This window comes from Corapipo altera, unplaced genomic scaffold (assembly GCF_003945725.1).
Source record: "Corapipo altera isolate COAL_440 unplaced genomic scaffold, ASM394572v1 48b, whole genome shotgun sequence".
NCBI lineage: Eukaryota > Metazoa > Chordata > Aves > Passeriformes > Pipridae > Corapipo > Corapipo altera.
Window position 1 is genome coordinate 1 of NW_020884884.1, and position 72,089 is coordinate 72,089.

Genomic DNA, 72,089 nt, shown 5'->3' on the forward strand with positions numbered 1-72,089 from the left:
AAAAAAGCAGGGAAAGCTCTTAGCTGGCTTTACCAAATACATTTTTTTATTATAAAATTTCAGAAGTGTTTATATTGCATGTGTATGAGGGATTTATATTAGAAAATTATAAATTGCATGATTCTACATAATTTACAATATATAGCCTATGTAATGATATAAATTTGCACTTACAAATTTCTTATGTATTTCTAAACAGTTTCTTGCCTGTAATCTCTGATTTGCTTAGCATCGTTTATTAACTATTGAGTTACAGATGACTTCTCTCCAGTGTATGACTCAGCTCCTCCCAGGCCCCTTGGGAGCCTTGACCTTGTCTGTTTGCATGCCCATGAAAGGATGTATGGCAAAGCCAAAACAGCACAGCGTGGCACATGTGCCAGCTCTACTGTCCTAGTAAAAATAAGGCTAAAGAAAGAAGGCATAAGTAGGCATAAGTCACTAAAGACTAGCAGGGCTCTCATTTTGCAAAGGGAAGACGCTGGAAATCTCTGGTGCTGACTTATGGGCAACTGGAGTGTGAGGAGGGAAGCAAAGCAGAAACTGGGGTCCCTTTTGCTGTTAAGTGCTGATGTTAACTCCTTATCCATGCTCCTGCAAGGAAAGGAGGGTTCAGAGACGTGCAGTTAATGAGCAAAGCAACTGAATAAATACAAAGGGGCCAAACAAGTTCGTATTTTGCATTTTTATCAGTCTTCTGAGAGGCTGTATACGGTAACCAGGGATCCACAGGGGTGCAGGGAGGGACTCGGTGCTTTGAAAAGAGGAAATTCCCCTCTCCCAGCGAAGGAAACGTGCTGCGCCTCAGAAGGCTCAAGAAGCGGTTGGCAGCTGTGTGCAGGAAGAGAAAAACCTCTCATTTTGAACTTGAAAGCAAAACTTGGTTTCAAGGGAACAGTAGAGAAGTGTCATCAGCAAAGTCTACGGTTAGGGTGACCTATACAGTTCCTTTACTGAAATGTAAATATGTAGGTAAGAAAGCATGTAGAGAAAGGCCTTTCCCTGAGGTTTTCCTTTGAAGTGATAGGAGAAGCCTCCACAGATTTTGTGCATTTATGAACAGACCTTTTTAAAGTGAGAGCTGCGGGGGAAAGGTGGAACTGCAAAGGAGGGTGTTTCAATAGCTGTTTCAAAACCAGCTTTAGTGGCCTGAATGCTATGATGTTTCTGGGTGTTTTGTTGCCCCACCCTGCTCCACGCCCATGTGAGCCACTGAGACTACTGAAAAATATATTTTCATGTCAAGTGATGCTGACTTATGCTCTTTTGTTTGCACAATTAAAAAATCTCCTTCAAACTTGAAAATGCTTTAAAACTCCAGCTTTAAGCAAGGCTTGAGGACGCAGTGATGATCTCCTGATTTTTGTTTAGCCTGGCCTAGAACCTGTCTGCTTCAGCCTGCAAAAGCAGTCATGGGGGGGAAGTTTGCCATTGGCTCTGCAATTCCATCTGGATTTTACCTTTTTCTGCCTTTTTCAGGTGAAAGCTCACGTGGTGTCTCAGTGCTGAAGTGGCAGGCAAACATGGAGTGGTTGCTGCACCACCTCAGAGCCTGAACTCGCTAGTGCAGGAAATGACTTTGCAGTGCCTGCCCTGCGCCACCACGGCTTCAACAAAAGGCCTGTGCAATGTTGGCAGAGGATGTAACTGGGGGAAACGTGCTCTGAGAAATGTTCTTATATATAGCAGAGAGGAAAGGAACAGAGAAGTAAGAAAAAGACTGCGCTGTGGTTTTCAGGCTGCCATTGCCCAATTGCCTTTGCACCGTGAGGTCCTCCTGCCACGTGCCCTGTGCCTTCATCAGGGGTGTGGAAGACAAGTAATGCTGATGCTTTACAGGAATAACCTCTGAGCCACACTACAGCAGCTTCATCTTCAAGAAACAAAGTAAGAAAAAGGATAAATAAGTCCAGTACAGCACAGTTTCCTGCACTGCTAAGATCTGTGAGTGTTCCAGCATATGGGCTTGGGCACTACCATGGGTCTGGCCCATCGTAGCAGGAGAGATCCATCTAGACCAGGTCAGCCAGAGAGCCATTGTGAAGGGAAGGCAAACTTTAAAAGTAAATGGGATGAGTCATGTTGCCTGTTGGCATAAATGCAAAACATTTAGGAGCAGGAAGCATCTTTGTTTTTATGCACAGGAATGTGCTTCAGGTCAGGTTATCACTGAGGTTCATTTCTGGCCAGCGAAATAAGGGCTTGCTCCAGCAGCAAGACCATCCTGCCTGTCAAGGAGAAGCAAGTTCATGCAGTTCAATGTCAGGCACCCAAGTCTTTGCTTTTTGTATTTAACAGTGTATTTAACAACATTGAATCTGAAACCAGAATCCTGCCATCTACTGCTCATGGAAATTCCAGATGTGTTGTGTGCACAGCGGTCTCAACCCTAAAAACCTTGAAAACCTCAAAAACCTCATCAAAGCTCTCTGGGACTGGTCAGCTCTGCACAGGCTGGAAAAAATATCTGTGAGCCATCTCAATTGCCCTATTGGGACCTTGAGCTGATGTAATGATGTCTGTGGCAGTGCTGGCTTTCTTGGAGAACAAAGTGCTGTTTCCTTTTGTGAGCTGAACAAACAAACAGTGTGTGGGAATTGGTTCCTACAGAAATACTTTTTTTTTTAAATATCCAAGTAACTTTTCTTCAGACCACTGACCTGTTTATTGCTTGGGAATGCCTGTGACTGCCTTCTGAAACTCAAAAACTGCAGAGGTGTCCATGGCAAGAATAGAAGACTATTGCAATAATACCAGGGATGATTCTGCAGTTAAAATTAAGCACAGAAGTGTCTGAAAACTGTCAGTCTGCCTAGTGCCAGAATTCATTATGAATTTGGTTTTTAGTATAGTTTAGGCTAGAAATCATCCTAATTATCTTTTCTCCTTTAATTAAATAAGAAGTCTGCCATTAGCCTCTGCTTCCCATAACTCATGTTTTGGATTGAGCTTCTCATGCCTGGGAAATGGGAGAACTGGAGAGAAACTGGAGAGAGAGACAAAGAGAAGACTGAAGTATGTAACTATCTTTGCCCCTTATCTGTCTCCAGGTACTGGCTCAGTGAAACTTTCCACATTAACAGTGTCTTTCAGCTCTTCTGTTCCAGCTGTCAGCTGCTCACTGCTTAACCAAGAATTTGGAGGCAAATTTCTTGCTGTCTTATAAATGGTTCACATATAAAGCCATGGCCAGAGTATACATAGATAGACTTTAAATCTAGGGAAGGAAGGTAAGAGAGATTTGTGGAGATGAGGGAGGTGTAGTCTTGTATATGCAAATTCTGCCCTGAAGCGTTTTGATTCATGTAGTAAAATTGCTTCTAACAAAATTAACTTTATGTGGATATTGTTTGAAACAAGAATTTCAAATGTTAAGCAATGAACAATGCTACGGAAGGATCACACATACACTGAAGCTCTGCTCTAATACTTATTATTTATACTTCTGAAAACACTTAACTTGATGCAGGTATGCCAGTTTGGTTTTTAGAAATCTGAATCAGTTTAAAGCCTCTGTCTTCATAAACCACAGTGGAAAAATTAGGTATGTGTATACATTTTAAAATGTTATTAGAAATACAGATGTTGAGGTTCAAAGAGTTAATTAATATTTAAATTACTATATTTTAAAAAATAATAAACAAGACTAGTTGAACAGGTTTAATAAGAGAAGAAGTCAATTTAGTTGAAAGTAGATATACAGTGATAGCAGCTCCTAAAGCCAAAATATGTGAGCTCATCTTTTGCTAGATGCATCAAGCTGATTTCTTCATTTATCACTTCTGGTTTAGGCCTAAATGTTTTGAGTAATTACATTTTTTTTTGTAGAATAAGATGAGAGGTATGAGGATAGCAGTAGCACCAAACACAAGAGAAAATGAGTGCGACATCAAATAAAATGATTTCTTTGGTGTCGGTACTCAACGTAAGAAATTTATCATCTATTCTATATATCCCAGTGTTGGAATTATTTGTTACAAATAGTTGTCCAAATTTACCCAAATTATTTTCCTTAAGTGTGAATTTACCCAAATTATTTTCCCAGAAGTACAGTGCTTTCCCTCTTTTAAAATTCAATTAAAAACTTTGCAGTGAATTTTTAATATAATTTAGAAAACTGGATGTGGGTGCAATATTCTGCCTTGATGCAGGGCCTCACATGCCACTGGCCTGGCCCAGTCAGCAGCCTCACTGCTGATTCCTGCCTGGCCCCACACTGGCGGCTCCAACGCTTGTTCCCTCCAGACCAGCAGCCTGTGGCCCTCTTCAGCTCCTTTTAAAAAGCCACTTCGATATTATTTTCATCTACTGCAGGGAGTTGTGCAATCTGCCAGTCATAGGCACAAAAATCATGCATTGGTTGCAAAACTAACGCTGGAGAGTTAGCATTTTTTTCACTCTTTATATATATATACATATTTGTATGTATATTAGATATACACACGTGTGCACACACACATATACACGTATACTTGTTTGTGTTGACACTTCAAAGCCTTTGGGTTCTATTTGTTTTGCATTTGCCAAGGCTTTTGTTGCTGTTTTTTTCCCAGGTACCAGAGTGCCTTAATGATTTAGGGATGTAACATCTTCAATGTGCTATACGTGGGAATTGAGGCCAAGCTTCTCTCTTCATCCAGGGCAGACTGTCACACAGGAACCAGGAGAAGGTATATTCTGTCCCTCCCATCCTGTGGGGATCCCAGATGGCTGCTGTGTCAGCTGAAGTCACTCTCTGCTCTGTAACCTCTTCCTGAAGACTAGAGGATACAGGTTCAACAGCCAGAAGCCTTCTGGGAAACTGCTTGAGAGTCAGAAGGTACCTAGGAGGTGCAAGTGGCTTTTCTTTGTATTTAAAGTAATAAGTTTAAAGTGTAAAGTTTTCTATCTTCCTCTAAATTAAAGCCACTTTCTGTTTAAACATTTACAACTCTTTCAAGCACATACCTCTGCCACATACAAATGCGTCTGTCTTAGAAATCCTTGGAAATACTGTAGTCTGTGTTTTCCATAAGCCTTCAGAAAATCAACCGTTCCAAGGGCTTACCACTGGAGTAATTTAACAGCCGTGCTGCAAAAATGGCAAGGTAAGCAGCCCAGCAGAAGATACAGTAGCCAAAACTCTTATCTCAGGACCCATTGCTGGGAGAATTGCATCAACTTCCCCTAGTAAATAATGAGTCTTATTTATAAATTCAAGTACAATACAGAAAGGAAGCTTGTTGCACTATTGTGGAGATCAAAGATTCAACGTGGGTTTTTTTCTCCTTCTCCTGTTTGGAGAACTAAAGTCAGTTTGTATGTATCTGTGTCCCTCTTCTTATTGCTGAGCCCAGCACAGTTGATAGCCTTGGGTATTTTTTTAAAGCTGTTTCTAAAGATAAACATTTTGCAAAAATTCCCAGAATGCAAGTGCTCAACTTAATTTGCCCAGAGCTGTACTGTTTGTTGGCAGGCTGTTCCTTTACAGGGGGTTTTAAGTTCCAATTCGATGTATCACATATTAATACACAATAAGAAACTTTTTCTGTGGTCGAGGGTGAAATCCCTGCCTTACTGAGGTCTGAAGAAACAAAACTTTTATTGATTTAGTTCAATAATATTCAGAGACTAATCCCAAATCTCCCGCTCCTTTATTAAGAACGATTCTATCACTGAAAAAATATGAACAAAGTTATATAGCCTAATCAAAACAATCCCCGAAGTGCCTGAGCACACTCACAACAGCTTTTAAACCTGGATTGTCATTAGTTTTTCAATGTCAGTTTGAGAGGCAGAGAGGAGATGTTTTTTGTTAGCATGCAGAATTCAGTCTGCCTTTTCTTTCAGGTTATACTTTGTGATGTGACAGACAACACACAGGTTCATCACCACCTTCTTGGCTGCAGCAGGTAATTTGTTCAGCTCCATGTGTCCTCATGACAGCTGCCAGACAAGAATTTTCTTCCTCTCATGCAAGCAGTAGATGTATTTTCACTGCATAGGCTAGGATGTTTTGATCAAATATAACACTACAGAGAAAGAGAAAGCATATAGGGTGTGCATATATATACACAAAAGTCTATATAGTATATACACATACCTACCCATTTATATATACACACACATCTATGCATAAATGGGTTGCTTAACAGCCTACAAAAAATGCCACCTTACTCTGAGTCTTATGGGTGTTTTCTTCCAGAGAGGCAAAGGGCTAATCAGGAGAGGAAACGGGAGCTGAATTACCCCACCCACCTCCATAGCCCCTGCTGAAGCCATTTATCACAATGTTTCTCAACCTTCTTAAGCTGGCAGCTTTTTAGGACTTGTTTTTGCAACCTTTCACAAAACCTATTAAAAATGGTATAATAACAAAGTAACAATAATACTTGTCTTAAGTACAGGTGTGGTAGGGACACATGGGAGTTCCCCAGACAGCCATGGGCTGTCAGATCTGGCTGCCGGACAGAAAAAGATTAACTTTGACCAGAAATGTTGTAAGTATTCCAGAGCAAAACAAATTTAGGGGAGTTCATGGCCAGCACTGTGCAGTGTGTTAAGGTTGTATTTCCTGAATATTGATTTCGTCAATTTAAAGTGAGTTACATTCGACGAAAGATAGGTACTGGTATCAGAATTGTCGTCTTTTAATATTTATATCTAAAAAAATGAAAATCTCCATCTTATTACGTCAGAAGAAATAAGAGATGGACAGAAACAGTGTGAAAATGACTGTAAGAATTTTTTTTGCCTAGTCAATGGAATTTTAGTTCATTATTTGGTCTCTAAATGCTATTGGAACGAGAACACTTCTGAGATGATTTTATTTGTCAGCCACAAACATTTTCAGGTAAAATCAAAAATAGGAGGACAAAAAATGCAAGATAGATATTGAATATGCAAATATTATTAAGCAACTATGCAAAATAAAGGTAAAAGGATTTAGAGTAAAATTTAATGTTTCAAGAAGTATCTACACATCATTAACTAAAAAAAGAGGCTAGCTATAACCCAAATTTAATTCCACAGACTTGACTTGTCTGAGGACTACTGTGATACCTGTTTTCATATGATGTTGAGAAAGCACACAGTTATGTGTGTTCAGATGGGTTGGCTTAAATATCAGTACACATAGTAATGCCAGCAATTCGTAATATCACAGGCACCAACTGTTAATAACCAACTGGTTAATAACAATGTAGGAGACTCCAATGGTCACCAATTCTGAACTGTAAATCTTGGGATGTTAGCTAGAGTTAATATACCAATGGGATTTTTAAAAATTTTATTAAATTAAAGGTATTTTAATATCTTAATATCTTGAAATACTAAATTCAGTGCCTCCAGAGGCAGAAATTCAGAACCTCCAGAGGGATTCATTGTTTGGAGAGAGTTCCTCTGTAAAGTCAACCTGTTCTGCCAAGGCCAGACAGTACAACTGAACTCCCTGGGACTACTTAAGTAACACCACACAAGCAGCATAAACTGTAGGACTATCCCTGGCTGTCACTTAGAGCTACTTGAGACATCAATCCTATAGAAAACCCCAGATTTCCCTTGGATATACTCAGATTTTACAGAGTGCAGACAATATTATTCATATTGAAATTTTACGTCACCAGCTGCTTATATTTTCCCTTAAGCAATTTTTACTGCTAAGTGTGTGTCCTGAGGACACTTCAGAACCATAACTTACACCTGATGAAATTTTTCCTGGCCCTTGCTAGAGAAGACTGAAATGATCCCATTTTTGGTTATCGTGTTGTTTTCCACCATTCTCCTGAGTCTTGTCATAGCTAACACTCACTTCCCATTGCTTTTTGAATGGCTTCCTCCCAAACCCCTGCCCCGTTCTCTGCCTTCAGCTGAAGAGCATTTTGGAGACAGGAATCAGAGTAGGAAAGGTGTTTTTCTTCTCTGGAAGAGTCACTGTCTCTGAAAGTGTCTCTGGATGTGGCACTTGGGGATATGGTTTAGGGGGATTATTGTGGTGTTGGGGTGATCTTGAAGGTCTTGTCCAACCCTGATGATTCTGTTATTCTCATTAAAATGAAAGCCTAGAGAATTATTTTCTCAGTTTTATGTTGTGAGATTGAGATGTTTTATGTAGATATAGGCAAATTTCAAACACTGGAAACCTAACTTGCAGCAGTGCACAGGTAATATCATTTTGATGGTCATGGTCCTGACTGGATTTCCTATTTGTCCCATTTATTAGTTGTCCTGTGATGGTCCCATAAATATTTCTGAAATAATCTCTCAACTGTATACCAATTATCACTGGCAGAATTGCAATAAACAGTTCTTAATGGCCCAGTAGGTTTCTAATCTGGGTTCAGTAAGCAATTCCAAACCAAAACCATTTCTCTGAAGGCAAGTTTATTCTCTAAACGAGATTTCAACTGAAAACCTTCATGTTTAAGCATATTAATTGTAGGATTCTTCTGCCAACAAAATGAAGCAGGCTCACTCCAAGGAATAGTTACTGTAATTTAGACAACTACTGAAAACAGTTTTTAACATAATGGTTGTAAACTGTGCAATAGTAATATAGCAAAAATCTTAGCTGGAACCAAAATATACATTATCTGAAGTCAGAAATTAAGCTTCACTTGCATTCTTTTGCATAGTAAATTATCAAATGTCTCTTAGATAAAGCTGATTGCTTTAAACTAAAGAACAAATTTATTCTGGCTGCATTTATTAAAATCTATATTTACACGTGATTCTTGTTTGACTGAGTAACTTTTAATCTCATTTAAACGTCTCTTACTGCATCACATAGTAAAAAATACAATGAATGTGTGACTGGACCTCTTTGGTATAAAAATAGGAGAGACACAAAATAAAATTTTTTAAAATTTGCTTGTGAAAATTAAAAATTTCAAGGCCAAAATAGACAGAATAAATAGTAAAATATATATATTTTTAAATAATCCACACATGAATGCCCATTTCCTGCAATCACTTAGGGGAAAAAAAGCTTGCCATACTTACTCTTAATTCAAACATTATAACTACAAAATTAACCCCCCAAACAAACAAACAACAACAAATTGTTGTTGGTTGGTTGGTTGGTTGGTGTTTCTTTCTATGTGGGATTTTTGCTGTGTCTGCCAGTTTTCTGTATGGGACAATGGTGGTCTTGTCTTTAGGGAATTTTCCTTCATTTAGAAAGCTTTATTAGAACAGAGTATCACTTGTCAGCCTGTACCCAAATTCAGACAATTTGGGAGGTCCATAAAGATCGTGCAGACACAAACACGACTGTATTTCACACTTAAAGCACTTCATCACTTTTAAGATCCCTATACTGGAAACAACTTATTTGAACACTAAACCTCACTGTTAAGAACAATGTGTTAATTTTTTCACAACCCATTTTTCATCTGCCCACTCAAATATTGCTTAGACTTCCTGATTTCAAAATCTGGCCAAGAACTCGAATGGCACTTCTGAGAAAGTTGCCTCAAAAGGACAAGGGTAACCACATGCTGCTGGTTTTTAGCCCTTTTTTATTTCTCTTTCGGAGGGAGAGGGGCTGGTTTTTCTGCATTTTTACCATATTTTGGGTTTGTTGGGTGCTGCAGGTGCAGGGCAGCAGGGAGCACAGCCTGTTCTTCGGTCACTGTGGGAGCACTCGCGGTCTCGCCACCTCAAAAGCCGCCTCCGCTTCCCCCCCCCCTCCGCCCCTTTTCTTCTTTTGGAGAGATTGGGGATATTTTTAGTGTCTTTTTACCTCATTTTTACCACATTCTGCTTTTGTTTACTGCTGGAAGTGCAGTGTTGGAGGTAGCACAGCCTGTTGTTCGGTCAGTGTAGGAACACTGGCGGTCTCGCCGCCTACGCTTCCCCCCCACACTTTTTTATTTTTCTTTTTGAGAGAGAGAAGTACGTTTACTGCCTTTTTACTACATTTTGGCGTTGCTGAATGCTGCAGGTGCAGGGCTGCAGGGAGCACAGCCTGTTCTTCGGCCAGTGCAGGAGCACTCGCGGTGCCGGAGGCGGCTCTTGAGGTGGCGAGACCGCGAGTGCTCCGTAAACAAAACAGGGGTTTTGTTTACCATCCTGCGGCCGGGCCTGTGTGGCGCAGGCGGCTTGAGCCTGCCCCCACCGACAGCAGCAACGACAGCGACAACGACAGCGACCTTCCCTCCCAGCCATCCTCCCCCGGCCGCCCTGAGTGGAGGCGGGAGGGGCGGTCAAGGCGCTCCACTCCCCCCTCGCCACCCTCACGGCGGGGCGGGGCCGTGCGCGCGCCCCACGGGGGGGGGGGGGGGGGGGGCCGGACCGCGCCATCGTGCGGCCGGCCAATGGCGTGCGGCCACCCCGCGATTCAAACGGCGCCTCGCGGCCAATGGGCGCGGTTGGCGGGCGGGCGAGGGGGCGGGGCCGTGCGCGCGGCCGTAACCGTCGCTCGGCGGGGCGGTTGTTCCCTCAGCGCAGCGCGGCGCGCGCTCGGGCCCCGCTCCCGCCGCTCCGCGGATCCGCCTCCGGCCCGGCCCGGCCCCGCGCGGGCGGGCTCCAGGTAACGGGGATGGCGCCGCGCGCGGGCCGGGACAACACACACCCCCCCCCCCGCCCGCCCAAGCCCCTCCCCACGGCTTTCCCTCCGCGGCCTTCCCCGTGGCGGGGAAGCGCTCCCGCCGATCGCCGCCGCGGCCGCGCTCGGGCCTCTCTCGCGGCGGAGCGGCGTTGCGGCGCGGGCCGCTAGTTCGGGCCCCGGGGTTGGCGGGGCCGGGCGCCCCCGCTTTGTTCGCCGCCGCGCCGGGCCCTGCGCCGGGATAGGCCGCCGAGGGGCGGCGCGGCCCCTCCCTTCCCCCGCGGCGGAGGCCCCGCGCCAGGCCCGGGCCGGGAGCGCGGGCGGGGCGGGGCCGGGGGGCTGGGCCTTGCCCGGCACGTGGGTCCCTTCCTGTCAACAGCGCCCCGCCGCCGCCACCGCCACCGCCGGCCGGGCCCTGCGCGGGGAGCGAGAGTTTCTGCCGCGTTCCACCGCTCGCCGTGCTTCCGCTGGAGAGCCTCTTTAAAGGGGAAATCCCTCGTTTCCCAGCCCCGGGCTTGATGGGTTGTTATTTTTGCTTTGAGGCTGATGTGTGCTTGTTTGTAGTGGTGGCGCTGATTTGGCTTGGACAGGGGGAGGTCCCTCCACCGTCTGGAGGTGAAGAGGTGGAAATGTGGAGAGTGTAGTGGTGATGCTGAAAAGGTCCCGCACAGCTCAGTCCCTGGTGAATCCAGTAGCAACTTTCCGTGCAGTCTGTCTTGTTACCCTCGACTGTCAGTGTTCTCTTCTCCTGCATTTCTTCTTGCATTCAAATGGCTTCTTCCTCTGATATAGAGAACATTATCTAGCAGTGGTGAGGTCCCAGAACTGCTAAGTGGAACCACGTAATATGTGTGAACTTTGATCTTCGAAGAGGGAAAGCTTGTTTAGTGTTTATTTATGTATTCTTAAAACTGGGTACCCAACCTCTGATGATGGGGTATGATCTTCCAGTGGCTGCAAGCTGGCAGTCTTATTTTCTCCACAGTGAAATATCTTTCCACATCTCTAGTGAGAGTGCTGTTAAGATAGACCAGAAGTGGATTCATGGGGTAATATGTTTCTCAGCCATGTTTCTCTTTACTTATTCCATTCTTGGTTGAGTCAGCAGTACCTTTCCTTCTTGGCTAACTTTTAACCTCCAGGGAGTTTTGTGTTAATTATCTTGCTTGGTATAGGATACAAAATCTTTTTTTTCCATTCCCTTTGAGTCAGGGTTTCTAAAGGAAAATAATAATGGTGCAGAAAACACAGATTTCATCTCATAGATAACTACAGTTGCAATCTGATGTCTGTACAGCACAGGATTCATCATATGAAATAATCTTCCTTGGATACATAATTTGAAGCCCTGTGAATTGAAAGTCTTGTGTAGGACTACTGTCAACATTAGGCTGATGCCAGCTGATACCCTGAAGATTACCAGGGGTGTGTGTAGAGCTTGAAAGAGCAGTAAATTCAAAATGTAATGTCTTAGGTGTGTTTTTTTTAAAGACTCTCTGTCTTTACTTTTTTTGATGTCAGTAATCATGTCTGTTATCTGAACAGATGAAGGCTGCCTTTAAACGGTGTAGCTTTTAGAAGTGGGATAGAAGGAATGAGGAGGAGCTGGGGTGCAGAACAAGGTGGTTACTTTTGATAGGGTAAGAAGTTATATTTACTTCTTTTAGTGTTTAATGTTTGAGCTTATCATTAAGCTTTAATATTTAAGGAAAAGAATTGGAAAATGTTTTCCCATTAATAAGATTGTCCATTACTTTTGAGTCAGAGGATAATATTTGCACTTGCTTGAAGTTATTTATTAATCAGGAATTTCATATCAGTGGTATCTACATCGGGCTGAATTACATAACATTGATTTAGTTACAGGTCTTCCAACCACATTTTTCAACTTCTTAAAACTAACCAGCTTCTTTTTAGAACCAAGTTGGAGGAGGGGAAGGTCTTCCTGCCTTTCACAAGAATTAAATCATCAGGTTACCTCTTCTTTGGGCTGTTTTTATGTTGGCATACAAAACTGTTGGATTTTGAAGTCTAGCAGAGAATTGCATTTCATATCGAAATTTTGAAGTGGTTGTTAAAAATTGTAAAAATCAGTGTATGTGTCCTTAATAACAACTTCTGAAAAAACTTTCCCTTTTGCAAAAAGGACTTACCCTCCAAAGGTTCTGTATTTCACACCTGTGTCTGAGGATCTGCCACCTTTGTCCTGGTCAGGCTCTAAATTTACAGATGATGGCTGAGGTGCTCCAGGTCAAGAGAAGAAACGGTTGGCTGGAGTGTAGGAAGTACAACAGCAGAGAGGAAATGAAGTCATGTGTGAGGTTATGACATCTAGTGAAAGCTGGAGGACCGGTATTTAGACTATTTATGGAAGAGAAGGAGGAAGCTGTAATTGTGGGAGGCTGGGGAAAGAGCAGTAGTAGACGTGGATCTGCTGAGGAACTGTCTTTTGGGTGAGAAAACTGGCCAAGGAGACATTATGGGGATTGAGATCAGGCTTGAGCCCAGAGGTGGCAAAGAGGGACTGGAACTGCTTGGGTGAACAAGGGCAGAAAAGACAGGAAATGCTGAAAGAATGGGGGGAAAAAGGAGTGAATGAAGAATTTGAAATAAAAATATGGAAGTTGTATTTCATGGAGTCATCAGAAAGAGGGCTGTGTATTTGAGTGGGTTAAACTGACTGGGATAAAACAGTCAAAGGAGTGAGAATTCAGAAAGAATAAGACATTACCAGGAAACTGTGACAAGAAACACTAGTTAGAAGGCAGAGGAGCTGAAAGAGCTCCTACAAGCATAGACTAGAACTCTGATAAATTTTCCAACTGGCAAGTGTCAGTGAAATCAAATTATAAAACTTACTTTTTTCTCCTGCAAATGTTTTACAGCAGAGGAGGTGGCCAGATGTTTCTGTTCTGAAGCAGTTTGGAATATTAGTGGTAAAATCCATATGAGGGAGTTTTGCTGAGTTTTTCGTTTCTTTGACTTGGAGAGCTACACAGGTGTAAAAACTTAACAGCAGCAGCTTTGGAAAATGCCAGAATGAATGTTGATTAAAAAACCTCACTGAGCCCCATCCTGCAAGAATCTAATCTTGCAGGTTAGTTAATGTGTAATGAATGAGTACCTAGTTATCTAGTATCTAGTTAAATACTTGCTTTCACCTCAGTTTGTGTGGCTTCACATCTTATTTATAGCAAACACCCATTCTAAGTTCCTGTATTTGCTGTACAGACGGTGCTATTACATACATTGGTATGTATTTTACCTTAGACTTTTAAGGTAGCCTCACTTGATATGTGAGACCTGAGACTAGGAAATTCAGGTTAAAAGTATGTTCTGCTTTGGATATTTATTTTCAGAAGGCAATGACACAATACAAAGCATTTTACAAACAGTTATATGGGACTTTATATTTAAAAGCAATTTTCTGTAAATTGTAGTTGTGGGGTTTTTCCCAGCACTCGGTGTGGTGAAGCAAGGGTAGTGGTCACTTGCACCATGTTTTGCTAATACCAACTAAAAACCTTGTGGTGCTGAAAGGGGGATAGAATTTAGTTTTTCAGGTTACTGTGTGATTGCTCTGATACTGTACTTTGTTTTCCTATGGGCCCCTGCAAAAGGCAGTACAAGCCTTGTGCTAAATGGGTGGAAAAGAGAAAATAACTCTGCCCAGACAGGAGCCTGAATTCTGAAGCTTCCTAACTTTCGAATGTTTGGCATAATAAATTGAAAAAAAAAAATGTAATGTGACAAAAAATGTAAGTGTCGAAGAGATTGGGAATGTTTAATGTTTAGAAATCATCACATCTGTAATATCAGTGTAACCACAGGGAAAGTGGCTTAGAGGACTCCTAAATACCATCTAATTTGCATTTCCCCCTCTAGATAAGATGAACTGCATTATGTAATTTTGGTCAAATATGTGCTCTGCCTGGTGATGGAGGTTGTGTATCATAGTTGAGTACTAGTCTAATACATTTGAACAGTTTCCCAGAATATGTATCTTCAGTCTTCACTCTATTTGGAAAATAGATAATTGCTGTTTTCTCGTCACGTAACTTTTCGTCTGTTTAAAGTGGAGAGTTGTTTAAAGTTTCCCCTTTCCAGCCTAAATGATACAGAAAGAGAGTAGGGGGAAATGAAACCTAATGTTTAGCTGTCACGTGCACTGACTGATTTATTTTCCAGGGATTGTTTTTGGAAAATGCCCAGCCGGAGGTATGCTGATGGCGAGGTGGTGATGGGCCGTTGGCCAGGAAGTGTCCTGTACTATGAAGTACAAGTGACCAGTTATGATGATGTTGCTCATCTTTATACTGTCAAGTACAAAGATGGAACTGAACTTGCACTGAAAGAAAGTGATATAAGGGTGAGTACACGGGTGTGTAAGTGTCACTGCTTCTAGTGGGAGATGACACCAACTTTGTGATGTCGCTAAAAGTACAACTCAGGACTGGATAGTCATTTTACAAGTTTTTATTAACTGTTTCTTCAAGGAATTGATGTTAAATATTAGCTTTTTCCTATGGGACCTCTCAGGTAGTTAAGTTCTGAAACCCCATCTTTAAAGAAGCCTGATTGTTTGCTTTGTGTTGAAAAAAAACCAGTGATGCGTTTGGGGAAAAACAAGACTGATCTTTGGGAACTCTATAACACCATTCTTCATGAAAAATCAGTTTGGGGTGCCTTATAAAGGCAGTAATCAGAGGGCTGATGCTAATTTGATGTTTTTCCACCTTTAAAGAAGAAAATTTGAAAACAAATGGAAACCTGTAGTTCAGGATCACTGTAAATATAAATAGTGTGTGCCCTTTAAGCACATACTTAAAGCATCTGCAAATAGCTTGGCCTGCTTTAGGTCCTCAAAGGCTCCTTAAGGTATTTTGCTACATTTATGACATTTAGAAACTCTTGAGAAAGGTTCATGGCATATGCATGTGAGCACATTCCTTCCTCTTTACATATCTTTATTATTTCATTTTTATTACTAATAAAGGCCTTTAAAACTCCATATTTCAATTTTCACTTCAGTTTAAAATATGATAATGCGTGAGAAAAAAAAAAACCCTGTTTGAATGTTCACTGTAGTGGATTTTTGTGGCCTGTTCTGAAACCTGCATAACGTGTCTTTATGTGAACTGTAGTTTCACTTCTTGGTGGCAGTGTGCATGCCCAGTAACTGGCCTTTTAGTTTGGAACCAAAATGTTTCTGCCTTGGGGTAATCACTGCTTCAGGACTTTCTAACCTGTTGTTACTCTCTGCTTGCAGGTTAGCAAACTCAAACTGAGGAAAAGCGTTTTGTTGTCATGAAACATTTGTGCATTACAAAAGTTGCATTCTGGAAATGTTACATGGGAAACAGAGAAATCAAACAATACTTTTGTGGAAAACCGTTTATGAAATTAGTTATCACATCTAATTAAATGAATTAGCTGACTTGGATTTTTTTAGTGTTGATTTGATCTGTGTTGCCTTAAACAGGTGATGACATCTTGCAATGTCAAATGCATTAATAAAGCTGAGTAGTGGAAATATGGAAATGAGAGCAGTCTCTTAGGGCTTAAGAGACAACTGTCAATTCACTTCCTTATGCAAAGGATTGAGAGGCCCAAGGGCTTGGTGCTCACGTTGGTAGTTTACATCCATACCTTGATTTCTGTAGTTCTGATAGGGATTGTCAGAAGCAGTTGGACCTGGGACAGGATTGTTTGGGAATTACCAGCAAAATGAGTATGCTGCAGTTGCTCCTTTTTAACAGGCTTTGTTCAGCATCAGTAAAGGAAATTAGAGACAAATCCACAGAGCTGTATGCCAGGGCCCTTGTTACAAAAAAACCCACCTTGTTTCTAACACTGTTCTTTGGAACATAGATAAGATTGTGCTTTTTTTCCCCGCTTTCCTTTAGTCTCAGTCATCATTCAAGCACAGGAAGAGCCAGTCTTCCTCAAGCTCTCCCTCCAGAAGAAGCACCAGCAGATCTCGATCCAGGTCTCCTGGTCGACCAGGGAGAGGGCGACGTCGTTCTACTTCCCAAAGCAGAGAACATAAAGATGACAAAAAGAAAACCATTCAGGAAACCAGCTTAGCTCTACCAGCGGTATTCATTTTGTTTGTTCTTTGGGGGAGGGGGGGGCTTGCTGGATTTTTTTCTAAATTCAAATTTTTGCTATTTGTGAAAGTTTGGTTTCGTATGTACTGGGTTTATCGTGGTAAAGGCCAGCTGTAGGTGATGTGATGTTCCTTGAACAACATAATTAGCTGCAAAAGTGTATCTGAGAACTACGTTTTTTTTGTCTTTGAAAACAGGGTTTCTGGCTTTCAGAGTTTGAGGAAATTCTTGAAATGTACACCTACGTTATCAAGTTCTGTTTGAATTTGCTGTGAAGTTCTCAGAATCCAAACACACACAAATTCTTTTTATCTTTTAATATTAAATCATTGTTAGTCATGTGCTTCTACTTGTGAAATGGGGCAAAGGAAGTTAGCATATTTTTAAGATGTTTTGATCAATACATAGCAGGGAGGTATTAGAATTTTAAATAAAATGAGTTCTATTATCATATACAGTTCATTTACAATAGTAATGAAAAATGTGCAGCTTCTGTGTGAGAACTGTTGTAGAATTCAAGTGTGGAACATTTAAATATTTCCCTGCTGATTGATACTATTGCAGAACTGTTTGCATTATGAAAATGTCCTGTAAGGATTTCAAAGTTTATCAAATACCTGATGTTTAACTGAAGTTTATTGTGTTTGTTCTTGACATTTTTGTGAAAATTCAGAATGAGTGTTAGAAATGGTTCTGGTGATCTGTAAGTGAAGAATAGTAGAGGTGATGTTTCTCTATTAAGAAACAAACAGCATTTCTTCTGCCTCTTGTGCCCTTGAGATAGCTCCTCACTTGACCAAGACAGTCCCTTGAACTAGAAATCTCTTCTGCTGACCTGTTAAAAATAGACAGGTGTTAGTTGGGTTTCAGCTAAACTAAACCAGATCAATCTAAACTAAACAGATAGGTTCACTATATTGCTACTACTGAAAGCACTCTTTGGCACAGAAATTGCTGTGGTTTTTGATTTGCAGTGAAGTGCTTTGAGCTCTATGACCCAGTGCATGGCCTGTGGACCATGTGCTCATTTTAAGTAGTTTATAGCCAACAGCTACACTTAGTTTTTGTACTTCTTGTACCTTTTAGGACAAAAAGGTTAAAATATCTTTTGGTTTTTTCTTATGGCTTCTACTTGAGGAGTAGGATGCAACTATTGGTTGTTGTACAACTGGGATGACCCGATCCTTTTCAGCCGAGCTTGGGATGAAATGAAACAGAACACATGAGTTGTGTCTTCCCAGAGTTGTGTAAGCTAGGCTCATTAAAAGAATTTTTGTAAGACAATTTGTTTCTTCAAAGATATTTAATGGAAAACCAACTCTCAGTCCTGCAGAGCAGTGCCATATATAGGACACTGAAGTTTTCTCTGCTTGCCACTAGCATTATTGAATAGACATGTGTTTTATATTTGGCAGTTCCTAGTGATGAGTTAAAATAACCTGGAAGCTGTATTCTCTCTTAATTTTGCAGTTTATTAAAAAAGAAAATAACCTTTTCCTCTTCCTGTTTGTGAACTGAAACTGTCTGTACTTTGGATATTGAACCCACTTGTTTTCCTGTGGAGAAAACCAGAGCAGTTGCAGTTGACAAAAAAAAAACTAGACAGCGTTCTTAATTATTCATTATACACTCACACTTAATGCAGCTTTTATTTTCAGAAAGCTAAAACTATATTTCTTCTCTTAACCAGAAGCCGAGTGAGAATAACACCAAAAGGTACAACGGTGAACCTGAAAATACGGAAAAAAATGACACATCCTGCATAATCTTGGAGGTATGAACATTGTATTTGCTTGTAGTTTGATGTTGCATTCAAACTTAGCTGTCTCAGAAATTCATAGACAGAGGCACTACAATAATCAGGCAGAAATAGAATGCAATATAAAACTTTGTGGTCAAGCAGATTTGCTGTCCAGCAAGCAAATTTCAGGGGAGAGGGAGGTGAAGTTGGGAAGGGAAAAGTACTAGAACTGCATAACATTCATTTTTCTTGGTTTGTTTTCTTTTTTCCATTGAACCATCTCTGGTAACTTATGTTCATTCTGATGCTTTTACAGTGTGAATATTTGACTGTGGAAAGTGTTTTAAATTTAGCCAAATCAACTCTTTAGTCCCAATTGTTAGTTAATGCACAGCGTTATTGCAGAAGGGAAAGGAGGAGGGTGGGAATGCATGATCTGTGCTGGAACTGCTGCTGATATGTGAATCACAGCATAGGTGGTCACAATGACTCTGGTTTTAGCAGTCCCTTCATGTGAATGCATAAACTTAAGTACTGTAAAGAAGTAGAAGACATTGTACATTGGTGTTTTATAGTGAATAATGTCTTCTGAAATATAAAATACTGGAGTAAAATAAGGTAAAATCACTGGGAATCATTTTAGTAACTTATTTTTATTCGTTAACAGCAAAAGTTAAAACCAGACCTGGAAGTAAAGCATTTTGAACAGTACAGCCTGCGTTCAAGGAAAGATGAAAAGAAGAAAGAAGAGATATATTCGGAGAAAAAGATTTTTACGGCATTAAAACCAATTGAGAAAGCTCCATCAAAAACAAAGGAGCTGGAGTTTGGGGGAAGAATTGGTGTGTGTGCAAACTGTCTTTTAATATTTGAAAATTAGTACTACTTTGTGGGTTTTTTTACTTACTGACCATACTGTCATGACGAGAACGGTTTTTCCAGTTGTTGGACCCTGGTTTGCAGAATTCAGAGTGGTATGATAGTGCCTCACTTGATATGATGGCCAAGAACCATTATTACATTGGTTCTCATGTGAAATACAGTGAAGATCTTGTGCCATCTCTTGCACAGTGAGGTCTAAATATTTCTAAATTAGATTTAAGAAACTAACAAGCGAAAGTTTTACATTTTTGAAACTTAGGTGCTTTGAACTTGATAGTAAAGTGTTCTTTATGTAGTTTTTCGACCAGTTTTAAGGGGATGCAGTGTGTGATCCTTCAGTAGATGGATGACCTTGTGTGGAAGTGAGAAGAATGTCTCTGTACCATTACATGACTAGGGATTGCTGCTGTCTTGCTTCAGGAATAGATAGACAGCCTTTTCTTTGTTACTAAAGTTAATATCAAGCTTTTTTTTTTAAGTGGGATTGAAACTATATTTTTTAACTTTCTATGTTTATCTTCTAATATTCCATGATGTCTGTTTACAGGGACCTTCATGCTGATGTTTCTCCTGCCTGCTACTGTATTGTACTTGCTGTTGCTGTGTAAACAAGATGACCCCAGTCTTATGAACTTCCCTCCTCTCCCAGCACTTGAAAGTCTTTGGGAGACGAGGGCGTTTGGTATTTTTCTTCTGTGGTTTTTCCTTCAAGCTCTGTTCTACTTGCTGCCAATTGGAAAGGTAGGCTGTTTGGTAGCAGCTGGGGATTAATGGGCATTAACATGGGCATCTGTACATTGGGCTGGAGGGTGGGGTGTGTTCTTAATGCAGCAAATTTAAAAGCAATTAGTTTTCCATAATCTGGAATATGGCTACTGCAGATTTCTGTACACTTAAAAGACCACAGTTTGTTAAGAATTCGTGCATTTCAGAGTCTTTCAGTAGAAGAGGCAGAAAGCATTATATAGGCATTCAGATCAAAGCATGAATAAAACTTGATAGAATTCTAGAAGAATTTCAGGTATCTGACCTTTAAACTCACAAACTGTTTGATACTCAATTTCTTATGGCTATCCAAAGTTTTAGAATATAATCTTCATTTACAGAAAGCTATAAACCATTCTAGCCATATGTATATCAGGCAAATGCTCTTTTGCCTTCTTTTGTGATGTTAGGGCTACTAGCAGATTCTGAAGGGACACTAAAGTAGTTTACAATAATTGGAGCAGCTCTGCTTTCTTGAAGCTGGTTAGGAAGAGATTTATTTTTCTAAAATGTTTTTAATTGAAACTGTTACCCTTTTGATATCCAAAGTACGTTTTTTTAGAACAGTCCTCAGATTTGATTGTGTCCAGCTGGTTACCTTGATTTGAATGTCTTTCTGGCAGAGATGTACTTGATTTCCTCCCCCACCAGTGCTCTCAGAAAGTACTTTGTTGAACACTAGTGTTTTACTCTTCCTAGGTTGTAGAAGGCCTGCCTCTTTCAAATGGAAAGAAACTACAGTACCGGATAAATGGTAAGCATGTTGCAGTTGCTTATTCTAGGATTAATTCCATTATGTGATTTGCACAAATTATGAAAGATACATTCTATGGTCAAAATGTACGTGTTGTAAATCTGTCATAACCTAGGGTGAGCCTTTTCTTAGAAGAAGATGGTTATTAATCATCCAGAACTAACTGCCCCAAGAGCGAGACATTACGCTATACAGGGCACCTGATCCGCATTCACTTGTGACTCCTGTCATATCTGTCAGGAAGTGTTAGTGATGCTCATGTGACAAAGGCTGTTGTTCAGGAGGAGTGATCTGAAGAGATCTCATCCCATGTGTCTCAGTCATCTTGGATGTCTCTGATTTACAGGCTAATAAGAAGTATGTTGTAATTGATTTAAGATGTTCTTATTCCTACCTGTCAAAGAACAGTTTAGAGCCCTTAATTAGAACTGATTTCACTTCCTATGAATAAAGCAAGTTTCTCATCTAGTTCAGGAGTATGGTTTAGTGTACTTCAGCAGTTCTGCTTTTTCTGACCTTAATAGGCAAGTGTACTTTGATGCTTTGAACGTACTCCAGTCTACCTATTTGATTTAGACAGTTCAAGGGCGTTGTCTGATAGTAGTGGAATCCAAATGTTAAATTAAAAAGTTGAGGTTTAACATAATCTGTTAAGATGGACCATTTTAAAGGCAGAATGTGGCTGTAAATCTTGGAAACGAGGAATTACAGCCTGCAGAAGTGAGTCACGTTGAGGTTATCTCATACCTTTTATGGTACAGGACCAGTGACAGGCAGTGGGCACAAACTGAAATACAGGAGGTTCCATCTGAACATCAGGAGGCACTAAACTAGATGAGCTCTGGAGGTCCCTTCTAACCTCAGCCACTGTGACCCTGTGAAAGGGTTCACAGAAGGTCCTTACATGAGAGCAGTATAGAATTGCCTGCTCGTGTTAGGGCATCAATCCATTCCACATGGTTTGATACTCTCAAAGGCTACAAAAGTTTTGTGTTCAAGTTTTGAGTTGATAGTTACTTAATGGTTTAGTAAGTGCTATCTGTATCAAGGTATGTATGAAAACTCAAAGATGAAAATATGGTTATCTGAGTTGTCACACTGATAAGATTTTGTAACCTGCTGTTATCAGTTAGTAGTGCCAGTGTTTATTTTTCCACTGAAATTAGATCCTGTGTTATAAAAAATGTAGGAGTGCTCAGAGTGTTCCTCCCTCTTGTCCTTTTGAAGAGGAGCACAATAAATTTCAGGGCTTAGAGTCTCTTAGGTAAATTGCTGTGCCCCAGAAGTCTGGACTGAGAGCATGGGATATGTAAGACTATTGGAATATGAACAAATCTTGGAAGAAAGGAAAATGCAGAAAGCTTGGACTGGGGAGGTTCTACTAGAGAGGTATTTTTTTTATTTTGACTAATACGTCTTTTTTTCTACATCCTTTAGGGTTTTATGCTTTTATTTTCACTGCTGCAGCTATTGGAATTTTATTATACTTTCAGTTTGAACTTCATTATTTGTATGATCACTTCATGCAGTTTGCAGTGTCAGCTGCAGCTTTTTCTTTGGCATTGAGCATTTATCTGTACATTCGGTCCCTGAAAGCACCCGAGGAAGAACTAGCACCAAGTGGAAATTCTGGTGAGTTATAAAATATTTTGGATAACTTCTTTCTGATTGTCTGCTACAGTTTCATTTTTATGAATTAAAGCGTAGGATTTAGGATTTTGAATATAATACTTTGACTTTTGATTTCTACAAATGTTAAAGATAATATTAAAAGTTAACTGGCAAATTTTTGTTCTCACTTGGATACTCTAAAATGCTTAAAATTTTAGTTGGATTTTCTATGGAATAATATCTTGGCTGGTCTAGTCCCCTGTGATGAGAGGACAGTTCTTTCCTTTCAGTTTTCAGTATGTTTTTGTCTGAGAGGCTTGTGTAGTTTGCTTCATAGTGCCCCTGCCTTTTCTTGAAACAACTGAGAATTGAAAAAAACCCCTAAAAAATGTAAATATTTTGTCAGTGGGAAGTCAGGTACAGAACTTAAAATTACATTGTGTTTCTAAACTTTTATTTTGCACATACTTTTAAATCTATTTAACTGAATGGAGTTTTCAAAAAAGATTTTGGTTCAGTCATGAGACTGCCTTCCTAAAAAGTATCAATTATATGCATATGTTTTTGTAGGACAAAGGATAGATTGAGAAATCTGTTAGCATTGAAACTGCTTTTATAAATGTCCATAGGGTGACTAAGAAGGGATGTTTATGGACAGAAAACTTAGTGTATTACAATGAAGTATTCAAATACCCTTAGTTCTGTTGTCAGTGCAGCATGTTATGTGTGTGAAGGGAAATAAATTATCATTTTTTTTTCTTCAAAAAGTGCAGTTCTAGTCTCTGCAGGTAGCATAGTAGCATTCAGTAAGTGTTCTGCAAAGTGCTTATTTTTTTGCTAACTCAGTCCAGGGTATCTTGAAGTCCAGGAATTTTGCTTCTTCATCTCTTTTAGTGAACAGGTAATCATAGCTAAGGGAATTTTTTCTCCCAGAAAAAAGCAATGAAATAGGAGGGAAAGTAGAATTAATTAATGCCAGAAGATCATGTTCATGGAGACTGTGATGTGAGCTTCAGGATGAGGCTGAAAATAAGGAACAAGTGTCAGGGAGAAATAAGCCAATAGTAACTTCTAAAGTGTTTAGTCCTCCTAATAAATAAAATATTTGGGCGTCTTAAAATACCAAGTGTATGGATTTTGCTTTGTATTTTGCATATACTCTTCATTTTTTTTCCAATATAAAGGCTTTTAAAAACTGATAATGAGAGAGCATTAATGAAAAGTAGGATCTTACTTGTGGTGCTGAGTGTAGTGGCAGATGAAAGTAACAGTATTGCTAACAGAGGCTGTGTCTTTTCCACAGGGTATTTCATTTATGATTTTTTCACTGGACATGAATTAAACCCTCGTATTGGCAGCTTTGACCTCAAATACTTCTGTGAGCTGCGTCCAGGATTAATTGGCTGGGTGAGTCAGTAATCCTGGTGATTTTATTTGCTTAAATATTACGTGGAGATCTTGTTTTTTTATGTATAGTTGGTATTAAGGATTTTATATATATTTATAAAGGGGGGGGGGGGGAACTACTGAAAAACGTTTACACGTTGCCAAATTTTTAATGACCATTTTTATTCACTTTAGGGAGATTTCTAGCTTCTTTGCTTTGTGGGAAATGAAAACCCTTCTTTAAGTATTCATTATGTTGAGGTTATGTGGCTTCAGAAATGTGGTTACTTGCAAACTGTAGTGCTTTTTTTTTTTAAACTCAAACGTTGTTCAAAAATACCTGTGTTAAAGTGTCCTATAGTCTAACTGAAAAGACCACTTGAAACAAGGAAATTTTAAAATAAAATATTTTCTAAACTAGGTTGTTATAAACTTGGCAATGCTCTTGGCTGAGATGAAGATACACAATCTAAGTATGCCATCCCTGTCAATGATACTTGTGAACAGCTTTCAGCTTCTGTACGTGGTGGATGCTCTTTGGAACGAGGTAAATGACAATCTGGTTAAACTGTGTTAGCATTTCTAAGTACAGTGTCCAGTGAAGGAGGCTTTTAAAATTCTAAATTCCTTCCTCCTTGCTTTTAGGAAGCCGTTTTGACTACAATGGACATCACCCATGATGGATTTGGATTCATGCTGGCATTTGGAGATTTGGTGTGGGTTCCATTTGTCTACAGTCTGCAGGCCTTCTATTTAGTGGGTCATCCTACTGTGATTTCTTGGCCTGTTGCTGCCGCAATTACTGTTGTGAACTGTAAGTTACAGTAAATGTTACTGTTACAAACTAGTACTGATTTTGTTTCTTTGAGATGTGAGATGGAGCTTTAGCTCAGATGCAGTGATCATATTGTCTGTATTAGAGCTGGTGGATACATGGGCCTTGCTACTATTTAATGAATATATTTATTAAATGAAGGGTAGATGAGACTCTGAACACCTTATTGTTCTGTTGAGAGGCATCTTTAGGTGGATGCTCTCTGGAGTTAAGTGACTTGAAATGTTTTGAATTTGACTTTCAAACATATCTGTTAATCTGAATGACTGTGCGTGACTCAGAAAAGAAGTCAGTGCTTTGTGGGTTGTGCTTTACTTTTTCCCTGGGTTCTGTGTTTGCATCTCCTTCCCTGATGCCCCAGTTACACACACATGTCAAAGGAAAACATCTTTTTTTCTAGCAGAGTGCTTTGAGAAAGGATCTTGCTTAGAGAAAGGATCTTACCTCTCCTCTTTAGGCAACCTTAAGTTTGCACCAACATAGCCTTGTAATTTGTCCCTTTTACCTGAATAGTAAACCTTAAAAACCTGCCTGTTTTTTGTAGACATGGCAAAGAATTTAAACACTTGAAAAAAAGAAAAAGGGGTACAACTTAAAATGTGCAATACTGAGAAATACGACAGCATTTTTTCATCTTCAGTTAATGTTTTTTCTTGGGTTTTTACTTTTTTTTCTTTTAAGAACGTCATTATTTGAAATATATTGTGATCATCTTTTCTCAGTACAGCCTTGGTAAAAGCAAATTTAACCTGCTGTGTGAAAATGATGGGGGAAATTAATTTCAAAATCAGATAGTTCATTGTCTGGTTCTTTTATTGCTGTGAACTTGTAAATAGTTGGTCAATTTACAGTGTAGGCACTAGCAAAATACTGGGCTGCTAAAAGAGCTGTTATTTTACAAAATGCAGCACATTACCTTTTATGTGAATTTCACACTCAGTGTTACATTAATAAACTATATCAGATACAAATGTAAAAAATAGATGTGAAAAAAAAGCTTCTCCAAAATCTTATAAAAGTTAGTAAGCTGTAAGAGCAGGTTTCCGATGGCATTTCTATCTTGTTAGAATTCTGTGAAGAAAATTCTGGGAGAAAATATCAGTTGCATCTCTGAGGAAAAGGCTTAAATGATAAGAGTGAGTTCTTTTGTTGAAGCAAAGAAAACTGGAAAGTACTGAAAATGCAAAATAAATCATATTTATTTTCAGGTATTGGGTATTACATATTCCGTAGTGCAAATTCTCAGAAAAATAATTTCCGAAGGAATCCCGCAGATCCCAAATTGGCCAGTAAGTACATTTCTTATTCAGTTGCTATACAGTGTGTCTTTGTGGTATTTAAATATATATTTCAACTGTTGTACTGACTACAATACTCTATTCACAGATCTGAAATTTATACCCACTGCAACTGGAAAAGGGCTTCTTGTTACGGGTTGGTGGGGTTTTGTTCGTCACCCTAATTATCTCGGAGATATCATCATGGCTCTAGCATGGTCCCTACCCTGTGGTAAGTTTCTGAAACTAAAGTGGATTTTGTAAAAAATGCTTTTATGTTTTGGCATCTGGCTGGATTTGAAATGTAAAGTGATAATTATTTGGGATACTAAACCCTATAACCCACTGAATGGCCAATTTCTGTGTCATAAGTTTAATGCAACACCTATTTTCTCTTTCATCTTACCCTTTCTATCTTGCTGTACATTTGACATACTATAGATTTTACTTGTCTTTCTAACACTTTATCATAACGATGGGACTTGCTTACTAAGTAGTTGTTCCTTAAATTTTTTAGGCTAGTGGGTGTGCTATAGTGTTCTTAAATGAAGTTCCCCAAAAGTGGGAGTTTGCTTGTGCACCAGGGGCTACCACATGTAAGGATGACTGAGCAAAATACATTTAAAAAAAAAAAAAGTCATCAGACACAAAGGAGTGAAATTCTGTCTCAATTTTGGTCAGTGAATACACACTCTTCCTTCCACTGGGAACCCCAGAGCTGGGCACAGCACTCCAGGTGGGGTCTCAGGACACCAGAGCAGTGGGGCAGAATCAGCTCCTTCGACCTACTGGCCACACTTCTCTTGCTGCAGCCCAGAATTTTTGGCTTTCTGGGCTGCAGTCACACGTTTCTGGGTCATTTTCCAGCTTCTTCCACCTACAAGTCAAATACTGTGGTCTGAGCAAAGCTGGACTCACGTCTACAGCAAAAATAGAGAAAACCTTGTGTGGGGCAGTTCAGTGCTGCAGAGGTTTAACTAGAAAAAATGTGGGTTTGATAAACTTTGCATGCATTGAGAGTGAAGTTGGTAGATTTTGTGACTTTAAATTTTTAGGATGACTTTTTGTGGATTTGTGGGTCTTTTCCTGTCTGCATGTAAACATGTCACACAACTGTCCTGTTGAGTGTTTGATGCTTTAGGAATATAAGTCTTTAACAAGTGTGTGTCACCACCTTAATACATGTTAATATCCAACATCTCTGGATTTTTTTTTTTTTTTGTGTATCCAAATTGAACTTCTCACTTTACTTTACAGGTTTTAACCACATTTTGCCGTATTTCTACGTGATATATTTCATCTGCTTGCTTGTTCATCGAGAAGCTCGTGATGAACATCATTGTAAGCAAAAATATGGCTTGGCATGGGAAAGGTATTGCCAGCGTGTACCATACCGCATATTTCCTTACATCTACTAGAGCACTCCAGATTCCTGATTGGAAAGTAACTTCTAAAGTTAGTTTCTTTGCAGATAAAATATACCTCTTACCTTTGCACTTGGTTATTTGTCATTTAGGCTTTTAAAAACAAACAAACAAAAAAAAAGGCCAAACTTTGGAGTGCGTCAAAGGTATTTACAAGTAAGCTTAAATACATGAGTTATGTGAACTGACTGGCTGTGACTTCAATTCTTAAAATATTGTGAATTTTAAAAACTCTTGGAGCCCTAATTTTTCAAGCTAAATTTTATCTAGAATTCCGAGTTTACATTTTTTTTTTTTTATTGCGTTTAATTAAGCACTGTGATGTAAAGTATATTATTTTCTTAATACAATAAATGCTGAAATTCCATCCAGTTCATTTTTTGGTGTTACTTGTACCATCTGACTTCAGATGTCCAATTTAGTTGCCTGAATTGGAGGAGCAGCAGGGTCTTTTTGGTCAGTGAGCTGGCAGCAGAGGATTTGACCCACATGAGGGGCCTGCAGCCCCAGGCCTAGAGCTGGCACAGCTCAGCTAGGTGGTTGTTCCCCTCCTGGCTTTTCATTAATGGGATTTTTTTTGATCAGGGAGGCTCAGGTGACTACTCCTGCCCTGCATCTACAGGAGGGACTGAGGGATTTAGAACTGGGAGAAGGGAAGGGGCACAGCTGTCCCCTCCTCCAGTCCCATTCTTGAGGCAGTTTCAGCACAGACTGAGGGGAGCTCTGAAGCTGCTGCCTGGTAGTGCCCCTGGCCCTGGATGGAAACCATGCTTCTGGCTCAGACTCCTGAAAGTAGATGATACAAGCACTTGCTTTGGCTGTGGGCAGAGCTGTGGAAGTGAGCAGTGAACCCTTGTCCTGCCTCTAGCATTGAACAGGGGGTAGCAAAAGTGTGCAGTGAATGCACATTAGACAGAAAAGGATCAAATGACCACAGTCAGCTTATTCTGATCTTTGTAAATTATGTCTTAATGTACCATAGCGTTTACCAAGTGTGTATAATAAAGCCTCCACGTTTTTTCTGTACAGTGTTTGGGTTTGAAAATGCAACAGCTTTTTTAGAAGCAGAAGAAATCAGTAACTAAACCAATTTCCAGTAATTTTTAAAAAAAATGTTCATTGAAAAAAGGTTTTTGTAAATTAATGTTGTAGTTCTTGAAACAATTGAAGTGTTCATTTAAATATTTGTATTGACAGATACGCTATGAAAATATAGGAATTGCTCCTCAATCCAAAGTTGTTGGTTTTTTTTAATTTGGCATTGCTACCTCATATGTAGGTGTTGCCTTTTGTACTGTTGCAGATAGAGAAATAGCTATTTTTTTGCTATTGCTATTTAAAACAACATTTTTTACATGAGCCTGTGGTTAAACTCAACCACTTTCTAATATATTTTTGTATATATTTGACTTTTTGACTAATGTATGTGTTCTGGTCACTAGTTGTGTTCTTTGTCTAACTGGCTGTAAATGAGATGCCCTTCTGGTATTTACTTCATAAGTAGAATAATTTTGCTGAAATACTCTTGCATTAATTAAGTAGCTTCTATTCTATTGTCACAAGTAAGAGCTTTTCACATACTTCGCACGTGAGGTTTATAGCACAAATTGCCCTAAAAAGCATATTAGAATATTAAATATAGTGCAGGTACCTCTGCACTTGCTTGCAGGATTGTTCCGAATGAATTGGAATGTTATTTATCAATTTTTTTTAAAAAATTCTTCTAAAATATTGATGTAATTGAAATCTAGCATGCGATTTCTTTTAAAAATAAAATAACCCTCTATTTTGTACATGGGCATTTTTTAAAGATAATTGTACAATTGAACTGTATATAATGTAGCTTGATTGTTGGTGTTGTAAGGAAAATGTTTTAAGACAAGTACTTTGCTTGCTGGCAGCAAATAGCAGTGCCTGTAACAAGACTCAAAAGAATTTAGTCCTGTGAAGTAGCAGATTAAACTGGGATGCTTTTTTTAATCATTTCTGAGTGAATTTATGGGAAATAGAGAAATCATTAAATGGCACTGGTTTGCAGGTGGTGTTTTAAAATGTACTGAAGCGAGTGGGGACAGTTCAGCTTCTCAGTCTGTAAACTCAGAGATGCTCCTGCTGTCCCAGTTTTATCTGTTGCCATGCAAGTTGTTTAAAATGCCATTTGGAGCCCTTGTCTTTCAGAAATGGATCATGACCAATGACAACTTCAGTTTATTTACATGTTGAATTTTATGTGAATTTGATTTTGAAGTAACTGGTTTTAATACAAACAAGCCTTTGAACTAAAATAAAGGTTTTGCTTAAAATTAAGTAGTGGGTTTTTTTTTCCCAATTGATACTGATGTCTGATAAAAATGACATTGATTTATCTTATTAAGTACAGGTGCAAGTTTGCTGAAATTCCTCCTGTACCTGTGGTTGTGGGCTGAGTGTTACAATCAGTGTCTGGTCCTTCCCTTAGCCTGCCTAAGAATTTCAAGGAAAGAAGGTCTCTCCATCTCTCCCTTTTCCTCTCCTCTCTTTATGCAAAAGCTGACAGATCCACCCTCAGCCTGGGAGCACATTTGTTCCTTGGATCAGCCCTGTCTTCAAACAGCTCCTTTCTCATCTGTCCAGCGAGATGGGCAGGGCTGATGCATCACCCCTTTTTGTTCCCCCTTCTGCAACTCAAAAAAAAAAAATAATTTCAGCTGTAAAAATACAGAATTACCACTCAATTTGCCTATATTATATTATGTTGTATTTTCCCCCACAGCTTCTATCAGAAGTCAAAACCAAGCAACAATTTAATGTAATTTTGTGATACAGCCTAAGGGTTGGTGCACAGGAATTAAATGTTGTGTTAGTTTGACCTAATGTGAACAAGCACTGTAGTGGAAATAAAATCCATAACTAAAGGAACAGGAATGATAGTTTTGCTTGCAGGAAGTTACTTACCAGAGGTAATAAAAATGTTTAATGAGCTATGGTAAACGTAATTTAAGTAAAACCTTATCAGAAGCACAGTTCTTGCCTCTTGTGGAGTGAAAGCTGTTTTGGGGAGTGGGTGTAAAACTACTGTGGTGTGTAGATGGAGAACATACTGCACTGTCTGTACAGAAATGTTTTCTGCTGGGGAAGTTCCCTAAAATTAGAAGAAAATACTTTGATAGAAATTTTGCCTTTTTAATATTTTAAAAAAATAATCCTAACTTTAAAAAAAAAAAATTGACTCTTTTTTCTTTTTTTTAAACATCTGTTCTACCTTTTTGCGTATAAAAAATGGAAACAGTAATGATGTTATAGAATATCATGAGAAAAATATTTTGTGCCCCATCATGGGAGTGGAAAAACCTTTTGAAGAAAAAACTGAAGTTGCCAAACTGAAGTGGCATTCCAGCTGCTTTTTTGGGGGGGAAAGTTGTATTCCTATCATGTCAGCATACCATCCGTCTTTCTCCTCACAACACTGCCCTGTGCTGCAGCCAAGTGTTTCAAGTAATTTGCCTCTTGTACCTCGAGGCAGTTTGTTCCCCTGCCATCTGAGCAGGGATAGGGAATGATGATCCGTTTGCAGTCACAGGCGGATGGATTTCAGCAAAACCTTTTTCTGTCTTTCCCAGAGTGGCATATCAAATTGCAGACGCTTGGTGGAGCAGGGTATTTACTTGTTGCTTATTGCTGCACACTGTGTGTTCACAAGTAACAGCAGCTGCCTTGCTGCTGGAAGAGCAGATTTTTTTTTTCCACTGCAACTATTGGTTTCTCTGCTTGTCCTCTGCATAAAGGATTGTAGGAGAGCAGTGGTTTCATGAGTCCACATCCTCTTTAGTTCCCTCCTCCCTCTCTGCCGAAGAGGGAAAGCTGCACATGTAGCAGTAGTGCCATAAAGAACAGCTGCTGGACCGTAAGCCCAGCCTGGGGACGTGTGAAATGCAAATGGAGATGACTTGCAATTGAAAATTTTGAAAGCAGAATATTTGAAGGGGAATTTTGAGGCAGTAATATTTCGCATATGAAATACTTCATGTGGAAGGTGCAGATGCTGAGAAAATTTCACTTGGTCCACACAACATCCCTACTAAATGTCTTTGCAGATGCTCAGGAGAAGAAATATTTAACGGTGATTCTAAGGGTGAGGAACATGACTGATCACATAGATCAGTGGAAACGTGCTCTGACATGCAAATGGAGAGATACACACAGTGCCTTCCTCCCTCTACACAACCCTGAGGCTTGGACTGCGTACACATTTCTGCCTTTCCTAGAAGAAGCTCCCCAGGAGCCTTCCTTACACTGCTTGTATTCCCTGGCTCCTGTATTTCAAACTGCAGAAATTTTAAGTATTAATGAACTGACCAGAAAGATACATCTAAAGCTTAACATTAGATGAAGTGAATTCCTGTGAAAAGTCCTGTAATACATGGTAGATCCCTAGTGATATGAGTGGGAATTAACATGCAGAGAAAAGGAAAATACTTGAACTCAAAGCCACATAAAAATTCAAAACCATTTGCTTTTGGCAACACAGCTTTAAAAAACCACATACTGTAACTATCAGTAGAAAAGCCTGGCAAGAGAGATGATGCTCATGCAAAACTGTTCAAGTAGAATGATGATGTAAAGAACCGAAGCAGAACTATTTCATGCTCTTTTCTACTTGTGTTTTTATAATCCTGTCAAGACTCTGAAAGCAAACTGATACTGTAGACAAAAGGTGGACGTTGGAATCATGCAGAAATCTCTGCATGTGTTTATATCTGCTTATCACAGCCTGCAGGGAATGGAAATTTGCCAGGCTAAAAATTCTCAGTTTCCACCAAAATAAACCTTTAAGTTTCTTGTGAGGACTTGAGAGCTTATTGAAGCTGTACTGTACAATTGTACCGTACAAAATTATGGTCTTGTTAACCACCACTTGTGGAAGTCTACTGTACAAATTTCAGGTCTTGTCAGCCACCACCTTTGGAGTCTCACTAGTGGGCACCAGCCCAATGTGACTCCACAGTAAAGCCCAAGAGTTCCCTGACCCATGGTCTAGTATCTTTGCTCAGCCTGAAGAGAAGTTGTAACGAACCTCATGACCCTACCCATGGGTCATGACATCTGTCCCTCCCTCCACCCTCTTCCTTTCTTAAACCAATGCAACCAAGAAAAACTAGATGTCCTGGTTCTGGCCAGGACAGGGTTAATTGTCTGCAGGAGCTGTGAGGGGACTAGGACATGGAGGTTATTCTCTGTCACCTCCCATCCTTGCTGGAGGCAGGGGAAAGGGGCTCTCTTCCAGCCAGAAGGGATTCCTTTCAGTCAAGAAAACATGGTGGAGGGAGGGCTCCCGTATTTTCCATTATTTGGGCTTGTTTTCCTGTGGATTTGTTCTTTTCTTCTACTATCTGGCATTAGTATTGTTGCTGCTCCTGTTCCTTTTCTTATCTCATTGCTGTTTCCAGTAAATTCTTCTCTCAGCTTGTGACCTTCGCCTTTTGTGCCTCCAATTCTCCAATCTGCTGCAGCAGGGAGTGGGGGGGGGGAAAGGGATGGAGTGAGCGAGCAGGGGTTTGGAGTTTCAGTGGGAACACTAAACTGGGGAGTACCATTCCTAAAGCATGCTGTTCAACAAGAAACTGTTTGTTGTGCAGCTGGATCCCTGTGCTAGGTGAAGGTTTCCTCTCTCAAAACTGCCTGGTGCCTTTTCTCCTGGAAAAGTCTTGCCTATGAGAAACTCTCCTTTTCCAAGACAAGGATTCTTAAAAGAAATGGATGCACAGGGCACAGTCTTTGCCAGGATAGCCACAGTTATTCAAAGCTTTCTGTGTATTGGGTATTGGATGGTTGATTTCCAGGACCAACTCCTGGGCCTGCTGGCGCTGGGTTCCTGACAGCTGTATTTCTGGGAGGTGATCCCCACCCCCCACACACACCCGGCAGCACAGACAGTCCCGCTGGACTGTGTTTGAGCAGCTGCTCCCCTGGGCTGGGGGCAAAGGCTGTGCCTGCATCCCTGCCCTTCTCTTCTCCCTTTAGGGGTCTGCTCAAGGATCACAAGCTGTTTGTCCTGGATGTGACCATGGGGACTGCAGACAGAGTCCTCTTGGTGCACACCAGCCAAGCTGTGGGAGTATCTCTGGCACGCCGGCTGTGCCAGCTTTCAGTCCCCAAGGTGCTGGAATTAAGGCAGGTCCAAGAGGAAGGACAGCTTTTGATGTCGTGTGTCTACTTTAATTGCAATGCCTTGACTAAAGCAGAAGTGATTAAGAATCTGAGGCTGCGTCTGTGGAAATGCAAATCTGAAAATGATCAAGCAGGACATTATACCTTCAGCAATCCTTGTTTGTATGGGTGTGATTTCTTCATCTAATTTAACAAGTGTCCAAATCTTTTCGTAGATACTGAGTCTCTCTGCAGCTTTTATAATGTCTTCTCTCTCCCGCTGCAAGAAAAAACCTCATTGGTAAGAAAACACCTTCTGGACAGGAAAATATGACAGAGTACCAAGGACTGACATGTCTGAAATGAGCCATCAAGGACTGTTGCTGTATTTCACTGTGACTGAATCCCTTGCATGGTGTGCACACACATACAGATTTGGAGAGAGAGAGTTCTTGTCAGATCAAACTGATAGGACTGAGCAAATATAAAGGTTTGTATATGCTCGTGGTTCTTTAAACATGAAGTGATGGGGGAAAAAAAAGGTTTTTAATTCTAATTTTTAAGAGCGAGTTATGTATAGGAATTAGATTTTGAGGTGAAATTATGCAAGATAACACTAAAGATATGGAAAGATACTGAATAAAAACAACAATATATTTTGAACTACCACTGATTTTTTTTCTATTTGTAGACCAAGGACATGCATCCTGCATTTCTGCCACAGAAAGTCTTGCTTCTGTGTTTGGCTAAACCCTCATGAAAATTAAAATAAAGCTGAAATGTGAGTTTCACAGCTGTAATCTTTTTTTTCCTTTTTGCTATTAGAAAGAACATATTTTTAAATATTTATATTTATTCATATATTAATATATATAACATATATATATATAATAATATATATTATATTAGGAATAACGTAATTTTTGCTATTAGAAATAACAGCCCAGATTCATCTCACTGTTTTGCCCAGCTTTAATCCTGAATGACATCTGTTGGCGGGATGAAAGTTGTGATTATGTGACAGCAGAAAATTGGCAAAACTTCCTCTCCATCATCTCAGAGAATATCCTGACCAGCTGCACACAGGCAGCACAGCCTGTGGAGTTAACCAAGGGTGTCCACCTGCTGCAGGAAGTCAGAGTCAGAAATAATTGCGTGTCCCTGCACTCGTTCAGTTACAGGGAGTTATAATTTACAATTGACACAAACTTGGCTCTTTCTACCCGACAAATTCACTTTGCCTGTTTCCAGTATCATTTGGGGATAACCCTGAATGCAGAGTCGAAGCAATGGTTAAATAAAAGGTGGGGATTTAGGTGCTTTAAGAAACAAATAGACATTGAACTTGTGACCATGGAAGTACTGATATTCCATAGCTATCTGCTGTAAACTTCAGGCGGCTCCTCCCTGCCACATGGGGTTGGGATATGTGTGCAGGCAGGTTTCAAGGAAAAATGCTGGATTAGATTGATACCTGACGGGGTGAGAGCTGTAACCCCCCTTAAGCAAGACCCAGAAGGACCACTCTGCATGCAAGTCTCTGTGGGACACACAATGGCCCTTTATCGAACGTGGATGCCGGCTTACAAAGGGAGAGCAGGGATCTTTCTAGAACAAAGGGCGGAGATTGGGAGGAATATTCAAAGGAGTGGCCAGTCATGGTAACAAGGAATGGAACTTATTCAAATATGAATAAGGAAAAACTATCTATGGGGAGTACTGCAATGCAGCAGGGTTGGACGAAAAAGGAAAGGGTTTACATAGAACCAATAGGAGAAAAGTTAACAGGGGTACAGAGAAGGGAATCATACATTCTCATAACAAAACATACTATGCCAACAAGAGAACAACTGCACAACTAAGTAAATCACTGGAAACAGACACTCGTGGTTATGATGATCATATCTCGTGCATGATGGTGTAGATGCACTCTGAGATGTTTTTTTTCCTCTTTCTCTGATCTCTCCTCATTAAGTCTCTTCCACCACTCATAGGACTCTCTTGGGGCACCTCCAACAGATACCCACATCAGGGATGTAGATTGAAATGGTGCTGTAAGAGGAAGACTTCCCTAGCATTTCACATGTCCAGGTTTTCTTTTAGGTAAGGTAAATAATGCATAGTCAGAGCGCAGGAACAACTGATTCTGTAAATTGCTAATAAAGAAACACTAATAAAAACTGGTAAATTTAACAAGAGTCTCGAATGCCAATGAAAAGCTCTTGCTGGTGTAAAAGTGTTCCCAGGGCAGAACTGGGGAGTCTATGAGTCTATTAATCCCATTTAAGGGAGAAAGATAGGACAGCAAACATTCATCATTCCATGCCATTCCTTAGTGACAATGGCAAGCATCTAGATGTGGTATGAGGACAACCACACTGGCTGTGCAGAAAACACTTCAGGGTCCTTGGATATCCTAGAAAGTCGTTCTCACTGTGGAGCATGGGGCAACAACCAACCCAGCAGCTTTTAGGTCTCCCAACCTAAAAGGGAGGGTCACCCAACACTTTCAACATGAAACAGAAAACCAGAAAATAGCTGAGCCTTTATCTGCATCTTTGCAATAGGCTATATCCCAAATTCAACACAATCCAAAAATTAGGTGAGTTTTTTTTGATGGGCTGCTGACTGCATGACACCCTGTAGCACAGGCTTAGGGAAGTCTCACAGTATGCCCGAATTACCAGAGACACAAAAAGGGTATTTTTGCAATAAACATAAAAATAAAAGCCAAGCAATGATTGAACAACACATCCAATTAAAGATAAAGAACTCAGACACGCCAAGGAATTTTCTGATGGTTCTTTCCCTCCAAAAAATTACTTCATTGCATGAAGCAACATGGTCCAGCCTCAACAGCTGAACTTGACAAACATTTTTGCCTGCTGGGGATTTCCAGGGATTGCTTTGACTACTGATAAAGCCTTTAGCATTATGAAGTTAAGTTACACTGAATGAAATATTCAAGATGTGCAAAAAGTCCTACTCACAAGGATGAACTGTCATTTGGATACAGTACCATGTTACTATCACTCATTCACTGGCCCTTGAAAGACAGGGAAGATGAGATACTATCTTGTTAAAACATAAAAAAATTCATAGTGTCTTTATTTTGTATATTGCCCTGTTTAAACATGGGCACCAAGGTAGTGTTGCCCATTTGTTTATACCTGGCCTGCAGAGGGCTCTGATATATTAAACTTTATTCAAAGGCAGCTTCCAGCAAACCTAGAAATCACAGCTGGATCTGCTGCTCCTCAGCCCAAGCTGCTTTCTTCAGTCAGTGCTTTCTTGTGTAACTTGGCAAGTGACACCAGCCTGTGGTTTTTAAATCCCCAGAGTATGTCCATGGAGGTACCTGGGTTCAGCTGCACATATGTTGGAAGTCAATCAGTGCACCTGTCTGTGGGTTCAAAAGTGGAGAGGAGCGGCATGGGACAACACACTTTTCTTAAGCACAGGATTTGCTCAAGCAGTATCCAATTATTCATGTTAAAAAGCCTGGAAAAATTATCTTTAAATAACAATATAGCTCTTTTGACAGATGTGTCGACTGATGCCTTTTTTGTTCTTTCATATGAAGAAAATGTGAGTTATTTTCCTCTTTATAATTACAATATTATTAGTGATGTTATAGTCTCACTATATTCCACTTTTGCCAGTGTGGCCCTAAACTCCGTGAAAATAAAAGTTAGATAAAACTGAACCTGATAATATACAGTCACACATGCTGATAAAAGACTTGTGCATTAGGCCCATCATATGAGAACAGGTATATTAAGTGTTTGTGATTGCTCAGATACAGGTCGGACTTGACTAGGAAGCAAAAGCTCCAGTCATGGTACCTTCTGGTTGAGGCTGAAATTAAATCATCATAGAATTGTTTGGGATGGAAGGGACCTTAAAGATCACCTCATTCCCACCCCTCCCCAACACAGGCAAGGACATCATCGGCTCAGGTCCTTTCATGCTTCCCTACAGACCAGGAACCAGGAGCATTTCTTTGCCAATTCTCTGAGCTAGAACACTTATGGCAATAGGAAAAGTTATTCCCATTCATCCATGTGCTCACTGGAACCTCAACAGGGCAAGTGCTTACATCTGCAGCCTTCCTATCCTCTGTTTTTCTTTTGCATTCAGTAACACATTTTGAACAGCCTTGACAATTGTGAAAGTAAAATTATTGACTTCTGCTTTTTTCCTCTTTAGTCTGCACACAATCCAAAATGTTCCCACATCGCTCTTGAATGTGTGCAGTGATACAGCACATCTGTAAATGTGTGATAGCACTGAGCTAGTGCTGGGAGCCTACTGTGGCACATACTGCTGGGTACAACTATGGACAAAAATACTGACCCATCCTTACATCTCTGAACCTCATAAAGGTATGTTCTCATATTTGCCTAAAGAAATATAGCTATTTTTTCTTAAATATCTTCATTAAAACAAAACAAATACTGTAATTTTCATTATTATTTTAATAGCAAACCCACAGATTTCCAATCTCACCCTTTCCCTCCCTGCTTAACCTCATATTTTTATGTGCTTTATTCCTTTGATGCAGTTGGTATTTTATAGAGCACTAGCAAACAAAAGAAATTGCTCAATGTCCTCTTAATTTTCACCAGCAGTATAAACTGTAGTTTAATACAAACCTCATTAACTTTTGAAGTAAGGGCTTGGTTATATAATTTGAGCTACATTAGCTGTACCTTATGAAGTCCTACACTTTTTGGCTGCAATGCTTCCCCAATTGGTATTTCATGGTCCAGACAATTTACAGCAGCTTTTGCCTATAATGACCCATTATTTGAGCTGTACAAATATGCTAATCAGGCATACTCCCTCTGAAATTGTCAGCATATACAACTATAATGCAATGACTCCCCATTTATCTGCATGACTCCAATAGCTTTTATATGTGTAAAGTACATACTCTATCACATTTGTTAATATTTCTGATAACATATGTCTGTATTCAGAGGTGTAATTATAAAAGAGTAATGTAAAAGTGCAATCTCTGTTTATTAAAAGTACCTAGCATTTTATGCCATTTAAAAAAATGTAACTAAATGAAACAAAAATAAGTATGTTCTCATGACATTATGAATACTCATGATTAATATTGAAATGGTAATAGTACTATAGATAACATGACATTAAACTACAATAGTGTAACATTTCCAATATTATGCTTAAGACTGCATGAGCCTCTCCATTATGCATTTCTATCTTGAGAAGTTACAGAATATGAGATGAAGGATACATAAGCTCCTCCATGAATATGCTTGCTTAAAATTTCTTCCATCAAATTAGTCATGTGTTGTGCCTGTGTATGCTATTACAGAAATACATAATTTTCACGGCTTCCTCTAAGTGAAACGTTAAGTGAGAAAATAAGAAAACACCATTAAAAAAAACCCCATCAACAAAACCAGCTTCTAAGTAGTAATGTATTAAAATAGTGATGGGCAGAGAACATGTGAAATAGATGCTGAAATCTTACATTTGCCTTGTTCTCCCAGTCTGCCTCTTCTCGTAAAAGCCTTTGTGCTTCACACCTAATTCGTGCAACTGGCTTGTTCTCAGATGCTCTGCGAGGGAGTGTCCTGCAGCCTTCCTCCCACTTCAGGTAAGTATCATCACATGTCAGGAATGTGGTTTATGTTCATGAAAAATATATTGAGACTGGTCTCTCTTCAGTCTGACTAGCTTTATTTGTCACTGGGTTTGCATAACTGCAATAATTTGCGGTCTCATCATGCTGGGAGAATATACATTTAATAGAAACATCAAAGTCTACAAGAATTTGTAATCTGAAATAAACAATGGAGGACAAAAATTTTCATCAATTTTTTACAGAAAATGAACATAAAGACTAGAAGTTTGCTGTAGGTATCTGGGTGATGAAGATGTGTTGTTCATAAAGACATGCCCATCCAAATATCTCTTGTGGAAACAGCGCACCAGTGGTTCCTGCTGAAAGTTATTAGGTGTGTGTGGCATTGAGGAAATTAAATTAAACTGGAGCTGCCATAGTATAAGACCCAGGAAAGACCACCAGCAAATTAATTCCCAACTAAGATAAAATTCAGAGTCCACTGTTTGGAGAAAGTGAGGATGCACCCTGGGAATAACCTTATCCCAAAAGAGCAGATGAGCAACAGGAGCCTGGGTTTTTTTCTTACTGTTTTGAAAGATGTGGCATCAAGAAAGGACACTGGCAAGTGAAGCAAGAATGAAGGGCTTCCCCATGCTGGCTAAAAGAAGTGAATTTAAATTTCCTAGGAACAGATCCTTAACCAGTCTGCCTTGGCTGGGCAAGCCCCCAGGGGATGTCACTGTAGTCAGATCAGAAGTGTCACATTCCATCTTTGGGCAGGTTCTGAGCAGGTGTGGCTCTGAGGTGTACAATTTTTAGTTGCTGAAAGAGGTCTCAAGAAGGGAAGGAACCTTCCCGAGCACCGCAAAACCCCCCTGCATGGTCATTTAACTTCTGGGCTTCTTTCCTAGTGTTATACAGCATTTTAAATCACAAAAGAGAGACAGAGCCAGCACCCAGAGCACAAAAGCCAGCACCCAGACAGGCACCAAAGCAATGTAGTCCTGATTTCTGTGAGTTCAGGTTTGGCTTGTTAACGCTCAGTGGGAGCATATTGCAAATTAAGAATTAGGTGGAGTTTCAAATGACTGCTTTGCAGTTCCATATGCAGTCTTACTCCATTAAAAAAAAAGAATAAATCCCATTTTTGCCTGAGATCTTACTGAATGAACCCTGATTGGTGCACAGGGCTCCCTCTCATAACATGTTTGCACAAGCCAATTATGCCAAGGAGAAATGATTTTTATGAAATATGTAAATCTTAGGACTTCCCAGCATCTGACACTAAAAGATAAAGAATGCCTTTAAAGGATTTTGTCCTATTGGTATAAAAAGATAAAGCACAACTAATACTCAGTATATGGCAGCAAGCTCCTGCAGCGGTTTCATGTGAGTTTGGTAGATTTCAGAGACAAACTAATTTTGTGACTCACTTGGAACACAGACAAGTGCAAGGTACTTGGAAGAGTCCTGAGAATTATTTCATCCTGAAAAAAAAAAACAGTATAAAGAAAATCAGCTATCAGAGATTTGGTTTTTTCCTTCTCTAGCAAATTTAATTGCTCTCAGAAAGAATAATGAAGATGGGAAAATTTTGCCAGGTGTATATGGACTTTCCTGTTAAGTAAACAGGATTTCCCATAAGACTGAAGTTTTGTTGGTGGACTGGATTAGAAAAAACTCAAATGAAACTCCTCAAAAATATATCATGAGAACAAAGGATTGGTCTTCAATCTGATCATAGAATCAGAGAATGGTTTGGATTGGAAGGGACCTTAAAAGATCACCTAGTTCCAACCCCAAACAAGGAGATACAAGGCTGAAAAAGCTGTAATCTAAGAGAGACAAGGTATTTTTAGGTGTAGGAGATACTTTCAGTTCTTAGAGAGTCCAGTGGAAGACATGAACAGTAACAAAGAATGTGATGTGGCTGTAAACACAAAACATAAAACAGCCAATTTGAGAAAAAAATATTTTCTAAACCCTGCTGGTGTCCAACACCTGTTCCAGAAGGAGGACAAAATAGATTCTGATGTTTAAGTTGATCTAAATGTACAAAGAAAGACCTGGCAAAATGTCTGTTGGGCACTTGAACTCATCAATCTGTGAGACCTGGAGTAAAACCAACCTGTCCCAGGCAGTGACCAGGATCACCAGTTTGCTTTGATTTTCTTTTTTTCTCCCAATGAGAAGCAGAGAAATTTGAAAAAAAAAATTTCCTCCTGTGCAAGCAGGAAGAGATCTAGAGAAGGCAGTGACTCTGGAAAGTAATTTTGTGTGTCTCTTGGTGATGTCTGAATTAAAAAGCTCGGTCCTGGAAGACCTCTAATTGTAAATAATAGTTGCTGAAAGATCATCACAAATTTCTACTAATGTCATAGGAAACTGTTGGCCAGAAATGTTGGGCCTCTGAGATCTCAATTTGATAAAATTGATTTTATTCTTTTAACTTCCTAATAGTTTCTGAATGTTGTGCTGGTCATGAAGATACTCTAAGCTAAAGTGACTGCAGTTTGTTGCAGTTAAATACCACCCAAGATTTTGGCACATTTCTTCACCCTTTTCATTCATACCTCCGCTCTCTCAGTTAAGTTTCTCATGACTTTTGTGTTGAACAGGCTCAGGAGGGGCTCTGTAACATTTATGCATGGGTACAACTGGTTATTTTGTTAATGTCATGACACAAATCCAATCTGGCATAAAAAATGAATCCATCTAAATTTCTGCTAGGAGACAGTCTAAGTGGTGTAGAGCATTTGGCTTTGTAACTTGCAGTGGTTGATTACATTTTGGCTCAAGATAGGATACAGCTTGTTAGAAATATTGGGAACATGGTGAAATGTATGTGACCAGGCATAGCTGCAGCAATTAAATAGCACTCAGTATATGCCATTTCAACCTTTTCCATCAAGACTTTAACTTAAAGAGTTACAAGTTCAGAAATACAAACAAAACCAGTCCCTTTTTAGAACAACAGATTCTCAAACTTTAGGTACCTTTTCAGTTTCACTCAAAGAGAAATGAAAGAACTTCTAGTTTTTTAAACTGAAGTTATTTTCAGACTTTAAAATCTTTCTCAGGGCTGAGGGGCAATTTAATCACTGCCTTGTATCAGAAAATATTCTCACAACTTAGAAAACTCAATCTGTTTTGGGTGGATACTTGAATATCTTCCTACATTTTATCCTCTGAAGTAGATTTTTTAATATCTATAAGACCTCCCTCCTTATTGTATAAGGAGTTCATGCAACTTCAGAGTCCAATATGAAAAAGAAAAAACCTTTTGGTCAAAATGCTAGAGAGCATTCATTCTTTTTAAAGTATTCATCTGATGTGCTGATTCCTCAAAAATATCTACCCTATTATTGGAAAAACTTTTTACAAGGATGGTAAAAAAGGAGGAGGGAGAACCAATGTGCAAAAATATGAGAGAAAATTGTAACTGATTTATTTCTTCCATTGCTTAGAGGAGCACAATCCTCACCCAAGGAAACATCATAAGCTTTCTGTGGACAAAGAAACAAGAAAAAAAATGTAAATACCTGACCTAACATTTCAAAATGAAATTAAATTTTAGAATGCAAAATGCAATTACAACTACTAATTTTCTACTGTTCAATCTTCTTGCTCCATCTGGAATAAATGAAAGTTTATTTCTGAGACAAGATGAGATAACTACTTCGAAATATTATCTAAAATTATCTGAACTTTAAATTAAATGGGGGAAAGAAAGAAAAGTGTTTGGACATAATAAAACTTGTCAGTAAAACTAAATAATCTCATTTGAAACTACTTTTCTAAATGATTAAATACTTCTAACCTAATTCTGAATGCTCAAACCCATTAACACAAATATTTATGTTTTACTTAAAAGCTAGAATTAAAAAAAAAAAAAAAGGGATATATGAAGTCCAAAGGTAACTGACTTCATTTGTCAAAACATCCATTTAGGCAGCTTCATTCTGACTTCTGTGTCACACGCAAAGTTAAAAGTTAAAATAGAGCTGATAAGTCATAGATCTTACATTCCTTGTTACCTTATTATATCCATAGATATCCACTATCGTTATTTATTGAACTGGCAAAAAATTCTAGATGTCAAAGTTTGTTTATGGTTTCCCTGACAAGAAGACCTTTTACTACTACTTTTAACAGTAAATATTTTCAATGTGTTCCTCACCAAAATTGCAGTAAAGTAGGAAAAAGGAGACTTTAAATAATCACTCACTACCATTTGCAATGTCACCTACATTAACTTATCTTAATGGACTGTAAAACAACATTTCTTAAGATTTCCTGTTGATATATCATTCTGTGATTAAAAAACGATACTGTAAAATCAGCTGGATGCCAGAAAGAGAGAAATTCTAGTGATATCGACCCCCACTATGAACAACAATTATGTTTTTCTGTGTGTAGGTAAGAATTGCTTCATGTCAATCTGTCATCCACATTTCTCTCATTTATTTAAGCTGTGCTGAAAATTAGAGAGAGAGAATTCACAAAAAACAAAAAGCCATTGTTTCAGTTGATATTTTCCCTCTAGTTTTAGACAAAAGCAGAAGACCAAGCAGAGTCTTTTGGTGGCCTTTGGAATTTAAGGTCATAACACTTCACTGATTTGTCTATGTCTTATGGTTAGGTCAAAGAAATAGTCTTTATGCCTTTGCTCTCTTTCATCTCTCAGAGACAGGCAGGAGAAGGACATGACTTAACCTCCCAGCTAACCCTGGATTTCTCTAACATACAGGTGTCCAGGATGCTCTGAGGGCTCATATGAATAAATATGAAAAGCTGCTTATGATGAGGAACAAGCAGAATACAGATAATGTCTGCTTCACACTCTAAAATAACTTTAAAATACGGTGCCATTGCAGTAACCCTTTGACAGCCATACCTGGTACAGAATTAAATTTCCCAGGTGCCTAGCTGTATGTCACAAAAACATTTCATGCTAAACCTCTGCAGAAGCTATTCAGTGTGTAAGGTTCAAATTTTTATATCTTGTAATAAAGATATGGCCTAGTCTTATCTAGTAACATAATCTCATATGATCGTTCTTGGACGTAAGATCCAAATACTTATAAGAAGTGAAGTAACTGATAAACCTGTGATTTTACATAAAAGTTTAGTTGCTAATGTAAAAGCAGCAGCTGTAATTCTCATTGAAAATTGGATTTAAAATCCAACTGTTTTTCAACCAGCTTCTGGCACCAGTATTTTTTCATTTGGACACATTGGACTACAGGAGTTGTTATGCACAACTTAGAGCAGAAGTTATTAGAATTTGATAATCTACTGCTTTGCGAAGGATGTTCATCAAGTCATAAAAAATATCAGTCAAAGTAGAAACCATGGCTGATATAATCTAACTCTCTATCTTTTCTCAATCATGCTATCAATTTGAATATGACTGTGGCTAATCCTTATAACGACAGACATGATCTGTGGGAGATGATCTGACATTGAATTTGAAAATAGAGAGAGAATAACTTGTTGGATTTTCTTCTTAAATGTACAAAAATCATATTCAAATAGAAGGCTTTTAAAACTAACCGTGCATATTAATTGAAGGCTTTGGTCTTGAAAAAATTAATAACATAGCAGAAATACAGTAATATTGATGGATGACACATAGTATGTTTCACATACAAAAAAAATATGAGGGTGTAGTTCTCCTTCACTTATGTCATGAAAGAGATTTTTGAAACTAAACGTTATTTCTGGGGTTTTTTTGCAAGAGCTTCATACAGGGTGTTTATACTAAGAAGAGAATCATCTTCATATTCATCCTCTCATCCCGAAACATCTCTAGTTGCCAAAGTAAATGCATGGAGTTTTCCTGATAATGACTGCAACTTATCAGGACACTTTTCCAGAAATTATTTCTTTTTATTTTTTTTTTTTGCTGAATGAATGAAACAAGAAAAAATAGGACAGTATTTTAAGCAGATTGTTGTGATCTTCAAATATTTCACTGCAACAAACTAGCATACATTACAACTTTTCAGTACATGTCATATAGTTTTATAAAAATATAGTCATTGATATTTTTTAATAGTCCTTGTTTACTGGAAGCCAAATGGAGTGTGACACATTAAATTACTCTTAAGAGGGTAAATAATTTTTCAGTCCTGCTACTGAAATTCAAAATGCATGAAATATGAAAAATATGGTTCTAGATTTATACTGCTTTCTGCATAACTATTCCACATTTTCAGGTAGGGAAAAAAGCCTAAACTACCCTGATAACATTGTATGTGCACTGCACATGCACAAGGCAGCACATGGTCTTAACCTGTTTGAGGCTGAGATTTTTTTCTTTTGGGTTTGGTCCCACCAGGGTATGTGCATTCTGCTCTTCCATGTGTTTTGATGAGACCATAGAAGATCACGTATATTGTCTGTTGGGTTTTTGGGTGTTTTGTTTCGATTTTATCTCCAGCTGATGCATCCTGGGTTGCATCAACTCTCATGGAAAAGCAGACAGGGGTGGAACAGACTGCAGAATATGCAAAGATATCACCATCTCAAATAACTTTCTGGTCAATAACTTTGTTTTCTCTATCAAACATTTGTCCTGCATGTATGACCCAGGCAACCCATGGATTATGATGTTAATTGCCATTCAGGTCAAATGGGATCAGTTTTCCAGATACAGAATCCAATTTTGAAAGTTCTTTAAGGTTGTAATACATGGGAAAACATAAGCAGAGATCCAGGAGCTCCAGAGATGTTCTTGAGCCTACACGTGTGGCTTAGGGTGTTACAGAATGTCCTTCACCTTTGTTAGCTCCAAGCACACTTTGTAATCTTTAAATAGCAAGACTATCTAGAAGGTGAATCTTGAATGAAAACTAGATTGACTCAACTGAAATTACCAGATACCATGGTTAAAACTACCAAATAAACCCACATTTTTTTACACTACCGTTGATTAAATTACATAACTCATTTATTTTGCCTGCAGGAAAAATGGCTTTCTGTGAAAACACAAAATATAGCTGTCTTCTAACAGAGAATTTCCTGGAAGATAGTTACACCTTTAGCTGTTTGCTGTGGTTTTCTGGACAGAACCTCCAGCTCAAGGTGTATCTTCATGTTGCCAACGTCAGGACAGTGGTAGTAAGGATTCTTGAGGGAAGAGTAATTAATTTTGTAATTAGAAGGATATATTTTCTCATATGATTTCAATGCAAACTGGGGAGCAGACAGTGTTAAAATAAAAAACACTTCTTGCCTAACATTAAATGTGACACACACCTCCACCTATAGGGATGAACTAGAAGGCTAATTACTTCCAAGCAGCAGAAATATGTCTGTGTCCACAGAAAATCATTGCATGCTGTCAGCAAAACTAGAATGGAACAGAAATCCATCAAAGTCTGATATCTTCTTTAATATAGGACAAAATTTGTCTTTACAGTCTTAAATTGGAAGCAGCTACAGCCAATTAGCTGACTTCATTTAATATTTCAGTTTGCATAGTCAGCACATTGCAGCAACCCATGTAATCTTTGAGAAGGCTCAGGACACAGTATGAGGGAGATAAGGAGATAAAATTTGGTATCTTGGGAAATTTAGAACTAGAAAATCAGAGCCTTCATAAGCCAGTATCCAAAATGCCAGGCTGGTATTACTCTGATGAGTGCTGGGACCATACATACCATTAAGAAATTCAATACAGAAACTAGACTTCACCTATTTTAATGGTATTAATATAAGATTAATGAATTATGTTTATCCTTCAGTGGTAAGAGTTCACTGCAGCAGCAGGGAACTTCCCTAAAGGACCATATCACAGAGACACTCTCTGAAAAATGCAAGGCAACTCGAGGTCATCATTGTTAGAAGGAATTTACATGTTTATTATTTAATTAGCCTGTCCATCACCATCTTCAGAGATTTTTCACAGCACCTTTCTAAGGCATAGACATGTCTGCAATTTTTTTTGATGTTTATATAAAAAGATTTATCCTTTTCCAAACTTCTTTGAAGCAAACTGTTAAGTCTGTCTAACTATGCTTGGAACTTTTAATAGACTTTTAATAATGAAGGGTTGCCATCCTTCATTATTGTGGTACTATTAGTGAAAAAGATTGTGTATTTTTCATTGAATCTTTGAATATATTTATAGTCTATATAAATATATACATATAGCTAAGCTTTGAAGTAAATGCTTATTGTTGTTAAAGATTCCAAAAAGACCAAGTAAGCAGTTTGACACCAGTTACTCAAAGTCACTGCATTAATATTTACTCCTTAGTTTCAACTAGCAACTGGAAGAAAAATTTGGAAGGGAACTAGCTTTAATCATGCTACCCTTTTGCCACAACATTAAACTGCCCCTTAGGGTATATTAGATTGCTTTTTGTATAGAGTAAACAGTAAAATTGCTGCATCATTACACAGTAAAGAAAAAGCAGGACAAGAACCACATCAGAGATGTATGTCCTTGAGTGTTCATGTTGTCTGTTGCTACTTCTAAGACGACAGCTTTTATCTTTCTTCTTTGTGACTTTGGTTATAGTTTTGCTCAGCCCAGCAATGTGATCACAGAAATCTTCAAGAGTAAAATTGTAGCAGAAAAAAAACTTATTAAACTAAAAAAAACAGATACAGGTACTTGTCAGAGTAAAATAGTCCACATCAATATTGCAGAGAAAGCAAAAAACCCTGAAAATCCCATTCAGTCATGAGTTTACCCTGGACTAAAATTTTGGCATCTCTTACCATCTTAGTGTTTTCTCTGCCTTTTACCTTTAAAACAACAAACTATTGTTCAAAATGTACAGACAAATATCACAAATACATGGGATAGACACAAGGAGCTCACAAGGAGCAGAATCTGTCAGTAAGGTAGTAGTCTTCTGGGTATTGCAAGTCAGATACAAATCACTCAATGTTACTAAAAATTATTGTTCTACCAATCACCTATTTGTTAGCTGAAAGAATGTACTGAAAAACATGCTTTTATAATGCTGTTTCCAGAGAAAAGCATGACTTTAGAATGCTTCTTTTACAGAAAAATTTTTTTTCTAATACTGCTTTTAATTGAATGTCATGTCCTAAGAGAAATGCGACACATTGCAAAATAAAGATGTCATATTTGTCTCTGTCCAAAGAAAAAACACGCATTTTAACAGCTTAAGGATTTTAATTTAAACATACGCTTGTCAGGAAAAGCTTATAAAAAGCAAATGAAACCCTTCTGCTCAGTTTCCTGCTTGACACAAGAATTCAAGCTTTAAGTTTAGTATATATGATATTTCAGTCACAGACTTTTTCAGCTTTGCTTCACTATTGTCTATAGAAGCCAGACAAAGTCTATTAACACATATACTGAAACACCTGTTTCCTTCTAACTTGCTTATTTTTACTAGGATTTAGTTTTGTAACATTTTTAAAAATAAATTTTCTTAATTTTGGACACAGAATATGAATTAAAAAAAAAAAAAAAAAGACAAAAAGGAAGTTATTGAACCACTAAATAAAGTCTATCCTAGACTTGAAAATGAGTAATTTTAACACCCTCGTCACTGACAGGAAGGACATAACCATTCTCAAAAATTGTAGTAGGTGGAAGGGGCCTTAGAAGATTGCATAATCTTTTCTTCAGGTAGAAGAACACCAAACTATCATTTCAAAAAGATATTTTCTTAAGACTATTCTCCATAAGTAAGGTTTCTAAAATACCTGAGGACAAAGTTTGTAGATTTTAGTAGTAATTCAAACGTAGTATCCAAGCATACAGTTACACATTCCTTGTAACAGGTTATTATTTTCATAACCAACCACCAGCTTCCGTTAAATTTCTCCCAAACCTAAGAAAATCAGAATTTTATAAAATTTAATAGTATGCATCTATCTGTGGGGTAAGTTTCTAATAAGTATATCTAAAAGTCAAAGAAGCTGGTCTTGAGATGTTTGCGAGATGCTCAGTGTTTCCAACTGTACCTCAGTAAATTTTAAGTATGTGTGGTTAGACATTCTGGATACATCACTGTGGAGAGAGAAGGTAAAGCAGAAAAGAGTTAAGCCAAGTCAATTCACTCAATAAAATGGTTGACATTTTGCAGTTATGGCACATGAGCAGTTATGGTGACCCTCAGCAGGCTGTGGTGCTTGCTTGCTTCTTGTGGTCACAATGGTGTCAGCCTGACTGAGTGTTTTCAGCTAGAGTAAATGGCAGTAGTCATTCAGTGAGGTATAAAATACAGGATATTTGAAACATAAACCCTGGTTTTGTCAGTAACCTGTGTTTACCATACATATTCCTTAGAGGTGCTCTAATTTTGGAGTATGGTGGAACACAGGAATCTGGACCCAAAAGCCTTTTGGTCCTGGAATTAACAAAAGGGTACATCCAACCTCTTTCCCACATCTTGACAATTTGAATGTGGGTTGGTGCACACTTCTAGATAGTAAGGTTTTCTGAGCATGAAGTTTAAGAGTAGCACTGACCTGCAAAAGAGATGGGAAGAAGGGATGTAGTGTAAGACTATGTATCTTGGAGAACTCCAGCTATTGCTAATAACTTCCTCTCCCCTGAGTATTAGTATGCATAATATTGTTTCTTATATTTTGTATATTTATTCTATATTTAGATGATGCCAAATGCCATAAAGGCACAATGAAGTAGAAGAAGGTCTTGGATCTCTTTATACAAGCACAAACCATGACACCCTTTTGCCCAAAACAGCACTGACGTGGGTGACATATTGATTAATTGAGGGGAGCCAAAATCCAGATGGTTTCTCTGGATACACTTAGGAAGGAATGAACTTCCAGCACACAAGAGGCTGTAATCACCATCTATCACAGTCTGAAAGGGAGGCTGAAGAGAAAGCTAGGAGACCTGTCTCTGGAGCTCAATGATATAACCTTAAAATGCCATGACATTAAATTCAGATCTGACAAAAAGCTTTTGATAATGTGCGAGTCTGAACTTAAGAAATGAAAATAATAAACCCAGTGTAGTTGGTTGCCTGAGCTGCTCTCAGGTGACTGTGACCTTTCTTTCATTGCAATTCTTAATCGAAAGAGAAGGGAAAGCACAGGAAAGGAAAATCAGTAATTTGCACGTAGACCCAGTACCTGACATCGAGTCATTTGGCACAAAGTCACAGTAGGTAACCTGTCAAGTTTGGTACACAGTTTACATGACAGCCAGATTTATGCTCCCAAGAAGTGCTAAAATCATCCTCTTCTGGAGGAGGGATACTATTTTCAAAGCCAGAGCATAGCAGCAGGCAAACTCCCAACAGATGGTTGTGAGTGCTGAAGGAAGGACCAGTGCATGGACAGCTTGATATCAGAGCTCTGTTATCCAGTTTGCTGCTGGGTATTCCAAGTTTGGAGCAAGCCTTGTCTCCAATGTGTTCTCAGGTACTGACAGAGCTGCTGGAGCTCGCCAGCCACATACTGCAAAGACTTGAGAAAACTCCCTTTTCTGCAATTCTCAAACATTACCAAGGAACCTGCGGTTAGAATGGACCCTATACCTTGAAGAAAGAAGTGGGTTAAGGTCCCACTTAACCATGTTGCTATTAAGCACCCTATGCCCACTTTAGAACATGCAAATATTATTTAGAATAACTGGCTGCAAAGTCTAACTTTTCCGAATATCTAATTTTAGCATGTTTTGCCAGAAGTATTTTCCATCACCTTGTGGGCTACAGCTGTCAAATGGCAAAGAAAAATAACTGTTGGAGGAGGAAAAGGTTATATCACATGACTAGGACTGCTAATTTTGATCTGTACATAAATCTTTTAATAGAAAAATACCCAAAACAAACCAAACAATAACAAAGTAGAGTCTATCAGTTCTTGCAATTGAGTTGTTAATTATAGTTAGACAATGTTTGCTCTTCCCATACAGCTTGAGTGAGCTTTAGCATATTTATATCAAGCCATCATTACACTCACAACTGCATGGCCAAAGAATTATTTTGCAAAGGAGCAAGATCCAAAAAAAGTTTTGTTTGCATACTTTAATAGTAGTTTGATTATTTTTTCCTCCATGTGCATTATTTTAACAATTTGATTTTCAAAAAATAAGCACAGGAATTGGTGATTGTAAAACACAGCTCTAACATCCCTGCTTGGGTTCTCTTTACTTACTAGCATCATAACAGAAGATCATCATCAGGAAAAGTTATGGCAGATGTGCATATTTCTCATGGTCAGGCATTTCAAGGCTTTCTTTCCACCACATAAGATATTAGCTAAGAATCCTGCATCCTTTCTAGAGATTTCCTGGAACACAGCAATAGGTTGGAAAGTACTGCCTAGTGCTGAAGTTTCCAATTGATTATATGTTCTCATATTGTTATTGTATTATTCTCGTTGCAGTCCTCTACACCAGATAAAATGGCTGTGGCAAGCAAAGGATTCACATTCCTGACCTCAGTTGAGGCGGGGAAAATCCTCTGAGATAGAAGGAGTACAGCTAGTAACGTTTTATTTGATTTTTTTTTTTAACAAATATTGGCATAGTTGACTTACTGGAGTACGACTACAGATCCCGGAATTTTAAGGTCACGAAAAACACAGCCAACTTTGGAGAGACTGATAATTAAATTAATAGGGGCCATAATTAAAATAAACTCTAAAGTCTGAGCAAGTAACATGGAGATCCATCAAGAAAACAAAATAAAATTTTACAACCAATCTTAGCACTCCTCCTAAGAATGTAGAAACATTTCTACATGCATTTTGTGTAAGAAAGAAGCTGTTCAAATGTCTAGATCCTTACACTGTCTGCATCCATGCCTAGAAATGTACAACACAACAAGTATCTGCGGCTTTGTGAAGATGTAATATTGATTCCATTCTAATAAATAATAGAAATGCAAGAGGTCTTTGGTGACACAATAGGTTAATTTATTAGATTAACTTCGTATTTGGGAGACCAACTTCCAAAATTGTCTCACATGAAAGGTTAAAATAGATTTAAATTGATCAAGCTGTGAAATTTCTACAGCTAATCCAGTTAACAAGTCAACATTAGGTTATGCAGGACTCAAACACTGAATGCCTCAGTTGGGAAATTGTGTTCATTCCGTTGAAGGAGTATTTCATGCAGAATCTCTACTTTGCAACAAGCTGTGATTGATATACATCTATATATATACATACACACCCCATTTCTGATTCACTTTCAGAAAGCACTTGCAGATTGTCCACAAGGTCACTTCCAGGATCTTCTTAAGATGTCACACGCTGCTCATTCTTTCTCCATTCACTCTTGTATCTAACCTACTTTCCCAATCAGAGCCATCATAGGTTATGGAATTGATTTATATTGATATGTGCCAAAGCACTCATGGGAAACCTATCCATAAAAGAAATGCCACTGTGGTATTTCTAGCATTGCTTTTTAGTGTAAAATTCAAATAATTCTGCATAAAATAGGAATTTGGTTTTGTTTTCTGCAAAGTCATCCTATTAAAACTAAACTATAAGCAGCAAACATCCCTAAACCTCATGTGCAAAGCAAGCTCAGCATCTAATTTTTTAAAAAAATCTCTAGTTTGCAAAAGTACCAAAGATTCTTCTTGTTGAAAAAGTAAGCAAACAGAAATCTCAGGAAAAGACAGGCAATGTGAGGCATTCTGAAAGATAAATTTATGGAACACTGTGGGAATTTGTGATGATAATGAAAGTGGAAAATGGAATGCAGTATTTTTATCACTTGCTATTCCTGACTCTTCCTGAGATTTCTTGTCGAAGCATCATAGAACAGGGATCCACACCCCATCCTCTCTTGTGGAATTCATGAGAACATGCAGTGTCATTTCAGTCTTACCACATGCAGAACCACAAATATATCAGAGTTATTCTGAGGTTATGTGAGGACAAGAAGAGTAGGAAATGTAGACTTACTAGCTTCAAAAACCAAAGTTACTGGGCATAATTTCATTGAGCGATGCGCATTTGCATGATGGATGATTCCAAAAGTAAGCCTCTAGACAATTGTGGTTCTGGAATCCTTCACAGAAATAATTGTGGGACCACTCTGTGGAGTTCTGTATCTGTGCTGGATGGTTCAGAAATGTTCTACTATTTAAAGAAGACATTTAGTCACAGGTGGGTAAATAGAAAAGCATAGACATGAAATGATAGGTCATGACTCTGTAGCTGAAAGAAACTGGAATGACTCTGTCTTATTAAAGAGAAAAGAAGGTGAAGCATCTGTGTGCCTGTCCCAATAAAAAGCCTTGCCAGAGTAGACACTTGCACATTCATTTTATGAATTTGATGCAGGCTATCACACACACCTCTTTGAGACAGAACCTTACATGCAGTTCAAAGTGCCAAGCAGACATTATAAATGTCTAATGACATTCTGTCAAGAAGCAGCCTTTGATTTCAAAGTATCATTGAATTTTAAATACAAAATACAATCACATAACATATTCTCATTTATCTCCATCAGTGTTTATGTCTTACCAGCTATAAATCCACTTAACTGAAAGAGAGGTGAAATAATTTCTTCAACTTTATTATTCATAGACAAATTGAAGGCTGTCAAAATACAGAAGGCAGTCTTCTGATCGTTAAAGCTTTTGACTTTGATCATGCAGATATGCTTTTCAGTACCATTTCTACAACTTACTGCAGAGCATTTGTATACTTACCTAGAAGGTTCTTGAAATCTTCTAAAGATACTTGTCTTTGTAGTGTTGGTTTTGATGTTTGCCATTATGAACCATGCTACGATAATAACATATACTGTTTGTTGAAGGATTCCACTTGTGCCATTTAACTACTGAGAGACAGAAGAGTTGTCATCCGAAGATTTAACATTGCAAGAAAAAACCCTGTAGGTTCTGTACATTAAAAAATGCCTAACTCTTAACTGCAGTCAATTGTCTACTGAGAATTGTTAGGATTTTTATAGGGTAAGGACTGCCTTAACATATTATACTTGTAATTGCAATGTTCTTGAAGTGTGCACAGTCGTATGTGAGATGAGATAGAATAAGCAACTCAATTTCAAGTAATAACTTAAACACACTCTAAACTACTGCAACTCTGAGAAACAGAGTTGTCAGAAAGGCAAAATGCCATAAAGAGCACACAAATGTGTTTTCTTACATTTTTCCTATTTGTTATTCTATGCAATCATTTTAAACTACTTCAAAGCCTGCCTAAAAATTCTTTATTTATGATATCAAGATTTTCAGTATTACTTCCCTCTTGGTATCTCCCTCAATGTTTTGTTATTATAATATTAACTTTTCAGGACAAGATATTGCTTAATTTTATGTAGCAATGGGACTTGAATATAGACTTTCTGAATTACCTTCTACATTTCAAGTACTGTCACCACTCAAGTCAGATTTCTTGATCTTGTGACATATGCATTGTTTTGGTAGAATAAGTCTGTTCCCACAAGTAGTTCCCAATCTGGCCATGGTTTTAGACACTTTTCACCCTTTTTCGTTACACCCTCCCTTCATAGTAAAGAATCGTGACACAGGTTCCTGTTGAGTTATTAAAACCAGATGGAGAAGGTTCACACAGCAAAAACTTCAACCTTGCCTTGTGGGAAATTTTGTTGAGAAATTAGTTACTGTACAGTAAGTATCATTTTTCTTACCTGCATTCCTATTCTATTTTTGTGCATCTTCTCCATATAAAATTAACATTTTGGTCAGAAGCATCCTTCAGGGTAGTGCCTGTACTGTGAATATCCCTGAACCTTCAGCAAAAAATGTAAAAAGGCATGTTTTCTTCCTTCAGTGATCAGTTCCTTCACCATAAAACAAGGGTGCTTGACATGGGTTGCACACAGGTCTGTTGCTGAAACTGTATCACAAGATCAGTGTGTTTACATAAAGGATTCAAAATAATTTAAATACTTCACTGTAAGGGCAGAACTGGGTTAAAAAAACCCACTCCAGAATGGCACAGTAAGCAGGGATTGAACATACCTTATTCACACATCTTAAAAAACCACTCCAGAAAGAAAATCATAATTTTGAAATTCAAAATAGCCAAGACCATTACACTTGAGACAGAGGAATTTCTAAATAAGAACAAAGAATGACGATGAAAGTGGAGGAGGCAGAGCAGCTGAATGACTGTTCCTGAAATGTTATACCAAAAAAGAAGTGGGACAGGAAAATCCATACCATTTGTCAACTGGAATGACAAAATTAACTGCCCTGAAGTTGTTAGAAGTTACATATGGTGATATAATGGAGCAGTAAACAGAGAAGGAGAAAACTTGTAAAAAACTTGTATTCATTCCTTGATCTGGTTCTTATTAGAGGGGTAAAAGAATTGCTTCTACTAAGGCTGCAACTGGTGTTATTTTTATTTCAGACTATGTAGAAATAATTAGAGGTCTTAAACTTAAACGTGTGCAATATTCCTATGATTTCAAAATGCAGGAGCTTTGGCTTCTTTTCACCGTTGCTGACTTTTCAGAAAAATGGTGTCAGAAAGATCTGAACAACAGAAATGTCAGAAAAATTTGGGATTTGCAGCAGTGTCTCTTCTAGCACTATTTTTCCCGGAAGTTAGCTTTCTCTGTGGTAACAAATCTTAATTTCACCTTCAAATATTATGCAAATTTTTAAGGTGAAAACTTAGGAGAATCCCAACTGATAAATTTGTATCTTGTTTGGAAGCAAATAATTTGATATTTCTATTTGTACTGATTATTTTCTTATTAGCGGTTTTTCTTACTAAAGAACTCCTTTTACTATTTAAGTTTTTATTTTTACTTGTAGGACTTTGTTCTATTTCAGCTCTTTCTGAAACCTGAAATTACCTTTCTTCTATTTCTGAAGAAGGGGGTTTTGTCAAAGTAATGTGGCTACGTCTGGCAAAGTTCCCATCAACAGATGACTTGGTCAACCTTAACCAGAAGTAAAAGTAATATCCATTGGTTAAAGATTTTATCCACAACCCATACCTCCAGAGCAGATATTCTTATAGCAGCCTTGCAAGTATGCAGACTGCTATCAGACACTGTTCGACAGAAAGAAGACAACTTTCTTATGTTTATTCATCTGAATTATATTCCTTCTAGATCAACCTCTCTTGGTTTACAAGGAAGGAAAACATGGTCAGCAAAAAAGAGCTTAGTACTGATACCATAAAAAAGAAAAAATGCTGATGCTCATTAGTAAATTCCGAGATTGAGCAGAATGTGGTTGATTGTGGTACTGCAGGGGAACAGTGATAAATTATGGGCTGTACATGACAAATTATGGACTGTATATGACAAATCAGGTACAATAAATAGCAGCATTCTAGTAATCAGTAGTGGAATTATCAAGGCTTAAACTCCTCTCACCGCATTTGCAAGAACAGCAGCCAGTGGCAAGTGAGCTCTGAGGTACCAAATGATGTCCTGGTGGCTTTTATCATCAGCTGCTAATGGGTCCTTGGTGAGCTGCCCTTCAGATCAGTCAGGCTATAGAAAATTCATGGACCTTGAATATAAAAAGAATCAAGGGACATGTCTAAAAGACCAGTGCTGCTTTGCTTTTGACATTCCAGATTTCCTTTGTCGTCTAAGGATTTATTAAAAAAAAAAAGTGAAGAGCAGGTTTCTAACACTTGTGAAAATCCTTACACAGTCAGATATAGCATTTTCCCAAGAGTCATAGTCTTATATTCTAACCTAGCAAGTCCAGAAAGCTGCTAAGTGTTTGGTCTTTCCTAAAATATTTGTGGGTTTTTTCACCTTACATAAGATTCCTCTTGCTGCTCTTTGTTCTTAGAAAATAATTTATGTAAATCTTAGACAATTTTGTCTGAATTAATATAGCCAATTGTTCAATGGCATAAATGCCTGAAACCATGAATAATCCAAAATCTGAGAAGGTAGGACAGCTGAAATGACAGCAGAAATTCCTCTGTTTTACAGATAATTCCTTTATAGTAAAACCATTAAAATACATCACACTAAGTAGCAGGAAGGACTAGTAAGGTGATGAGAAGCAGCACTGAGTTTCATACCTTTGTCTGGTAGCACTGGGGAAGGGGTCTCTTCAGTAGATGCTCCTTATAACAAAATATTCAGCTCAAGTTCTGTGAGGGAATGCATACCATAAAGGAGTGTTGTAACGGGTAGAATAAATGTCTAAGTGGGCTAAGACCACAACTTCTTGGTTTTTTATGACAAAGTCATTATGTGGTCTCCAAAACATAGGCACTCTGAGGTTTCTTTTGGGTTTGTGATCTGTGTGGAGCCATGTGTGCTCCTCTGTATAGAAGACAGAAAAGAGAGCAAATAGCCAACATGCAATTCAAATGTGTTTGCCTTTCATTATCTATGTTTGAAGTATTCTTGCTAATGACTTTAAAATAAGGAATAGCCTAGCAAAATGTATTTATTGCATGAATTAACATCAAAGAGCTTGCCTCAACATGACAGGAAATGTAGAAAATTTGAACAAGTCCAACGAAATTACTTTAAAATTGCTTTTCTTAACACATGGAGATCTAAACAACTTCAGGAAAAGTCGATTGCGTGAACAGGCTGTGTAGTCAAAATAGCACTAGAAGTCCTGTGATTTCCTTTTGAAAACATATCCTGCCCCAACTCACTTATGTGAAGGTCCTATAATCTTTTGTGAGCAGCAACATACTGAGCAATGAAACCAAACTCAAAAAATTCAACAAAACAAATTTGTGGACTCTACAGTGACTATACTCTTTCACCATCTTTGTTTACAGGAACACCTTATCTGCAAATTTCTTTGAAAGCTGAAGTGTGGAGAGCATAAGGATTTCTTTTAGCTTACAGAAGGGTTACAATCTAAGGTCATATGATATTGGGACATTAAAACATTTCCAAAGACAGATCTGATTTTGATAGAACATACTAAAAATATTCTATAGTCAGGTCATTTAAAGTGCCCCAACTGAATTTTGATGAACCTGCCACCTACAAAAAATCTGTTTTTAGAGAAAGTACTATGTATCTGTTAAGCATTAATGTATGAATTAATAAAAATGTCTCTGACTAATGCCAAGCAAAGAGAAAAGATTATTTTTTTCTCTGAAGCTGACTCATCATATATTATTTTTAATGATACATTCTGTAAATGTCAGTTTTCAGACTTTATGCAATTAAAACCTCTGTTTACTCAAATACTTTTCCTATTTCAGCAATTTTAAAATTAGACAAAGGACTGCCTGATAGTTTATGACTTTTCCACTGGAGTGTTCAAGTGGAAGAACAAGGCCACCAACCTTTCCCAGTTCCTTGCCCCTAGGTACAAGTGAAAGGTCTAATCCATATACTTTTAGCACAGGGCAGACCCCTAGAAAGAAGTCTCTTCTTAACACTAGGGCTTATTAAGAAATTATAAGACTTCTATTAACTATAGGATACACTTCCATTAAAGGGGAAAGCAATCTCTTGTGAAGAGTTAACAATGTCTTTGACATCATCAAACTTACACAGTACAAATAGTATTTACATGCTAATAAAGGATGGTCCTAAAGAGAACAAATAGATGAAGTTGATGGGATTCTGTTTACTCACCTCAACATGCAGATTGAATTTCATCTTCTCATTCAGCCCATATTCAGCCTGGATTTTGTGCAATCACTCTCATTTTACAGTGTAACACTGTATTAATTACTACTTTCATTCCATTTGTAGCAAACATCTCTAGTCATGAAGCAGAATCCCACTGGGCTTGGCACTAGACAAACACCAAAATAAAGCTCAAGTTTCCCCAGACTAAAATTCCAGGCTCCTACACAGCAAGATGACATGGCCGTAAAAATTTTATCAGAGTAAGTCTTCCATGCTGTTATCAACAGGCACTGTGGCATTTGTATAATGGTCTTTGTTGATTTATAAAGGAAAATAAGATAAAAATTGGTTCTGTACAGCAGGAGATCAAGTTATCTTTAATTCTTCCCTCATGAAAAATCTACATTCAAACTGACCTGGACATATTCATCTTCGTTCTTCTAACACTGATTTTTCCAGACTAGAAAGTATTTTTTCATTCCAGGAGTAACAGAAATAATTATTTATGCGTGTAAATTTTACAGACTGTCACACCTGCTGTCACAGAAGCTCATTAACAGCACTCGGGTTGTTGGGAGACAGATGAAGATCTATTTAGCCAATTTCCACTTTCCAAACCTACTCCCAAATGTTGCCTCCACAAACTCTTCATCCATCTTGACTCATTTATGAGAAGCAGAGCTTGGGCAGAGGCCTGTTGTACCCGCAATCATCATTGTACTGTCCACATCAGTGGACAAAGGAAAGGCTACAGATGTCATCTCCCTGGATTTCTGCAAGGTCTTTGACACGGTCCCCCACAACATCCTTCACTTTAAACTGGAGAGATGTGGATTTGATGGGAGGGATGAGGGATTAGTTGGACACACATCCAGAGGGTAGTGGTCAATGGCTCAGTGCCCTGATGGACATCAGTGACAAGTGGTGTCCCTCAGTGGTCCCTACTGAGTTTGGTGATATTTAACGTCCTCATCAGTGGTGTAGACAAATAGATTGAGTGCTGCACCCTCAACAAGCTGACTGGTGCAGTTGACACACCTGAAGGACGAGACACCACCCAGAGGGACCTGGACGAACTCAAGAAGTGGACCCATGGGAACTTCATGAGGTTCAACAAAGTCAAGTACAAGGTCCTGCTTTAAGTTAACTCTGCCTTACGTTAACTACACCAAGCTCTGATGTGGCTGGTTAGGCTCATTACCAACTTGATCCAAGAACTTCTTTGTAAATTGGACCTTGGTATCAGATGTTTCTTGTTGAGGCAGAGGCTCAAGATAGGATAACAGTAGAGGCCTTGAAAATATGGTCACAGGGTGAAAGCAAATGGCCCCAGAACCTATAACTCACAGTTACTGGGCATTGACAAAACACAACCCCCAAAGCTGGGCAAATATTACTTTTCCTTTAAGAAAAGAAACAGCAGCTAACTAAGGAAAATCAACAACGAAACAAAGAAACAAGTAAAAACCCAGCCCAACTCCAGGACAATGCACCTGCAGCAGCCTGGGAAAGTACTCACCAAGTTTTTGCAACAGTAGCCCAGACACAGAGCCCAGCTGCCTAGAAGCATTATGAACACAATGCATTGATAAAGGGGCAGGATCCTCAATGTGGTCGGGCAGACAGAAGTGATGTAACATGCTCATTATTGCTTCAGCTTCCCTTGATAGACAGGTTTTAAGTCTTACTCGCTGAACCTCAGTGACCAGGGCAGTGAAGAACTGTGTTATACCCCACATTAGCTCTGTGGTACTGCATAACCTCAGGCAGGGAACGGGAAGGATTAACTGACTATGGAGTGATAACAACTGATGATGGATATGAACTAAGCATTAGCATCAAGTGTGTAGTTAAAGAAAGTCAATTTACTAAAATTTTACTTAAAAGTTTAAAATTGGCTTATCTGTCTTCTAAACATTCCTATTGCAGAAATCCTTAATTCTCTAACTGACACGTATACACACATATTCAATGACAGCAAATGTTACCAGAATTTTGTGGAGCAATGTAATGAAACAAGATCACGATTTCTTTGGTTAATTTTTATATGTGGAATGTGTAACCGGCAAACATAAAGCACAGTTTCAACTATGTGTGAAATTTGTGACTCAAACCAGATTCAACCAGAAACAAGCATTTCTCACTAAAAATTAATGAAAAAATATTGAAACAAATGTGTAGGAGATTAATGTTGCATATTTCTCTAAGCAAGAGGTCAAAATTCAGATATCAAATTTTTACTGATGTTTCCAAAACAGACAGACAGAAGAACATGATCATTTTACCACTAAATATTTTGTTCTGATTTTACACTACATAATTTTCTTAAATGCTTTCTATATAATGTGTGCAATTTCATACAGTCTATGTAGCACGAAAGAAAACAAATGGAAAAATTAACTTGCCTCCTAAAATTCAGTGCATAGGAAGATATTACTACAGATATTCTTACTTTTTCTAAGGTTATATAAGGAAGAAGAAACAAAAAAATACTAAAAGAGAAAAGAGGATATTTAGGTCCCTTAATAATTTAGACATAAGATTTTGAGTAGTCTTTGGATATTGTAATTCTTGAAACTCCTGAATGCCTGTGTGAATTAACACAATAATAAGATGGCATTTTAACATATAAAGATATTGAAAAATTATTACTACAATTGGTTAATTTCAATTTATTTTTTTATTTTCTTGCATAAAATTGGAAAAGAAATTAAAATTCAGTAACTCATAATACAGCTGTCTTTCATGCAGCCATTTTTCCACCAGTGTTATTTCCATTTCTCCTAAATTATAACCTTCAGAAAACTAGTGAAAGAATCAAGAAAAAATATAGAAATAATTTTCAAAAAGTATTTGGCAAGCGTTTCCTAGTCTTAATTGTCGAAGACAAAAGGTATGAATACTGATGGCCTCAGTGGTGGCAAAAAAATCACCAGGTTTTATTTTGTCTACCAATGCAGTTTTTGTTTAATTTTGAACAAGCTTACAGTTGCTATACCCAGAGGGTGGTCACTATAACACCTTCTGACAGCAAACTCCAAAAAACCCTCTCTTGAACCTCTGCCATATCTTTTAGGTAGGAAAACAGCATCTTAGAACCAACTCACAACAGGGTAAGCAAATAGAGTTTAATTCTTCAAAGAGAATGTTCACGCCTGTGTGAAAGGAGATTAAAATTACAAACTGTAAAGTAGAACAATTTTCAAATTATGGACTAGAGTCTGACTGGCAAGAATCTAGTGAATTGGCAATGGGTAGGTATACTTTTGTAGAAATCTTTCTTATCTTTCATAACAGTATGAGAGAAGACTGGCTACTAAGCACTAATTAATTATTTTGAATGAATTGTTCTGTAGTTTAGCCAAAACAAATAGTAGATATTTTATTACAGACATATGTGAACAAATCGCTTTATATTTAAATCAAGGCTGTACTTTAAATTTTTATACTACAGTAAGCATTCTGAAGGCAAAGGAACAAGGTTGTAGCCTCTTTTTCCCCAGTCAGGTTCCCAACATTTATTCTTTTCTTGCAATTTAGTTTTATAAAAACTTAATACATCTTCTGGTAGAAAATGTATTTTCCCCATTTTAACAACAGAAATTACATCAGTTTCTAAGCTATGCCTGTGATTTTCTAACATTCAAATCAAGTATCTCATACATATAACAGGAAGTTTAGCATCCAGCAACAATACAGTTATGTAAATTATGCAATTATCACTTAATCCATGCAAGTTTAGTGTCATACTAGGTCTAAAATGTATTGATGAAAAAGATGAAAAGGGCTTCAAAGTTGAGTGGGCTTCAAAGTTGAGTTGTCTTCAAAGACACTTAAGAACTGATGAAACATCATGTGATGTGATGCTCATACTCTTAAAAGGTATTCTTTTTAGTGATTCTTTTAGGAATATCAGTACTCTGCTTCTGGTGAGATGGCTTAGTTCTCTAATTTGACTGAAAATTAACCAGGTAAGGAGGTGCCCACATATTTTAATTCATTTTCAGCTGAATTAGTGACATGATCTTACGTACTGGTCATGAAATCACCAGTACCAATGTCATGGAGAGGGTGTCTTAGAGCCTGATGTGTTCACGGTAGAGAAATTTGTCAGACAACCCCACTATGGTCCAGCTGGTCCTCAGTGATCAGTGGGCTGGGTGTACCTGGGTTTAATTTCTTTTTCTTTAGTCATACATATATTGCATGTCCTCTTTTCATTTGCATTCTTAGGGTTTGGAAGTTAATACGTAAATGAGCGAGGCTTAGTGAGGGTCTCAATTGCTTTCTGTCAGAATTTGTAGTCGACACAAAAGGTAGAAGAAACACTTTGGTACTCCTCCACATACTGAGGTAGCAGTAAAGGCCGTCTGACCTTCACCAGACAGTGTTTGTGCACATCTTTATCTCCTTATCGGACCAGATTTACAGCAAGGCTTTTTACACACAGTGAAGGGGGAGTGAGACCAGTGGCTGGTAGAGAGGCACAGGTGCTCTTCCAGGCCTCACTGAAACATCAGACTGTGAGAGCTCCGCTTCATTCCAGACATCCTGCAGTTCTTAGCCTTTGCTCGAGCCCTGTGCAAGATAAGTGAGGGACTCAGATCAAGTTTGCCCCAACCAGCCTCATCAATTCTTCACCGACTTAAAGCAACATGGGACAACTTTGACCATTCACCACACCAGGAAAGGCTGAATGTCCTTATGCAGCTACTGGCACCTGCAACCATCCATCCATCCATCCAACCATCCATCTATCCATCCGTCCTCCTTCCACACTGATTTTGGGCAGTTTCTTCAGAGCTCCCTAACTCATGGCAATGGGAGACACTGGCTTCTATGCTGGGTAGTAGAAATGTGATAGCTCACCCAAAAAGCTTTTGAAACAGCTCCAACAGCAACCAGACTGCTCAGGCTTTTTTGTATCCCAGTGGGATTCAGGAGATGCTCACACCCTGATGGAGGAGGAAGAAAGGATGAGCACTCTCACCATCATGGATAGGTAACTGTTTTGCTCAATGACGCATGAGTAACAAATCCTGAGCTGAGACTTAGGAACTGAAGAACTTGTCAGTTAGAGAGCTGTGAATTAAGTGGTGAATTCATGTGCAAAAGGGATGGAGCCTTTCTTTTCTTTCCCAGGGAGCTGATGAGATAAAGTTTAATTTACGGAGTATCTTGTCCTGCAAGTTTGAGAGGTCCAAGCAGACCTTGACCTATGTGCCTTAAATCTTTTCTGCAGAAAGATTTCATTTTGCTGTTTGACACAGGATCTGTTGGGGAGCAATCTGTATGTCACATCCATGAAGCAGTCAAGTTAATGTAGTCTGATCAGTGTCACTGTAATTACTGTGAAAGCACTTCAGTGTGAAGTGCCAGGCTGCACTCATGACAGGCAAAGAATCACTTGGAAAAACACACAGCCAGAGAACATGACACTCAGCTGGCATGTGTTGCATGTGAAGATTCATCATCCTCTGAAGGTATACAGGGTACAACCATGCAGCAAACCCAGGGGGCATTTGAGCTGGCTGGGCTAGGAGTGCCTCAGAGGCTGCAGAGAAACACTGGGTTCTATAATTTTTTTGTCCTGAAAATCAGCATACCCTTCTTATTGCCCATACCTCTGCAAAAACCACTCACAAAGGCTTCTTCAAGAAATCTCTTCTCTGCTGCCGAAGAGTGTCACTGGAGCATGAGTGTCAGAATGCCTTGGCCTCAGAAGCCAGGCATACCCTTTGCTGTTAAGGGCCATACTTTGGTACTTCACCACCACTCTAAAAAAGGTAAAATACTGTTTTTTCTTCTGAGGGGTTACTGGTTTTGCTGCAAAAATACACAGGATTTAGGCTTCTTAATTTTATTACAGTGAGTAAAAATTTTGCTCTGTTAGTTCCTATAGTAGCTGGTTCATAACAGCTGTGAGTCTGTAGGTATTTATCAATGTCATTCTTGGGATTGCCAACACAGTGAGACCTTCATGTGTTACAAATATTCATCCACATGACTACAATACAAAAAAATCAGTGAAAATATGTAGTATTCAGGTGGATCTCAGCTATGCTGCTAAGTGTGTTTCATTTATTTTTGGTTGTATACACTGAATGCACTATTTAAAGACTTTTACTTAAATTTATCTGAACTTATGAGTCATACTGGAAAACTATGGTTCCTCTTGACATTCTCCACCAATTCCAGAGTGCCCTCAAATTAGATTTGCAAAGTTTTAGGGTCAAAATTCTTTTAGAAACATTACTTCATATCCCCCAATGAGATACATTACTTGCTTTAGGAAACAGTACATTTGTCAGCATGGGTTCATTTTGATTTTGTTTGCTTTATTTGGTTAGGAGCATATTATCCTTCAGTCAATTTTGCAGTAATGTTATTTATCTTGACACAAATTTCCCACACAGAGAGAAATTACCCTACATAAATCTACAGAACATTGTGTCAATACAGCCATATGGAACAAAAAGAGGTGAAAGGTTGGAAGTTCATTTCAAAGCCACACAGAATGTTCCTGGTTACAAGTATTAATCAGATTCATGCAACTGTTTAAGCCAACAAACATAATTGGAACTGCTTCTCAAATTAATTGCAACCACATTCATAGTAGCACTTAACATAGAATTTTTTATTCTCATATTAAAGGAGAAAATTTTTCCTCTGAACCTGTCCTAAAATAATAGGATAGTACTCAAAGTCTTAGCTCTCAGGAGCCATCCTCTGTACGTTTCATAAACCCAAAACTTTTACAAACATAAAAATCTGCAAATACAAATCAAGACATATATCTCAACTGCTGGAAAATACTACCATTTTTTTTCCCAGTATTCCAATTTTCTGTATTCTTGTAAGTGCTCCATGTTAACTACAAGTATATTCAATAGAAGCTTTGCATGTAAATCTCCTCTGTGTAAGTGGGAAAACAGATGAGTTTCCTGCAAGGACTGAATTATTTGTTTTGTCTCTTGAGATTCCATTTTCTTAATATGACACTTGCAACTGATTCACCAAGCCAGACTTATTAATATTAATGTGTTTGAAGAAATCATATTTTATTCAAGTATTATAAGTATTTCAGATTAACAAATAAAGGCTTAGTCACCATTTACATCTTTAGGGAAAGCCATGTATGGTCAAGTCAAGTATGGATGAGTTAGTCCTGAGCAGACTTTTATTTTCCCTTTCAGATTTCTGACTGTCTGGTAGTTTGGATAAAATAGCCCTACATTTCTTAAAGTATATTTTGTTCTTTTAGTTATTAAAAAAACATTATGATTAATGAGTAACAAGCTGAAAGCTATAAACTGTGTACATTGGGGACTCAAGAAAACTGATCTCAAGATACTGAAGTATCAAGTAATTTTACCTCTAAAATATCCACTTTGATGGATCATCTCTTTGGTGAGGGGGTAGTAACATCTGATTATTTCAACTAAGTTTTCATTTTACTAATGTCATCTTGAACTTCCTGTGGCTTGAAGAGTCTCTCTGTGATGCAGAGCCATACTACAGACACTACTGAAAGAAGTTAATGAACTCATTTACTGTTGGCTTTAGTTAGCATTATGATGGAACAGTTTTCACCAAAAATTAATCTTACTTCACCTCTCAGTTGTGGGGCTCCAATGCTGCAATGACCACCCTCTGGTCAGCATTTGGTATCTCATGAACCAAGGAGATAACACTAATATGTCTTGGTTGTCCTGCCCCACTTCATTACAGCACCAAATGTGCACGTCTTTATTTATGCTTATGCCTAAATTTTAACATGCATACAGCAAGGTATCTACAATACAGGTGGAGATTCCAACAAATCATGTGTTTTTCAAGCAGATTCACATTTTCTCCATATTTTTTTGCTGGCAATTGACAAGACCATGTATTTTGATTGACCATCAGCTGGATTTCTTGTAGTATTTCCTTATATTATTTGGTCAGTTGAGTCCTTAGTAAATTACTGATAATCTTTTAGACCCCGACTAATCAATTTTAATCCTTGTGCCACAACAAAATGTAGGTTTTAATGTCGTTTCTAGTCAAGAAAAATGAAATGGCGTATTCAGTCTTCTTCAGTCCTCCTTTCTTTTTATCTCTCCCACCTTCCTATGCTCTAAAATTTAAAAAAATGAGTGGGTCATAGTCATCCCCTGTGTTCTCCCCAACGATGTTACACCTTAACATTAACAGGAGGAGATTGTAGGTGTAGCTGGAAGGAGATCTGTCCAGACCTCTAATAGTTTATTCTTAGAAGAGATGTGAGATATTACTTCTGCATGTCTATTGCTAGTATAGCTGGTTCTGTATTAAAAAAATTACAATAAAAAGTATCTATATAGCATTATTCATGTATATGCCCCTCGAGGCATAATTGAAGTCTTTTTGGATCTAGCTGGTGTGGGTGAGGTGTTTATTACTACTCAGTTGGAGCTTGCCACTTCCACAGTTGTGCTAACTTTGCCTGTGAACTGCCCTGATCAATTTTGGTGCACAGTTAATTGTTGTACTGTTTTGAACCATCTGCTCTGTACTAAATAGTGTGGAATCATAAAATCATAGAATCAGCTGAGTTGGAAAAGACCTCTGAGATCATCAAGTCCAACCCTTGATTCACTACCACCATGGTTACTAGACCATGGCACTCAGTGCCACATCCAGTCTCATCTTAAAAACCTCCAGGGATGGTCAATCCACCATCTCCCTGTGCAGCCCATTCCAATGTCTGATTACTTTCCCTGTAAGAAATTTCTTCCCAATATCCAACCTAAACCTCCCCTGGCAGAGCTTAATATCGTGCCCTCTTGTCCTACTGCTGGTTGCCTGGGAGAAGAGACCAACCCCCACCTGGCTACAACCTCCTTTCAGGGAGTTGTAGAGGGCGATGAGGTCTCCCCTGAGCCTCCTCTTTTCCAGGCTAAACAACCCCAGCTCCCTCAGCCTCTCCTCATAGGACTTGTGCTCCAGTCCCTTCACCAGCCTTGTTGCTCTTCTCTGGACCTGCTCCAGCACCCCAACATCCTTCCTGAGGGGCCCAGAACTGGACACAGTACTCGAGATGTGGCCTCACCAGTACAGGGGACCACCAGTACAGGGGAAGAATCACTTCCCTGGACCTGTTGACCACACTGATCCTGATCCAGGCCAGGATGCCATTGGCCTTCTTGGCCACGTGGGCACACTGCTGGCTCATGTTCAGCCTCCTGTCAATCCAAATTCCCAGGTCCCTCTCTGTCTGACTGCTCTCCAGCCACTCTGTCCCCAGCCTGTAGCGCTGCATAGGGTTGTTGCAATCAAAGTGCAGGACCCGGTACTTGGCCTTGTTGGACCTCATCCTGTTGGAATCAGCCCAACTCTTCAATCTGTCCAGATCGCTCTGCAGAGCCCTCCTGCCTTCTAGCAGATCAAGACATCAACACTCCCCTCCAGCTTGTGTCATCTGCAAATTTGCTAATGGTACACTCAATCCCCTCATCCAGATCATCAATAAAGATATTAAACAGAACTGGGCCCAACACTGATCCCTGGGGTACACCACTAGTGACTGGCCATCAACTGGATGCAGCACCATTCCCCACCACTCTCTGGGCCTGGCCCTCCAGCCAGTTCCTAACCCAGCACAGAGTGCCCCTGTCCAAGCCATGGGCTACCAGCTTTTCAGGAGTATGCTGTGGGAGATGGTGTCAAAGGCTTTACTGAAGTCCAGGTAGACACATCCACAGCCTTCGCCTCATCCACCAGGTGGGTCACCTGATCGTAAAAGGAGATCAAGTTGGTCAGACAGGACCTACCCTTCCTAAACCCGTGCTGGCTGGGTCTGATCCCTTGTCCATCCTGCAGGTGCTATGTGATTGCACTCAGGATGATCCACTCCATAACCTTGCCAGACACTGAGGTGATGTCTGAAAGTGTGTCGATTGTGGGAATATTAGCTCCTATTTGAGTGGTAAAAAGTGGTGAGGAAAGATCAGCACACTGTTCTCCTGGGATGTGAACGGATGTCCTGGATCTAGTAGGAGTCGTGTGAAGGGATTACTGGCTGCGTTGCTTGCAGCTGCCTCAACAGCTAATTCTCACAGCACTTGACTGCTGAAACTGTTTCAGACTGTTAAAAACATAGTTTATAAAGTAATACTACAAGAAGGAAATGTGCCACTTCTCAAAACAGAATGCTCTCATTTTGTCAAAAAAAGTAATGTTACCAAATGTTCAGAAATAGAGTAAACTTCCACATTAGTACTAGACCAGGATTCAGCAAACCTCTTCAGTACATGGTGAAATTTAAAGTATGATCATACTTTACCATCTTGCACTTCATCTTTAATCCAGTGAGCACAGGGACCTACTGCCACTGTGTATATAGCTAGATCTAAAGAAAACTATGATATCCCAGTCCCTGGGATAAGACAAATTCTGTTTCCTTCCATTTCCTAATTTCAAGTGGCCTCAGCCCTGATGCACAGGGCTAAACGTGGATCCTAGAGACATTGGATAAGAACACTGAGCTCCAGGGATCAGCTAAGTTTGCAGTCTCATAAAATTATGTTCGACTGTTGAGTTTCCTTAACTCCCACAGGAATGAGAAAATTTGGCTCATGGACTCAGTATATTGAATTTCAAAACCCAGAAAAAAACTCACTGTGGCCAATGACTAAGATGCTTGCAAATTGAATGTGAAACATAGCAAGATCTTCCTATTTTATCTATATCATACACATTCTTTTTACATACTATACAATAGCAAATAACACTTCGAGCAGTATTTTTTCTTCTATGTACTCTGTTAAAATCATTGAAAATGTAATATGCAACACAATTTCAGTGGTCTTTCTCGAATTTAACTATTTAGCCTAAATAGTTCATAAGATTTATAATGAAATGCAAATAAAGCATCTTTTTTACTAGAGAGAAGCTATCGGGACATCAGTCACTCTTTTAGTAGGAAGTGGGAGTATTTAATTCTGAGACACAGGCCGTAAGCTACTATCATGAAATGAAGATGATGAAGGAGTTGTGTATCCTGCCAGACTACTTTCTCCCATTGCATATCTGCCTCTTGTCCACCACGAAGGCCAAACCAGAGGAAGGAGGGAGCTGCTCTTCCTTGATGCTTTTAAAGAGATGTCAGCAGAGAGCAGCATTTGCAAGTGGTGGATACACATCAGGCTGGGTTTATGCACTGAAGCAGCATATATCGAGCCAGGTCCTATCCCCGGTTTTGCAGATATGGATTTGCAGTAATCTCTTTTGATCTATTTTTTATTTTATATATATTTTCAGTTCATAATTAAGTTCATAACACTCGACAATTTTACCAGATTATGTGTTATCATGGCTGGGCTTTGATGATGTTGTGATTTCGAAGACTGTTGAGGAAATGGAGAAGAGAGACTTAACCGGGAAACTAAGCAAATCTGGTATCAGAGTGAGACTTGCAAGTCAGGATTGAAGGCCTCTGGGTTTTTCTGATTTTCAATGCTTTTTTACTCTGTATTAATATCTTCCTGGTTAAAAAGTACAGTGATCTTCTTGAACTGGATTTCTTAGATTATTATTTTTGTCTGTGTTCAGGATTTTAAAAAATCCTCAAAATATATTTTCAGACTCTTTCATACTTTCCATAGATATGTATACGGTATATGACACTTAAAGCATTAAGAAATTATTTTTTTTCTTGTAGACTTCCTTATAAAAGTGTGCATTCTTCTTTTATCTAAATTGTGACTAATGCAGTCAATGTATTTGCCTTTATAATTCCACACTCTTAATTTTTTCAAAGCAAATAAATGTTTAATTTACCACTTTGTGCACAATTAACTGGTTTTAATTTCTCAATTGTTTTTAATTTGCAATGCTACAGAAGCAAATATCCAAACACCACCTGATTTCTAATAAGGCATGCAGATCTCAAGCATGAAGTTCACGCTGAGGGCATAGTGGGGAGACAGTCATTATTGCAGATTTAATTCAATAGTTGTTTTCTTAGTATTACAATGAAGGATACCTACCACAGATGGATGAGGAAAACAAAATGCTGAAAAAAAATGAATATCTCATCTCCAGTCTGTACCAGAGAGGTCAGAAGTACAGCTTGTGGTAAAAGGCAGGTATATGTGTGTGAACTGGTTGACTGCAGTGAGAAAGACAGGAGTGAACTATGAGATTGTGCATGACTGTGAATTAGACTCTGTGCTAATGTTTTAATTGCAGTTAATATCCTCTGAGCTGTAGTTCCATTATACTAAAAGTCGGACTTAGAGTTTACTGTTACTATTATATACTGCCTCAAAGTAAAGTTAAATACGAAAGTATGTGCCCTCCTGAATTCTTTCGAAATCTGGGTGCCCAAAAGTCCAAAATTAGATGGCTAAAAATTGTGGCCAGAGTCTGGTAATCCTGGAGGCTGGGTTAGCTCGTGCACTCATAAATTAAAGGAAGTGCTCATGCATGTGCAGTTCTGGAGAGATCTCTGGGCTTGGGCAGCTGTGGTTGTTGGAAATGTAGCAGCACTGAGCTGTTAAAGGTGTTGTAAGAATGGTCCAAAACCAAAATAGAAACAACTTGTAGTAGAATATAGGAGCCTTTAAAGGCTCTCTTCAAGTCTTAAAGTAATTTTTGCACAACCGTTTTCCATTTGTTTATTTTGTTTTATTTTTTCCCAATGTGACACTGGGAGTATTGGGATGTTTTGAAAGACTGAAAAAATAGTCTTATGTGTAGGAAGGCATTCTTTGGTTGCGTAACCTTGGTATACATTGGATAATCCTAGATTTAGAGTATTTTTATGCAGAGTATTTAAACTTTTTTTTTAAAGTCTGCCTTCTGCCTGGGAAAATGTTATGTGAATACATGTTGATTATGTATTTAATGCCCGTGCAGTCGTGGGAGTGAAAGTCTTCCTCCTAGGAACCTTGTAAGGAAAACTTCAGAGGCTACCTTTTATTGTGAGGTCTTTTCCTGCGGGAAGTATTTGATCCTGAGTAACAACTAAAATATGGGAAGTTGGAAGAGAAGTGGTTTTACTTAAAATCCAACTACAGTTCTGCCATTGGTGGTGGAATCTCCTTAAATTGTTATAACCCACTACTCTCTGTGTCTCCAATGGAGAGCCTCACCTTATTGAACTGCTCTTACCAAACATGCTACACATGAGTTAGGCTTCATCATCTAAAGTATCTTCACAGAGTAGTAAACTGAAACTATCAAATATGATATAGAGACATTATACTCTGTTTTACATTTTGTTAGCTTTTTCTTATTCAGTGTAAACTGTTTATTCTCATGATTCATTTAAAGTAACAAACTTCTATTTCATGATGCTAAACTGAATAATCTCTACATGTGAATTCTTTACTCCCTCTATAGATCCACATAAATGAATCTAATTTACATGATTAATTGAAGTATTTCCACTTAGTGTTTGGCTCAAGTGTCCTGAACATCAATGATCTGTTGTTCTAAATTTAGAATTTCTATTTCTGAAGGTTTGTAACTATTTAGGGTTAGATTGATGGAAACTGGTGAAAGCAGTTTTA

General features: G+C 38.6%; 1 protein-coding gene across 3 annotated transcripts; it reads left to right on the top strand.

Annotated features, from left to right (window-relative positions):
* Positions 1–10,444: 10,444 nt before the first annotated feature.
* LBR (lamin B receptor) lies at positions 10,445–28,540 on the top strand. Of its 3 annotated transcripts, XM_027641456.1 has the most exons (15): positions 10,972–11,185; positions 12,071–12,165; positions 14,714–14,894; positions 16,432–16,623; positions 18,326–18,409; positions 19,044–19,218; positions 19,806–19,999; positions 20,723–20,777; positions 22,215–22,409; positions 23,692–23,795; positions 24,196–24,321; positions 24,420–24,588; positions 25,818–25,898; positions 25,996–26,118; positions 27,144–28,540. In XM_027641456.1, exons 3-15 carry the CDS (start codon positions 14,730–14,732, stop codon positions 27,302–27,304), a joined length of 1,824 nt encoding a protein of 607 aa, XP_027497257.1. In that variant the 5' UTR covers positions 10,972–11,185; positions 12,071–12,165; positions 14,714–14,729; the 3' UTR covers positions 27,305–28,540. The 3 variants fall into 3 exon arrangements, with proteins under 3 accessions (XP_027497259.1, XP_027497257.1, XP_027497256.1); XM_027641458.1 differs by lacking the exons at positions 10,972–11,185; positions 12,071–12,165 and adding an exon at positions 10,445–10,510; XM_027641455.1 differs by lacking the exons at positions 10,972–11,185; positions 12,071–12,165 and having other exon boundaries at positions 18,329–18,409.
* Positions 28,541–72,089: the final 43,549 nt, after the last annotated feature.

Bases quoted from the DNA above. Each gene is read 5' to 3' on its own strand.
- LBR (XM_027641458.1), top strand. From the start codon at position 14,730: ATGCCCAGCCGGAGGTATGCTGATGGCGAGGTGGTGATGGGCCGTTGG. The intron at 18,410-19,043 runs GTATGAACATTG...ATTCGTTAACAG, and splicing joins CATCCTGCATAATCTTGGAG to CAAAAGTTAAAACCAGACCT. The intron at 22,410-23,691 runs GTGAGTTATAAA...TCTTTTCCACAG, and splicing joins AGCACCAAGTGGAAATTCTG to GGTATTTCATTTATGATTTT.